Below are 72,089 nucleotides of genomic sequence, written 5' to 3' on the forward strand. Positions count from 1 at the left end.
TGATGTGGCATCGTGTGTTTAACAAAATCCGATCGCAACAACTCCAGCCATGATGACTATTGAACCTCCAACTTCCACATCCACGTCAGTTTCTTTTGGGTTTCAGTGGTTCACCTGTTCCTCTCTGGTTCATTGCTAGTAATTTTTCGCGGTATTGTAAAAAATAAAGTGGCCGACAAAACTTCTGTAGCAATAAAATCCACTTCCAAAACGGACAGCATGTAAATATATATTGTGTGTTTGAATTCTTCATGTACCACGCTGTTATTACAGCTTTTAAGTTAAGTTATAATTAGAGGCGCCGTATTATGTGAAAAAAGGGGGGTGTCCTAAAACTGAATGGCTGAACAAATAGTTAGTGGTTGAATAGATATAAAGGATAATTGTTGTACTTTTTTCCAGCTATAATAACCTCCTCTGTCACGTCAATGAATTCCGAAGCACAGCGTATGGCATCAATGATGGGTGGTTACCTGAGGATTATAGAGCATGGCAGAGAACCGGCATAATGTTAATAAAAAAAAATGGAAGAAATTTAAATAAATAAAATAAAGTCTAATTTAAAACAATGTTTATTCATAATTTAAAAATTTAAATGAATAAAATAAAATCTAATTTGAAACCAGGTTAATTATAATTTAAAATTTAAATATTAATTATATTATATCAACTCAATACCAGGTTAATTATAATTTAAAATTTAAATATTAATTATATTATATCAACTCAATGCTTTCAAATTTTTTCATTTTTAAAGTATATAATTTTCGATGTCAATTATCTGTTTGGAGAATTTTTTCAAAGTACTTTTTACATTTATTAATCTCAATATTATTATATTATAATAATGAAAAATAAAATATAAATAAATATATATATATATATATATATATATATATATATATATATATATATATATATATACTCTTAAAAAAATATATAATAAACACTCTTAAAAACAATATAATGATAAAAAATAAATAAAATAAAAAACAAAACAAATATTATAAACACCTTTGAAAAGAACATAAGTAAACCAGTGAAATCATTGTTTGTTCCGTTTCATTTTCATAGTTTCAATGCCTAATAAATGTTAATTAAAATAAACATTAAACATTTTCTATATTTAATTTTTTACTGCAATCCAACACACTCAAAGGAAGCATTAGGGATATTTTTGAAAATAGTATAAATATATATACGATGTATATACACAAAACCTTTGTTCATAATGCTTGTGAGCAGAATTTGTGTGAAATAGGAAAACAAAACAAAAAATGAATTTTTAGCGGATAAGTAACATTTGTAGACTTGTCCAACAACACGATCTCGAGTTTGATTCCCTTGGGGTTCTCTAAGCTCAAGAATTTGAAACTTTTGAGCCTGCTGTATACTAATCTGAGCGGCGGCAGCATACCTCACAGCTAGGCGATTTGCCCCACCTGGAGATTGTCCAGATTTGAAAGAATTCTTTGAGCGGAATTCTCCCTCCGACCCTCAACAAAAACCGTAAGCTCAAACAGCTTGATGTTTCCGCGAATAAATTCAAGGTCGCCGGATCATCTTCTCCAACACATTGTCATTATTCAATAGAGTAGATAATTTATCGGAAGATAAGGACAAGTTCTTTGCCGATAAGTCCTCATTCCTTATTTTTTATAACTTATTGATATTAGTGAATAAGTTATAAGCATATAAGTTATGTTTTTATAACTTATCAATAGGTTGCGATGATAACTTGTCCACTGATAAGTAATTTATTATAAGTTATCTACTATAAGCTATCATGATAACCTATCTGCGGATAAGTTATTAAATATAACTTATTACAATAACTTATCTATCAAAATGTTTTATACAGATAACTTATCCAAAGATAAGTTATTGGAATATAATTTATCGACAGAGAGCTTATCTACTATAAGTTATTAAGTTATAAGTGTTAGGTGCATACGCTATCAGTGTATACGTTATATTTAATGAACTTATCTTGTGATAAGTTTTCGTGGATAAACAACGATAACTTATAAGTGGATAAGTTCTCTTCCAATAAGTTATCTTCCCATATGCTATGTGCGTATAGGTTATTGTGATAAGTGTCAACAACTAGGCTATCAATTTATATATAATCAGAATAGGAGTTATGAATAGATAAGTTATTAGGGAAATAAGTTATCGAATATCTTATCCGCTGAAAGGAAAACCAGTTATTCGTTGATCTCCGGGCTGTGGCTTCTCGTACAATGATATGGTTTTGGACAACAATGACATTCCCTGCTCTGATCGATTGATTAATTGCCCAACTAATTAAATTGCTATGTTGCCATGCCAACGCTTCTGAGTATTTTTAATCCCAGATTTTGTGTTCATGCATGCATAGAATCAACTGAAAACTCTTCAGAAGCCATAGCAATATAACAGACTCGTGAAAGTACAGGCACTGAGATATACTATTCGAGGCTCTACATGCTCTCTTGAGAGCTTCTGATATCCGAGCATATAGGAAATCAATTCGAGATCGACCAGTGAAAGCTTTCATTCCTGAAAGATTCGAAGAACCCTAGCGATTGCAACCAAATCCCAACATCACATCACCCAGATCAAAAGGTCACAAAGTCGTAGATCGGACGGTGCAGATCGGTCTAATTGGATGGATGAGATCAAACATATCTGACGGCTGAGAACGTTAATATTCGACGGTCCAGATCGTACTGATCAAACGGTTCTGATCGTGCAGATCCAATGGTCCAGTTCAGCTTGATCGGATGGTTCAAATCTCGCTCATCAAACGAATGAGATCAAACAGATCTGACGACTGAGATCACCCATATTGGACAGTCAAGATCACACCAATCCAATGGTGCAGATTCTTTAGATCTGACGGCCTAGATTGAGCAGATCTGACGATTAAAATCGAATAGATCTGACGGTTGAGATCGAGATCCAATAGTCCAGATCGTGTAGATGAGAGAGTCCATATCGCGTTGATCAGACGGTCAAGATTGGGTAGATCAAATGGTCTAGATAGTGCAGACCGATGGTCAAGATCTGGTTGAGTGGACGATTGAGATCTTTCTGATCGAATAGATGAGATCAAACAGAACTGACAGCTCAGATCGCCCAGATTGGACGACACAAATCTGATGGTCCAAAATTTTCAGATCTCACGATCTTAGAGATCGGGTAGATCGCACGATCTAGATCATGCAAATCCGATGGTCCAGATCAGGTAGATCAGAAGCTCTAGATCAGGTAGATCCGACGGTCTAGATCAAGTAGATCCGACGATCCAAATTCGCTGGATGGGACGATTCATATTATGCATATTGGACACACGTGGCTGCCTCTCAGCAAGGAGATCTGGCCTTAGGATTTACAACACGTGGCGGCATCACAACCACCAAATTTGGATCTAGGATCAAGACGTGGCAGAATCTAGGCCGCAAGATCTCTCCATCAAATTCATGACACATGGCAGCATCCAGCGGCCAAATTTGACCGTCAAGTCCGCGACAAGTGGTGCTTTCTCAGCCACGAGATCTATCAACCGGGTTATTGACACGTGGTTGGCTCTCATCCACCAAATCTTGCCGTCAGATTTATGACACCTAGCAACCTCTCAACCGCCAATTTTTTCCTTCAGGTTTACGACAGGTGGCATTCCCTCAGCCGTCATATTTATGACACGTGGCAGCGTCCTAGTCGCCTAATGTGGCCGTCCGATTTTTTACTCGTGGCAGAATGCCAGTGGCCAAATCTAAGCCCCAGATTGGTGACACGTGGTGATATCTACGAACTAGATTTACGACATGTGGCACCATGTCAGCGACCAAATCTAGCCCTCTGATTGGTGACATGTGGAGGCTTCTTAGATGCCAGATCTGGGCACGGATTGTCAACACTTCACAGCCTCTCAACCACAAATCTGGTTTAGAAATTCTAGCACTTGATTTGGTAATTTGCAACACTCGTTGATCATGTCAATTTGACATAACATAGGGCTGAGATTGTTTTAAGTTATTTAACATATATATAGAAGATAAGACAGCAGATTTATTGTTGTAAATAAAGTGATTTAGATCTGGTATATGTTTGGAAAAGTGTGCCCTTTGATATATTTTCTCTTGGGCTGCCTCGTGTTGGAGTTCAAGTGAGGAAATGTTGTCCAAGAAACCTCCAATGTGAGGTATAATTTCTAAATTTACAATAAAAAGGCATAATGCAGAGATTTATAAAAAAAGAAAAGTTTTCATGAACTATAAGGAATGATGAAGACACAAAGAACTCCTTGGCGTGTAGATATTTAGGCAATTAACATGAAGATAAAAGATGATTAGAAAGCAAACTCTTGCAACAAATATAAGTATCCTCTGTTGTTTCCTTTCCTCTTTAAAAAAAAAAGAGAAAAAAATAAAATTGAATCATTAGAAAAGGAAAATAACCTGCATCCCATAAATTCATATGCTACGAATGTTGAAACTACTATCACAAAATTGAATGAAAAAACTTCACAAGAAAAGCATGTAATTGAGATGTTTTAGACAAATTCAAATCCACCAAAAAGCAACAACAAAACTCACTTGAAAGAAATGGATGAGCTCATGAATCATAAAAAGGAAAAGTACAAAAAAGAAACAACTTTGACTAGCAATATTAACAAATCCCCAAGAAAATTATGTGGAAAGCCAAGAAAATTATGTGGAAAGTGGGCCATTTCATCACAAAAACTCATCATTGAAGTTCATAGTTTGTCTAGAGATTATAAGTAGTAGCCAAGGATGTCGACCTAAACTATTTGTATGGCATCACAAACAAAATAGAAAGGGCAGAAGGCACAACCTTTGGGTGAGACATTCAGATAAAGCATGCAATCAAGAGCTCAATCTATCTACCATACATTTGACCAAAACCCACCAAATGTTCCAACTTTGTTTCAACATTGTTGTAAACAGTTCATTACCTCCAATACCAAAGCTAAGCAATGAGACAACCAATAATTATATGCAACCTATAATTCTTTAGTGTGCACCCGACAACCAAAGTAATCAAAATGTTCAACAACACCATAGGTTATTAATGATGGTTTATTAATCCTAAAATCCAAAGTTTAATGATAGATTATTTTGAAATGTCAACGACCCCAACTTTTGACAACTCTGAAACTTTGTAGTCCTATTATGTATTATTTTTATTATCACAAATGGAATAGCTTGAACTTGTTAGTCCTATTATGTATTATCTTTATTATTCACAAATGAAATAGCATGTTAGCCCAGTGGGTTGGCTTGAGTGGTTGAATGCTATGGATTACAACTAGGAAGTCATGGGATCAAGTCCCCGTGACTAGCTACCTCTATGTATTATTGGGCCTCACTTGATGTCCCTGTTGGGTTAGGTTGTCAAAACTACAACCAACAAGTTTACCCCAAGTACCATCCTCAAAATGAGGGAGTGCCCAAAGGGTTTCATCAAGATGTGTATTCCATCGAAACATATGGAAAAGCACGACATATCGATTCAACTTACAATTATAGCTATCATTTCACTAAGAGATGCAAGGTGCACTCTTCACCTCGGGGTGGAAGTCATGTATTCACATTACATATGTGTGTATAAACTAAAATGTTAGCTTGAGTGGTTGAATGCCATGGACTACAAGTAGGAAGTCATGGGATCAAGACCCCATCCTAGCTACCTGATTATTGGGCCTCACTTGATGACCTCGTTGGGTTAGGTTGCCAAAACTACAATCAGACAGTTTACCCCGAGTACCATCCTCGAAATAAGGGGAAGTGCTTGAAGGGTTTCCTCAAGATGTGTATTCCATCGAAAAAAGATATTAGAAATCAAAGTCAATTGACATACCAATTTAACATACAATTATAGTTATGATTTCACTAAGAGATGCAAGGCACACTCTTTACCCTAGGGTGGAATTCACACCGGTTTTCCCTAAATTACACAAACACTTTATCTCTGTGTTGCATGCATTAAAGCGATAAAAAGATTTCAAAAAAATGGATGGCAACAGGAGACAAGAACAACCGGGGCAAATGGGGCATTTATGCATGATATGCGACAAAAAGATTTCAAAAAAATGGATGGCAACAGGAGACAAGAACAACCGGGGCAAATGGGGCATTTATGCATGATATTACATATTGAGAAAAAAGAACTCAAACCCTAAACATAATCTTTAGTCATTGCTTACCTTACAGTCGAGGAGCAAACCCAAATCTATTTCGCAGGCCGCTGTTCCTATTGCTCTGCTCCCCACTTCTGGCTCCCTTCCCTTCTCTTTCATAGGCCCAAAATGAGAATCGAAAATTTATTTTCCACAATGATAGAAAATGGAAGAACTGAGAATAACAAAAGACAAAAAACATAAAAGATGAAATCAAAGATTAACTGAGTACCTCAAGGAAACACTGAATCTGAGAGCATTTTATCACATGTGATGCCTACCTATACTCTGATGGTGTGTTTCGAGTCGAGGGGGTTATCGATACGTCTGCAGTTTCGGCGGGATGCTATATGATTGCTGCTAGACTAATTGGAGTTGCTTTGATGTTTGGCTCACCATTGAAGTTCCAGTGCCACCACCGCTTGAAGCAAGGAAAGATGTTCCAGTTCCACCACCGCTTGAATCTCTTTTCAAAAGCATGCGATAACGGCAATAGAAATGAGTTTTTCTCTTGGACCCTCTAAGCACCTTCCTCCTTGTCTTGTCGCTTCACTGGCTAACCACACCCCTCCTTCCCTGACTGTAACTCCCTGAAAGCACAATGTGTCTGGCATGGTAAGGATAACGAATGCCACCGATATAAGTAGGTGCTGCATATACTCTGTCTCCATTCTGTGCTGTGGCTGCTCGTGAACCAGTTCAATAGAGATGAATGGATAGGGCTTGCTTCACTGGCTAACCACGCCCCTCCTTCCCTGACTGTAACTCCCTGAAAGCACAATGTGTCTGGCATGGTAAGGACGACGAATGCCACCGATATAAGTAGGTGCTGCATATGACTCTGCCTCCATTCTGTGCTGTGCCTGCTCGTGAAACAATTCAATAGAGATGAATGGATAGGGCAGCTGGTCAGAGATCTTTATGTTCCTCACATTTAAGTCAAAGACGTTCTCTGCCAGACAGATGCAGACGGAAGGAGAGGAAAGTGGATTACCAAGATCCAAGAATACGGCACGGTGATCAGACCTACGAAGCTGATCAAAGGACAAGATCTGGCCAAGATGATGGCGGAGGCAAATCTCCAGGCTGTTGGGATCAATGCAGCAGAAGGGTGCGTATGAGTGAATCACGAGAAGAACAAACAAGTAATCTGAAAGCAAGGAAAGATCTAGGGCTGGGCCAATAATACCATGACAGGGTACAAAGAGTTTAAAGACAAATTTAGGAGAAAAAGTTTACAAATCAGGGAAACAGGAATGTAAAATGGATTTAGTTTTAAACTCGGTACCTGACGGGTTATCGAAGTGTGCGGGTTCGGCGGATGCAGATACGATGTAATTCATGTTGGAGAATTGGAGTTGCATTGATGTCTCCAGATTCACCACCGACTAATCGATATTCTGCATTGATCGACTGAACGAGAGAGACCCTAACATTTCTACACTTAACCGAAAATAGAGAGGGCTGGACCCGCGGGAAAGGGGAAATGTTGGCACTCACCCGAGAAAAAGAGGGGTGAACTAAACCTTTCAAGCAAGTTCGCCCTGAATGATCTTATCTTCAGGAATGCCCGTACAACTGAAAAAGCTCTGAAACCCCACCCGACTGACTTTGTTATTACATAATATAATGGACTCAACGCATGCACTCTACGATAAGGGTTGTGAGGCGATCTTCTTCCGTTGGCTTCGGCGCCCCTGAATAAAGAGTAAGGCGAATGACTCTGTACCTGTCTGCTCCATGTTTTTCTGCTCGCGTGCTTAAGGCAGAAAAGCGTGCTTAAAGCAGAAAAGCATGCCAGCTGACCGGTACAGAGTGCCAACCACGGCAATACCCTATTATATAATCATGACCATCGTGGCTTTTTGTATTGCTTTATTTTTTTCCAGGGCGCCCACTTCAAATCGTGCGATGCTTTTTCAACGGCACTCTTCTGATCGAATTTATAGAAAAATCCAAAAAACAAATATATATTTCAATAATTTGTGCAGGCTAACTGTCGTTGCTATGTCAATGTGGAAAAGAATGAGGCCTCTTACCAGAAAATTGCCCCAAAAATTTGACACCTCGCAGTGATTGCCATGCCTTGGAACTAACCTTACGCTCCATTGTATGGGCGCGACACCTAACTAACGACATCATTATAGAAACGTGTCTAGGCCCTTAATGATGTCATCTTTAAGAAAGTGGTGAAATGTTTCATTCTCGTGTTATTTAATAATGATCGTTACATTAAGAAGTGGGTAGTATTCTTGTCTTATTTAATAATGATTATTACATTAAGGAGTGGTTTATAAATGAAATTTGGTGAATTTTTTATAAATGAAATTTGGTGAATTTTTTTTAATTGATGGTAGGAACGTTTAAATATTGTTTTTTATAGTAGAAATGGATTTAGCACTATCAAAAACTTAATTTAAGTTTGATAGTGGTATTTGGGATTTCCAAAAAAAATTACTAGATTTTACAAAAATCAAGCCAAAAAATCCATTGTTTTCAAGGCCAATTTATTCCTTTTTAGGCTACGTGTTACAATAATAGTAACTTTAACCTCCTTAATGTAAGGCGTTGGTGTGAATAAAAATTAGTTATGCCCATAGCATGATCGTCAAAAATATCTCTATCATTGTAAAAGCTTATAAAATTCAACTTTCAATAAAAATTGAAGAATAAACTGATGGTGTCAAATTAAGAGCACTAGGCTAAGAGCATGTCCTTGCATCAACCATGTCCATATCCCTATGTTGACCTCACCTTAGTAAACGTGGTAAAAGTGTTCCATGCAACGTTTCCAAGGTTCCAGACAGTTGTCAGGCACAGTGTTCAAACTGAGGTTTTTTTTAACGAGAAGAACAGGTCAAACACACATCTCTCTCATTTTCATATTATTTGTTCTATGTATTGCTTTTGTTTCAAAGCAGCAAACAAAAATGAAAACCTTCAAAGCTGGGTCCGTTAAACCTCCTATAACCAACAAGTTTACAGTTAAGGTAGCCTACCATGGGGACACATGGGCCCAACGCAAAAAAAAAGACACATCTTTTGGTGGAAAACAAGTAATCGGGAAAGCTAGAGTTAGGGAAAATTACTTCAAACATATGAGAAGCAACATGTGGTTTCCAAATGCAAAAATTGGGTTCTGTAATAAGGAGACCTTTAGAGGAGGGTTGGTGCATATCGTGGAACCACACTCTCCAAATCTCAAGAGGAGATAGAGAGTCTTACTCCAACACTCTTGCAGAGAATATAAGTGGGACTTGGAATCCCTTTCTACCGGGGTTTCTCAAGCTAATGCATTTGGCATAAATGAGAGGTTGATTTTTGTGAATGCAAAACAATACAAGGGGGTTTAATGGCACAGACATGCCAAAAAACTGAGGCAGACATAGAGAAAATAATCCACATGGACCTTACCAAAAACAACTAAAAACAATACAATTGTCACTTGCAAAATGCATTTGTTAGTAGAAGCACAGGCAGATCAAGGTGTGGTTAGTGGCAAAAATAAAGAGGTTTTATCGAAACAAGAAGAATATAGGCCAAAGCAAAGTGAAATTAATGTCATACCAACAAACAGAGAGGAAAGCAATAAGGACACATACAGCCCCACAACCACTTTGTTGTTGTGGTCATCGGAGCTCTATGTAAGTGAACTCATGAGCATTAAAAAAAGAATTGAGTTTATTGAGTTAAAGGTGTTGATAGGTGGTTGTCATTGATGTCAACCCAAGAAGCACCAAGAGCTACCCCGATCTTCATCGGCAAATTTGGCATGGAAATTCGTGATTTCTCGCATCCAAATCATTCTAGTTGGTTTCTCCTCAATAATACATTTTCGATGATATGTGGCACCCCACGCAATTCTTTGCGATTTGAAAGATATTTGCATTTTAAGTTGAAGACCCGGTTTTGTGAGCTAAAACCCCAAGGGGTGGTGACATGGCACCTTATCATTAATTAACCTACGGTTGTCAATATATGACAACAATTCTCATCGTAATCTCATTATGTATCAGTGAGTATCTTCAAAAATGCAATAAGCCAATCATTGACTTCACAACCATGGTAGGACCAAATGCACTAAGTCAACCATTGATTTCAAATTCTAGTGGAATTTAAAATATTTCTAGGTATGATCCTTAACAAAAATATTAAAGAAGGTTATTAAGGGTAATTAATTAATTTTAGTGGAAACATCATTTTAGGAAACATATTAAATTACTTTTATTTCATAAGAAGTATCTCTCCTATCTTAAACACCAAAATCTCTTCCTATCTAGCTCACATCCTCCCTTATTTAGCACAATTGACACAAATTAAAATAGTTATTTTTAATGTTATAACTCCTTGAGAAGTCCTCCTAACCTCCAACATTCAACCTAATGAAGCCCCTCATAGTCTAAACTTATGTCTATAAATAGATCTATCATCCCCCTCAAACATATGGATTAACGATGATCTTTTGACTAATCAATCTCATAGATATTTTTGACCCTATGCTAACATGTAAAATCAGAGCAGAGGGTTAATTTTTTTGCAAAGTTTATACTTGTTGGGTTTGTTCTATCTTATTGTCGGAAGAGAGACAAGGTCAACGAAGGGACTTGTTTATCGTTGCACACTTCAAAACAAAACTAATATCATTCGTATTTGCATTTCGACTCTCCTCGGACCAGTGAAGGGAAGAAGTGAGTGCATGATTCTGTTATAAAATAATGACAAATTTTCAGCCCTGGATAAGGTTAACACAAAGATTAGAAGAGGCAATAGTGCAGGGATGATAATAGCATGGATGTTTGGTGTATATATTCTGGATTGAAAGACAACAACGAAAGGCATTTAATGTTGTTTCAGGCTTCTCGAATTTGATGATCAAGTCTGGTATCCACCTACAGGTCATCTCCAAAAGATCTGTTTCATAATGGCATCTGAATCACTAAAGGATTGGAAGGCATCCAACGAAGGTTTGAATCTGATGAAGGAAAGTTCTTTTATGACATAACAATAAACAAATCCTTAAATTGTTGACCAGTGAAAAAGTTATCTTCTGTCTTGGTCACCATAATGTATTTCCTTCAATTCATAAAACTAGGATCAGTGGAATAGTCAAGGTAAATTTCGTAGATGGAGGAGATTAGAACAATCACAAGTTAGTAATTTGAATTTTTGTAGCATGTTTTGTTTTGTTTAATTCTGGTTAGGGCGTGTTTCAAATTGTTTGGCCTGTTTGAGGTATATATGTATTAGGATTAATTAGCATAATTATTAAGTTGAATAGACAACAAAGGATGAGAATCATTCCCTGAAGAGCATGGTCTAAGATAAGTCTTGTGCACTATTAAAATCTCAGTAGTATCAATCAAAATCCAAGTAAGTATCATTGTGCTTCTCTTATTGTTGAATTGAAGTCTTTGTATATCTCTTATTACTGGTAAGAAGATCTATGGTATGTTTATACTACAACATCATATAATCAACTTTATTATTGACTCTCTTTGCAAGCAAAGGTAAGTGGTTGAGGGGTTATATGCTTTAAGTTTTTTTTTAGTATTGGGATTTGTCTTGGCACTACTCCTCCTTGCATGTACAATTGGACCAAGAAATCCAAAGTGACAACAGACCCTTAGGAAGAGCAAGTCAAGGAACTACATTCAAGGAACAGAGCAAAGGGATCAAGAGAAAAAGACCAATAGAAGGCAGGAAGTAGTGACATCAAGTAGGACAACAAAAGGTAAAGCTTCTCTTGGTTCAACTCCAGAATTGCAGATCTTTAAGGGAAAAACACTGAAGCAGAAAGAACAGAATATCAAGTGAGCAACATCAAGAATAAGCAGACAATATCGTCCATCATCTACAACAAAGTTCACCATCAACAACAAGGATAGTTTTAACAATAGTTAGCGAGTCTTGTAAGCATTGTAAAGAGTTTGTTCTAGAGTCATTTTTGTCAATTGAAGTCAAATTGTGTGCATCATTGTAATTATAAAAGGGTTGTATCAATGCCACGAGTTGAAGAATGCAAATTTGTTTTGGGAAAAGGACTTTGGCTGTTGTTGGGACAAGGGTTAGTAGTTTGTCGAGACAAGGGTTTAGGTCTTAGTGTGTCATTTAGTCAAATAAAATCATTGTAATATCATTGTAACGTCGATCGTTTTCCCTGGTACGAGAGTCCACACATTTTTAGTTAATTTTTGTCCTTATAGGGTGGTAGGGTGGTGCTAGGCTAGTGAATGAAGTCACCTATAAATCGGGGCATGTAAACACTTCAAGGTGGTAGGGTGGTGCTAGGGTGAGTTGGGGCTCGCTAGGGTGTTGGGGCATCCTTTCAACTGACTGCTGATAAAACAAGAGCGTTGGGGCATCCTTCTAATGAGAGTTGGAGAAGAATGTTTTTCTAGAGTTCTAAGAAGTTGTAGCTTTCTTTTCAATTGGGGCTGAAGATTAGAGAACTTATTAGAAAAGTGTTCAATGGTTTTTGACCCGAAGGGGGTTTTCCACCTAAAATTCTTGTGCCTACTATCTCTATTGTTGCATTGTTGTTTATTTCTCTTACTGAACAATAATAATAATAACGAAAGATTAGTTAATGCTCTAAAAAATATTAATAAAGTGATAATTGATAAGAAATATTGATTCACCCCTCCTTAGTATTTCCAACAATTGGTATCAGAACTTGGTTCCTTCAGTAGCAGTTTAACAACTGGAAGAAGATCATGGAGTACACCAAGAACATAGTTCATATATTTAATGGAGATAACTATGCACTTTCGAGTGGAAGGATGCAGGTTCATTTACTTGCGTACGGGTATGAAGTTTCGGAAATAATCGAACAGGGCTATAAAGAAACAACTAATGAACAAGGTAAGAAAAATATCGAAAATTATGCCAAAGCAAAGGATCTTGGTATAAGTGGACTTACTCAAATTGTCTATGTTAAAGTATTGGGTTGTAAAACAATACTTATGTAGAGATAGTCAGAATAATTTAAGTCAAAACTAATTTAGCCTATCTAACTTATAATCTTGACTCGACTAAAGAGTTGATCAACTTTATAATATCAATTGTAGAATTGTTTGGGATGGTAAACTAAGTTGACCAGCCCCTCCAACATCTCCCCTACTCTTAATTCATTCTTTGTGACAAAAGACGAGAAGATTTGGAGTCTAACAAAATTTGATACTCCATAAATTAAAAAATGTAAATCCTAATAATAAAATAAAAGTTCATCAAGAAGGGTGGTTGGCTGACTGATTGGAACATTCAATTTCAAATTCCTGACTGTGATGTTGTTGTTCAGAAGAGAGACCAAATCATAAAAGCTTGGCTCAAAGAAATTGAATTTATGTTGTGGGGAAGATGATCAAGATGATTGTGCTATTGCAGATGTTGGTGTTGAAGTCATAGGGAATGTTGTTTGATAAGTATTTCATGCAATAACTTGAATATCTTGATTGAATATAGACCATTTCCATGAAAATATACTTTCATGGGCATCCAATTCTTTTAAATATTTCAAATATTGTTCCTTGTTGGCTAGTGATATGTGCCATGACAATTCTTGATTAACTAGTATTTGATGTTCTAATAGTTTCACTTTATTAATAATTCCATGAAAATAATCAATATAGTTGGACTTTATTAACAATTCCATGAAAATAATCAATAACATTCAAATATTCTACTTTTACTCTCTTCCCTTCTCTAAAACATTGTCTCTACTCTTGTAGTAGTTGGGATTAATATTTTTCTCCTGTAAAATTTAATTCTCATATGCGGACTTCGTTAGAGGTTGAGTTACTTGTCAGGAGTACAATTCTCAAATTAGAAATTATTGAGTTTTTGTATGATTGCATGTGGGTGATAAATATATTAGGAAAATATTAAAAACATTGGGCTCTATGATATAATGTTTTTTTTCTAAATCTTCCTTTTCTGTGGAAAATTCTTGGTGAGCCTTTTGAATTATAGTGGACATTTTTTAATTCCCTTGAACTATCACTTTATCTTGCAATTTATTTACATGAGCAGTTATTTCTTAAAATAATTTACTAAAGTGTTAGAAACCATAAACGCTAAACGCTAAGAAATTTATAAACCTTAAACAATCTACCCTAAACCCTAAACTCTAAACCCTAAATGCTAAGCATTTTATAACATTTTAAAAAGCTCTTTTAAATTTTATTTAAGTGTTTACTAAACGCTTTTATGGAAGTGTTATAAACCCCAAATTCAAAACCCTAAACCCTATACCCTAAACCCCAAACAATAAACCTCAAACCCTTAACTCTAAACCATAAACACTATGCATTTTATAAAATTTTAAAAAGTAGTCTATAACTATTATTCAAGTGTTTATTAAAAGCATTTACTCAATTGTTATAAACTCTAAACCTGAAACCCAAAACCCTAAAGCCTAAAGCATAAACCCCAAATCCTAAGAATTTTATAACATTTTGAAAACCATAATGTAACTTTTATTTAAGTGTTTATTAAAAGAATTTTCTAAAGTGTTACAAACCCTAAACCCTAAACCTAAAACCGAAAATCAAAACCCAAAACCCTAAACCCCAAGCATTTTATAACAGTTTAAAAATATTTCTCGAACTTTTATTTAAGCCTTTATTAAAAGCATTTACTAAGGTCTTATAAACCCTAAACCCTAAATTCCAAAGGCCAAATCGTAAACACTAAACCCTAAGAATTTTATCATTTTAAAAGGAATCTTGTAACTTTTATTTAAGCCTTGATTAAAACCATTTACTAAAGTCTTATAAACCATAAGCCCTAAATGCTAAACCACACTTAACCCGAAACCCTAAATGCTAAACCCTAAACCCTAATTGTTTTATAACATTTTAAAAATCATTTTGTAAATTTTATTACAATGTTTATTAAAATAATTTACTAAAGAGTTATAAACCGTAAACACTAAACCATAAACTCTAAACCCCAAACCTCAAACCCTAAACTCTAAACCTTAAATCCTAAACTCTAATCATTTTATAACATTTTAAAAATAAATTGTAACTTTTGTTTAAGTGTTTATTAAAATCATTTACTGAACCCCTATAAACCCTAAACCTTAAATATTTTATAACATTTTAAAAAGACTTTTTAAACTTTTATTTAAGTGTTTATTAAAAGAATTTACTAAATCCTTATAAACCCTAAATCCTAAAACATGAACCCTAAATACCAATGATTTTATAACATTTTAAAAAGTCTTTTCTAACTTTCATTTAAGGGTTTATTAAAAGCATTTTCTAAGTGTTATAAGCCCTAAACCCTAAACCCTAAAACCTAAACCCAAAACCCTAAACCCTGAACTATAACTATTTTATAACATCTTGAAAAGTGTTTTGTAACTTTTTATGTAGCTTTTTGTTAAAATAATTTACTAAATTGTTATCTACAGTTAAACCTAAGCTCTAAACTGCAAACCCTAAACCCTAAACCCTATACGCTAAACCATAATCATTTTATAACATTTAAAAAAAATAATTCTAAATTTTATTTAGGTGCTTATTAAAAGCATTTACTGAAGTGCTATAAACCCTAAAACCTAAACCCTAATCATTTTATAATATTTAAAAAAACATTTTAAACTTTTGTTTAAGTGTTAATTAAAAGAATTTACTAGAGTGTTATGAATCCTAAACCCTAAACATTAAACCATAAACCCTCAACCCTAAACCCTAAATGCTAATTTTACTTTTAATATTTTAAGAAATGTTTTGTAACTTTAGTGTTATAAATCCTAAACCATAAATCCTAAACTATAAACCCTAAAAACTAAACGCTAAACCTGAAACCCTAAATCCCAAATCGTAAACCCCAAAGGGTAAACCCTAAACCCTAAAACCTACACCCTAATAATTTTATAAAATTTTAACAAGACTTTTGTAACTTTTTTTAAAGTGTTTATTAAAAGAATTTAGTAAAGTGTCCCTCAAACCTAAATCGTAAGCAATTTATAACTTTTTAGCAAGTGTTTTGTAACTTTTTCCTAAGTGTTTATTAAGAGAATTTATTGAAGTGTTACAAGACCTAAACAGTAAACCCTAAACCCTAAACACTATGCATTTTATAACATTTTAAGAAGCATTGTGTAACTTTTTTTAAGTGTTTATAAAAATAATTTACTGAAGCCTTGTGAACCCTAATACCTAAACCTTAAGCATTGTATAACATTTTAAACCCTAAACCTAAACCCTAAGCATTCAATGACATTTTAACAAGATTTTTGTAACTTTTTTTGAAGTGTTTATTAAAAGCATTTACAAAAATGTTATAAAACCTAAACCCTAAACTGTAACCATTTTATAACATTTTAAACCCAAAACCATAAACCCTAAAGCCTAAACTCTAGAACCTAAGTATTTTATAACATTTTAACAAAAAATTTCTTACTTATTTTTAGTGTTTATCAAAAGAATTTACTAAAGTGTTATAAACCTTAAACCCCAAACCATGAGCATTTTATATAATTTTAAATCCTAAACGCTAAAGCCTAAGCATTTTATAACATCTTAACAAGCGTTTTTTCAAGTTTATTTATGTTCTTATTAAAAGAATTTATCAAAGTGTTATAAATCGCAAACCCTAAACCATAAAACCTATCCCTAAACACTAAGAATTTAACAATATTTTAAAATACATTTTTGTAACTTTTTAAAGTGTTTATTTAAAGCATTTAATAAAGTGTTATAACCCTAGACCCTAAACACTAAACCTTAAACTCCAACCCCAAACCCTGAACCCGAAACCGTAAAACCAAGGCATTTTATGACCTATTAAAAATAATTTTGTAACTTTTATTTAAGATTTTATTAAAAGAATTTATTAAGGTGTTATAAAACCTAAACCCTAAACCCTAAACCCTAAACCCCAAACCCTAAACCCTAAACCCTATGAACTAAACCCTATATCGTAGGCATTTTATAACATTTTTAAAAGCATTTTGTAACTTTTATTTAAGTGTTTATTAAAAGAATTTACTAAATTGTTATAAACCTTAAACCATATACTATAAAACCTAAACCCCAAAATCTAAACCCTAAACCAAAAACACGAAGAATTTTATAACAATTTAAGAAGAATCTTGTAACTTTTATTTAAGTGTTTATTAAAAGAATTTACTGAAGTGTTGCAAACCCTAAACCATAAACACAAAACACTAAACCCTAAACACAAAATCATAAACCCTAAACCCCAGAACCTAAACCATCAACTCTATATCCCAAACCCCAAACCCTACACCCTAAACCCTAACCATTTTATAACATTTTAAAAATTGTTTTGTAACATTTATTTAAGTGTTTATTAAAAGCATTTACCAAAATTTTGTACACCCTAAACCTAAATTTGAAACCCCAAACCTTAAAACCTAATCCCTAAACCTAAACGCCAAACCCTAAACCCTAAACCCTCTTCATTTTATAACATTTCAAAAAGTATTTTGAAACTTTTATTTAAGTGTTCCCAAACCCCAAAACCTACACCCTAAACCCTAAACCCTAAACCCTAACCATTTTATAACATTTTAAAAATTGTTTTGTAGCATTTATTTAAGTGTTTATTAAAAGAATTTACCAAAATGTTGTAGACCCTAAACACTAAACCCTAAACCTAAACCCAAAACCCCAAACCTTAAACCCTAATCCCTTAACCTAAATGCCAAACCCTAAACCCTAAACCCTCTTCATTTTATAACATTTCAAAAAGTATTTTGAAACTTCTATTTAAGTGTTTTTTAAAAGCATTTGATAATGTCTTATAAATCATAAACCCTAGCATCTGAACCCCAAATCCTATACCGTAAATCATAAACCCTAAACCTTAAACCACAAACTGTGAACATTAAACCCTAAACCCTCAACATTTTATAACATTTTAAAAATCATTTTGTAATTTTTATTTAAGTGTTTATTAAAAGAATTTACTAAAGTGTTATAAACCCTCAACCCTAAACTATAAACCACAAACCCTAAACCCTAAACCCTAAACTCTAAACCTGAAACCCTAAACCCTAAACTCTAAACTCTAAACCCTAAACCCTAAACGTTAAACCCTAATAATTTTATAACATTTTAAAAAACATATTGTAACTTCTATTTAAGTGTTTATTAAAATCATTTACTAAAGTTATAAACCCTAAACCCTAAACTCTAAACACCAAACCCCAAACCATAAACCCTAAGCATTTTATAACATCTTAAAAAAAATTCTAACTTTTATTTAAGTGTTTATTAAGAGGATTTACTAAAGTCTTATAAACCCTAGACTCTTAACCCTAAACCCTAAGCAATTTATAACATTTTAAAAAGTGTTTTTTAACTTTTATTTAAGTGTTTATTATAAGAATTTACTAAAGTCTTATAAACCGTAAACCATAAGCATTTTATAGCATTCAAAAAAGACTTTTGTAACTTTTACTTAAGTTTTTATCAAAATAATTTACTAAGGTCTTGTTAACCCTAAACCCTAAACCTTAAGCATTTTATAACATTTTAAAACCTAATCATTCAATTAGATTTTAAAAATATTTTTGTAACTTTTTTTAAGTGTTTATTGAAAGCATTTACTAAAATTTTATAAACCATAAGAAATTTATAACATTTTGAACCCAAGACCATAAACCCTAAAGCCTAAACTCTAAACCCTAAGTATTTTATAACATTTTAACAAACATTTTCTTACTTTTTTTAAGTGTTTATTAAAATCATTTACTAAAGTGTTATAAACCCTAAACGCTAAACCATAAACCATGAGGATTTTATAGAATTCTAAATCCTAAACCCTAAATCCTAAGCATTTTATAACATTTTAACAAGTGTTTTGTAACTTTTTTTTATGTTCTTATTAAAAGAATTTATCAAAGTGTTATAAATCCCAAACCCTAAACCATAAACCCTATCCCTAAACACTAAGAATTTTATAACATTTTAAAATAATTTTTTGTAACTTTTTAAAGTGTTTATTAAAAGCATTTAATAAAGTGTTATCACCCTAAACCCTCAACCCTAAGGATTTTATAACATTTTAACAAGAGTTTTGTAATTTTTGTTTAAGTGTTTATTAAAATAATTTACTAAAGTGTTATAAACCCTAAACCTTAAAACTTAAACACTAAACCCTAAACCCCAAACCCCAAACCCTAAACCCTAAAACCTAAGCATTTTATGATCTATTAAAAATAATTTTGTAACTTTTATTTAAGTGTTTATTAAAAGAATTTACTAAGGTGTTATAAACCCTAAACACTAAATCCTAAACCCTAAACACTATAAACTAAACCCTAAACCCTAAGCATTTTATAACATTTTTAAAAGCATTTTGTAACTTTTATTTAAGTGTTTATTAAAGGAATTTACTAAATTTTTATAAACCTTAAACCATACACCCTAAAACTTAAACCCCAAAACCTAAAATCTAAACCCTAAACCTCAAACCCTAAACCATAAACCATAAACCGTAAGAATATTATAACAATTTAAGAAGAATTTTGTAACTTTTATTCAAGCGTTTATTAAAATAATTTAATAAAGTGTTATAAACCCAAAATAATAAACACAAAAACATAAGCCCTAAGTCTCAAAACGTAAACCCTAAATCCTAAACCCCAAACCCCAAACCTAAACCCTAAACATTCAGGAACATTTTAGCAAGATTTTTGTAACTTTTTTTGAAGTGTTTATTAAAAGCATTTACTAAAATGTTATAAACCCTAAATCCTAAACCATAAGAATTTTATAACATTTTAAACCCAAAATCCTAAAGCCTAGAGCCTAAACTCTAAACCCTAAATATTTTATAACATTTAAACAAGTTTTTTCTTACTTTTTAAAGTATTTATTAAAAGCATTTACTAAAGTGTTATAAACCCTAAACCCTAAACCATGAGAATTTATAGAATTTTAAATCCTAAACGCTAAAGCCTAAGCATTTTATAACATTTTAACAAGCGTTTGTAACATTTTTTAGCTTCTTAACAAAAGAATTTATCAAAGTGTTATAAATCCCAAACCCAAACCATAAACCGTATCCTTAAACACTAAGAATTTTATAACATTTTAAAATACAATTTTGTAACTTTTTAAAGTGTTTATTAAGAGAATTTAATAAAGTGTTATAACCCTAAATGCTAAACCCAAAGAATTTTATAACATTTTAACCAGAGTTTTGTATCTTTTATTTAAGTGTTATAAAGCCTAAACCCTAAACCCTAAACACTAAACCGTAATCCCCGAACCTCAAACCCTAAACCCTAAAACCTAGGAATTTTATGATCTATTGAAAATAATTTTGTTTCTTTTATTTAAGTGTTTATTAAAAGAATTTACTAAGGTGTTATAAAACCTTAGCCCTAAACCCTAAACCCTGAAACCCAAACCCAAAACTCTAAACCCTAATCATTTAATAACATTTTAGAAAGTGTTTTGTAACCTTTCTTAAGTGTTTATTAAAAGAATTTACTAAGGTGTTATAAAACCTAAACCCTAAACCCAAAACTCTAAACCCTAATCATTTAATAACATTTTAGAAAGTGTTTTGTAACCTTTTTTAAGTGTTTATTAAAAGAATTTAATAAAGTTTTATAAACCCTAAACCCTAAAAAATAAATCTTAAACCCAAGCCCTAAACCATAAACCCTAAACCCTAAAAATTTGATAACAGCTTAAGAAGAATTTTGTAACTTTTATTTAAGTGTTTATTAAAAGAATTTACTAGTGTTATAAACCATAAACCATAAACCATAAAAACAAAATATAAATCCTAAACACAAAAACATAAACCCTAAACCCCAAAACCTAAACCCTAAACCCTAAACTTGAAACTCCGAACACTAACCCTAAACCGTAAACCGTAAACCCTAAGAATTTTATAACATTTTAAAAATGGTTTTGTAACTTTTATTTAAGTGTTTATTAAAATCATTTACCAAAATGTTATAGACCCTAAACACTAAACCCTAAACCTAAACGCAAAACCCCAAACCTTAAACCCTAAACCCTAAACCCCAAACTTTAAATCCCAAACCATAAAACATATACCCTAAACCCTAAATCCCAAACCCTAAAACCTAAACCCTAAACCCTAAACCCTAATCATTTTATAACATTTTAAAAAGTATTTTGAAACTTTTATTTAAGTGCTTATTAAGATAATTTAATAAAGTCTTATAAAACCTAAACCCTAGCCGCTAAACCCCAAACCATAAACCCTAAATCATAAACCCTAAACCTTAAACCCTAAACCTAAAACCATGAACATTAAACCCTAAGCATTTTATAACATTTTAAGAAGTATTTCGTAATTTTTATTTAAGTGTTTATTAAAAGACTTTATCGAAGTGTTATAAATTCCAAACCCCACAAACCCTATCCCTAAACACTAAGAATTTTATAACGTTTTAAAATACATTTTCTAACATTTTATAAACCATAAACCCTAAACCCAAAGCATTTTATAACATTTTAACAAGAGTATTCTAACTTTTATTTAAGTGTTTATTAAAAGAATTTACTAAGGTGTTATAAAACCTAAACCCTAAACCCTAAACCCAACACCCTAATCATTTGATAACATTTTAAAAAGTGTTTTGTAAACTTCTTTAAGTGTTTATTAAAAGCACTTAATAAAGTTTTATAAACCCTAAACCATAGACATTTTATAACATTTTTAAAATCATTTTGTAGCTTTTATTAAGGTTTTATTAAAACAATTTAATAAATTCTTATAAACCTTAAACCATATACAAAAAAAAAATAAACCCTAAACCCTAAACTCGAAGCCTTAAACCCTAAACCATAAACCGTAAGAATATTATAACAGTTTAAGAAGAATTTTGTAACTTTTATTTAAGTTTTTATGAAAAGTATTTATTAAAGTTTTATAAACCCTAAGCCATAAACACAAAACATAAACCCTAAACAGAAAAACATAAACTCTAAACCCAAAAACCTAAACCCTAAACCCTAAACCCTAAACCATAAACCATAAACCCTAAACCCTAACCTTTTTATAACATTTTAAAAATTGTTTTGTAACTTTTACTTAAATGTTTATTAAGAGAATTTACCAAAATGTTGTAGACCGTAAACATTTAACACTAAACCTAAACACAAAATCCTAAACCTTAAGCCTTAAACCCTAAACCCTAAATCCCAAACCATGAACCCTAAAACCTAATAATTTTATAATATTTTAAAAATTATTTTGAAACTTTTATTTAAGTGTCTATTAAAAGCATTTAATAAAGTCTTATAAACCCTAAACCCTAGACTCTAAACCCCAAAACATAAACCCTAAACCATAAGCCCTAAGCCCTAAACCTTAAACCCTAAACCCCAAACCGTGAACATTAAAACCTAAACCCTAAGCATTTTATAACATTTTAAAAAGCGTTTTGTAATTTTTATTTAAGTGTGTATTAAAAGAATTTACTAAAGTGTTAAAGACCTTGAACTCTAAACTATAAACCACAAACCCTAAACCCTAAACCCTAAAACCTAAAACCTAAACACTAAACTCTAAACCTGAAACCCTAAACCCTAAACCCTAAACTCTAAACCCTAAACCCTAAACCCTAAACACTAAACCTTAATAATTTTATAAAATTTTAAAATCATATTGTAACTTCTATTTAAGTGTTTATTAAAATCATTTACTAAAGTGTTATAAACCTTAAAACCTAAACTCTAAACACCAAACCCCAAAACATAAAACCCAAACCCTAAACTCTAAGCATTTTTTAACATCTTAAAAAAAATTCTAACTTTTATTTAAGTGTTTATTAAGAGGATTTACCAAATTCTTATAAACGCTAGACTCTTAACTCTAAACCCTAAGCAATTTATAACATTTTAAAAAGTGTTTTTTAACTTTTACTTAAGTGTCTATTATAAGAATTTAATAAAGTCTTATAAACCCTAAACCCTAAGCATTTTATAGCATTCTAAAATACTTTTGTAACTTTTACTTAAGTTTTTATCAAAATAATTTACTAAGGTGCTTTAAACCGTAAACCATAAAAGCTAAATCGTAAACTATAAACCCTAAACCCTAAATGCTAAACCCTAAGCCTTTTATAACATTTCAAAAAGCGTTTTGTAACTTTTATTTAAGTGTTTATTAAAACAATTTACTAAAGTATTATAAACCTTAAACCCTAAACACTAAACCCCAAACCCTAAACCCTATACCTTATACCCTAAAACCTAAACCCTAATTTATAACATTTTAAAGAGTGTTTTATAACTTAAATAAGTGTAACTTTTATTTTATAAACATTAAACCATAAACCTGAATTCCTAAACCCTAAACCCTCAAACACTAAAACCTAAACCCTAATCATTTTATAACATTTTAAAAAGCATTTTAAACGTTTATTTAAGTGTTTATTAAAATAATTTACTAAAGTGTTATAAATCCTAAACCCTAAACACTAAATGCTAAATGCTATTTTTTTATATTTTAAAAAGCGTTTTGTAACATTAGTGTTCTAAATCATAAACCATAAATCCTAAACCATAAATGCTAAAACCTAAACCCTTAACCTGAAACCCTAAATCCCAAACAGTAAACCCCAAATAATAAACCCTAAACAATAAGAATTTTATAACATTTCAGAAAGTGTTTTGTAACTTTTATTTAAGTGTTTATTAAAAGAATTTACCAATGTCTTATAAAACCTAAACCCCAAACCCCAAACCCTATATCCTAACACTTAAAGCCTAAAGGATAAACCCTAAGATCATTTACTAAGGTCTTATAGAGCCTAAAGGATAAACCCTAATCATTTTAAAACATTTTAGCAAGCCTTTTGTAACATTTTGAAGTATTTATTAAAAGCAATTACTAAAGTGTTATAACCCTAAAACCTAAACCCTAAACCATAAACCATAAACCCTAAGTATTTTATCACATTTTAAGTTATTATTAAAGATCATTTACTAAATTGTTATAAACACTAATCCCTAAAACCTAAACTCTAATACATAAACCCTACACCGTAAGCATTTTATAACATTTTAACAAGCGTTTTAATTTTTTAAAATGTTTATTAAAATAGCCCTGAGCTTGATGGCATTGAAATTTCATATGACTCTGATAGATCCACTAATTAAGTTTGCAAGCTCTGCAAAATTATTAGCCAACTATTCGTTTAAATCAACTCTAACTGATGTATCTACCCCCTCAAGTCATTTTTCATCATTTTTACATCATAGTACATCATATTACATCATATTACATCATCAATTTACCAAAGAGAGAAGAAAAAGTCAAACTAACAACAAACTAGGTGAAATCCTGAGTTTTTAGGCAAAATTGGCAAAAATTTTCCTGATGCGTAGCGCCCTGAGCCGGATGGCATTGAATTCTGATATGACTCTGATAGATCCACTAATTAAGTTTGAAAGCTCTGCCTGTCTACTTTCTAGGACAACTATAATTTTTGGATAGGGAGTCCATTTGCCCCTTCAAAAATCATTTCTCCTAATACTCGTTCTTGTGGGTCCAAAAAGTGGCAAAGAGGGCATTTTTTAGGTGTTTTATGCCCTTTAGGTGACCCAGATCTCATCGAAAGCTTATCAAACTTTTTGGGTTTCGTTATTTTTGCATGAGGAATCTAAAAATGCAAGCCATTTTGTAAAATTATTAGCCAACTCAATGTGCAGTGCACAGTTGAAAATTCCTGTGTTTTACATTTAAAAATCGTGAAATGACGAAATTTTCTCAAAATTGCTTCAAATTTGGCAAGAGGAATGTTTAGTAATTGCCTTTCTGAGCCAAGGAAGCTTCACCCAAAATTTTATGTTTGTCTTGTTCCCTTTTGGCTCTTAAGGCTCTCTTTAACTTAGCTTTTAGGTCATTTATCCTTGTCTTGCAAATTCTATTCTGAGCTAAGTAATGATAAGCCATGTGGTGCAACATTTTCTTCTCCTTTTCAACCTTATCAATCATCTTCTCAAGGTGGATATTCACTCTTTCCAACCATGATTCTTGGTCAGCCTCAATTTCTTGCTCAAGTGATGTCATCTTGATTTTCCTTCATTTTGCCACTTGCCGGTTTTCTCTAATTGTTTGTGGCTCCATAATTGCTTGTTTTTCCTCCAATTTCTTGTTCTCTTGTTCAAGAAAGTTAATGATCCATTTGGCCCTCTCTAGGTCAAGTGAAAAGGCTTGGATTTCAACCTCCTTCTCTTAGATGGTCACATCCTTGAGTCTTGAGCTTTGAGAATCCAAATCAGTGTCATCTTCCTCAAAATAAAAAAAATCTTTGTCTTGCCCTTCAGTAGGGCCTTCATCATGCACTTGTTGCTTTCCTTTGTCTTTTTCCTATACCTATTCAGCTGAAGAAGAAGGCAAAGCCCCTTCCACCCCAGGTGAAGAGAGCATTTTCCTATGATCCGGTGAAGAAAACAACACCCCTTCCACCCCTGGTGGAGATAGTACTCGTTTGGCAGCTGCAAAAAACCTCCTAGTGCCTTTCTCATAAGTTACAAACACAAGAATATGAGCCTCATCATTTTTGCTTTTAGGCTCTTTTTGTTGCTCAGAAGGTTCACCTTCCTCTTGAGGATCTGCAAAGATTTGAGGCCCCTTGAAGATTTCATGGACAATGAAAGTTTCCCATGACACTCCCAACTAAGTGAGCTAATGCAAAACAATAATTTTGATGACAACAAAGTGATAAATACTGTTGAGCTGTTGTGGGTATGGTTTTCTTTTTGCAATCACAGTAATCACCTCTATGTTTTTGCATATGAAATATGGAATACTCATTATTCTGACCCTGGTGAAGTGCATAAGTAATCTGATATGGTAGGCATAGAGTCTGTAGAACCTACCCTCACATGTGAAGTATTTGATGATAAGTTTCATAAGTGGAACATACCGGTCCTCCTAGAACCTGAAAGGAAACACCCTGCTCAGTTTACCATCATATTTGGCCTTAATATATGGTTCATAATTCTTATTGTTGATATTCTACCTTTTGTTACACTTTTTCCCTACATCTGGCATTCTAGTGGCTTCTGTAATAATAGCTGGTGAAAGAGTGAAATTGATCTCAGTAAGGTGCACCACATTATTCTCCATGTTTATGACAAATTTCCTTACCAACTCATGATGGTATTTAACCCTCTCAACCATCTCACAAAACTCAAAGAACACTGGTATCTGAAACATGTGGTAGCAAGAGGGCAAGCAAGGAGTTCAACCATGCTAATAGGTTCCTCTCTAATAATTTTTCTACCCTTGTGAGGTCTCCTAGGCTGTACATTTCTTTCCCTTGAGCTATCACTAAGTGTTTCCTCTTCATAACTTGATTAACTGCTTCCTGTCATGGTTCTTGTCTTAGGGAAGTGATGTGATGATGATATGGTGGAAAATGATAATGGGGGAGGACAAGAGAGATAAGTATGAAGAGATTTTAGCAATGTGAAATGGAGTTGGAGAATGAAGAGAGTGAGTTTCCTTAGGGGAGTGGGATATGGAAAATGAAATTAATCAATTAATTTAGGGCAATGAAATATAGAAAATGGAAAAATTATGTGGGTTTTGTTTATGGAGTGAAATTTTTACAATGAAATGGAAATTGATGAAGAAAAGCTAGGGTTTGAGTTTCAAGATGCAAAACTTATGAAAAAACATGTAGGAGATCAAATTTAGCTCAAGGACAATGATAACTTACTTGTAGGAGAGAAATGTAGTGTTTCTGAGGATTTTTGGGTGATTTGGAATGTTTTGGCAGCTTCTTGACTGATGCATAGCACACTGGGCCCAATGCGCAGTGCCCTCCTGATGCGTAGTGCCCTTGTAAATTTACACTAGTAGAAACCCGCTAATGCACAACACCAGTTTGATGCGCAGTGTCAGGAAGATTTGATAGAAAAACTGGGTTTTCACCTTCTTTTCTCTAATTTGCCTCGAAATCGTGATTTTAGCTCTTCATGGATGTCTTGCACAATGAAATAGATGACTAGTATGTTTTCACTTTATATATGGATGCCTTTTAATTTTTCCTTATTTCAAACCCACTTTTATAATGTCAAAGTCACTTTTGCTCATAAACTCTTTTTTTCATTTGAATTGACTTTTCTTGGTCACTTGATGAACTAATGCATTGATGCTTTTGTTTCTTGTAGTGGATGGAGTTGGCAAGGTGACCAAGGGCAGTAGCTGGAACTTATTACATATAGAAAACACTTTAAATTAAATAAAATTTGTACATAGAAATAAGAAAACTTTGTTTTCACCTCCAAATAGAGTTTTGAGGTAAAAACCATTTATTGGGTCATATCATTAGTGAATTTATGATCTTATGAACTTATAAAACCTCCTCATGTAACTGCTGACCTTTTATTGAGTTTTGGATGACCATGGTGGCAAACCCTAGACCTAGTGAGACTAAAAACCCTAAAACTGATTTTGATAAATGAAATGAAACAAAATGATAGTAAATGACCTAATCATGTGAAAACATGCCAGTAGTTAAATGCCATGAGGGAAATTGATAATGAACCAATACCATCAGTTGATCCATGACCTAATGGAATGCAACTGATTAGATGGGACACCTAATATGCATGCAAAAAGAGAAATTTGATCACTGACAGAGGGATGAAGATACCAACACTAACACGGCCTAAGGGTTATTCTTTTGAGATTTTTGTCATGATTTTATGGGTGATTTAGCATGCTCATCAGGGATATTAATAATCTTGATTTGCACAATTTTTGTCAAATTTACCATTCATAGACACTCATATATGACATCTATTAATGTTTATGTACCATACATCCTAACTATCAATGTTGGAGTTAATCCCTTGGTGTTTCAAGGTTACTAACTCCTTGTTGCTTCATTGATTTTGTTCATATTTTTTTACATTTCTATGTAAGTTAGGGTTTATTAACCCACTCATTGTGCATTTTCCCTCTATGTTTCACTTTGATTCCTAGGTAAAACCATCTAGGATTCTAACCATGGAACGCCTTATCTAGTTTAAATCCATTTGAGCTGAGATAGTAGAGGCATATGTTGAACGTGCAAACTTGTTCCACTAGGTCAGCTAGTGGGATTTACTTCAATTGTTTCAGAGTTGAAGTAAATGGATTGTAAAGGTTTTGCCTCTTCTTTTGATATGAAGAAAGCTCGAGTGGGTGATATAGAGATGGATAAAAATATTGATTTCATTGCAGAAACTACTCATCTTCCCTTTGAGAGAGAGAAATGGTCTAAAAATTGTGCAATGTGTGACATTCCCTCGAAGAAACTTACAATTAGTAATGTTTGTGGATATCATGTGAACGGTATGTTTGATTTCCTCTCTGAAATATAAATGGTGTAGTTTAGTGCTTTTGTTTCATCTTATGTCACTTATGAAGAGTGAAATAGTATGGTTTTTATTTATAACAAAAGGTTCTTAACGGCATTTCTCATACATAAACATAATTTTCCCATTTATCTATATAAATTCCAAACTAAAATGTCCTACAAATACCAGTCACTTCGTAAGAACTCTGAAAGATCACTTTTTCATCACAATTTAACCTATATTCTAGTTAGACACCATTTGGGGGCATAACCCTTCATTTGACAGTCCTTTTCAATCACCATATCATCATTCAATATAGAATGATTGTGAATAATTAGTTCATGAAGAAAATCCTTGTGTTTCAAATGATAATAATGTCAAAACTCTTAGACCTACTGGTGTTCACTTAACTAGAAGCATGAACAAGTGTACTATTGTCTGACATATGGAATGGAAATAGGAATCTAAGGATAAAGGACAAGTGAAACCCTCTAGGGTAAGTCTTTGGGCCAAAATTTTACCTAAAGAACCTACACATGAAGAAGAGATCAATCAATCAGAACAAAGCCCTCAATCTAAAGTTAAGATTAAACAAATTCAGAGGAAAATTTCGTGAACAAGGTGGAACATACAATTAAATACTCCTAGAAATGATGAGTCTTTCCATATTGAGCCTCATCCTGAAATCTTGCCAAAAAGAAATAGCCCGCGGGTCCAAGATAATTTTGGATTTCTGTGTTGATGTCGATCGTTGTGATGACAGACCTTCGATCGACATCCATTCAAATGAGGATACATTAAGAACATGTATTGGTACCAGCAATACATTCTCATTGTCCCATGTCTTAAAAAGTGTATTAGTCAACTTTTCCATGAAAATAAGAAACTAAACACTTCAATTCAAGCTAAGGAAAAACACAGGGAACATAAATCTATGAGTACTAAAAATAAATCTCAGTCTAAAGATATACATATTATTATCAGGTCATTGATGGTCAACGTAGTTATATCTTCTAAAGAAGATGGTTATGATCCTAATAAATAATGACTTTTTTTATCTATGATTTATATTTCATGCCCTAAATGATTACATTGTACATTTTATTATTACATTCATATGCATGTTTGTTTGAGAATATTCTTCTCACACCTTTAATTTAATTATTAACAATTATTAGGTGAATGTTAGAGATTTAGCCTCCATGGAATATGCTAGAATAGTCATAGTAGTATTCACATATCAACGGTTAAGATTTATCTCCAAGTTAATTATGCTATTTTAGATAATTAATGTCGAATTGTTTGATTATAGAAAAAATCATATGAACATATATCATATTGAACATGTGGTATTGATAAGCCATCTTATTGGCCCGTGCTATTGTAAGAAGAGATATTTACTTGAGTTAAGAATTTCCATGGTAATGTGGGGATAGAAATTTAAAATAAATTTATAATTTAGTTAAATTTTATGATTATTTTTATCTTGGTAATATGAGATTTATAATGGTGAGTGTTTGGATGCTTATCATGGATTAATGCATATAGAAGTCATTTAATCTATATGGTTTCACTAGTTAAAAGTGAAAAAAATTGCTAAAAGTTCTTATTATGGGGGGTGTAGTCATGTTGAGTTGTTTCTTGTTATAAAACACTGATGTGAAACACAACGTCAACCATAGGAAAAGAAAATGTAACCTTTTGATATTTTTGGTAGGCACCAGTTTATATATAAATACAAAATTGTTCTCAAAATGAAAATGAATCTACTCTATAGTGGACATGCATAACATGCAAATATTTTTTTTTTCCACTGGGAAAATCCGTAATTTTCATTAATAAGGAAAATTACATATTGTAGATGCTTTACGCATATGCTGAGGTCACTATACACAGTGTACCTTTTAGTTACAAAAAGACTCTATATATGTTCTTCTGTTCAGATGTACCACGCAGGGCAGTCTGCTAAGGTTGTATAAAGTTGTTTACAAAATGCCTTCAAGGCAATACCTTACTGTTTCAAAAAGAAAATTCTATACAAAAACATCTCTGTCATGAACATGATATTCTTCAGTTTATTTATTGTCCCGGAGCAGGCTGGTAACTCGGATCAATGTATGGTCGACGGTAATATTTGTATTCGTGCTAGCCTTGTACTTCTGTGATCTCCCATACACCTCTGTCCATCATCGTGGCCTCCTTGGATAGTTTGTCAGCGCCTTCGTTATGTTCCCTGTAGATATGTGAACATGTGATGTTGTTAAAAGCTACTTTGAGTTCTAAAACCTCATTTAAGATAATGCTGAGTGTGTGGATGTGACAAGCAGATATGCCATTGAACCAATTTATGATAATTTTTGAACCCCCGTACATGACTTTCACTGTTAAATTTATATGTTTTTGTTCACAGTTAATGAAACTACACAATTACTTTTTAGCTGTATACTTTACAGTTACATAGTTATTAAGCATTTGGTTCTGTCTTTATGACAAGATTTTCCATTTAGACACATTTGTCTTTTCCTTTTAGAATAACATGACAATTATTAATCCATGGTTTATTAAAAACAAACAAGTAAATAACCCTAACTGATCAAACTACCTTTGAATAATTTAGAGATTAAGATAAAAACAAAAATCTTGCCTCCTATTCTGGCAAACTAACTTAAAAGACAAACAAAATGTTAACTCAACTTTTCAACCTCGCAGAGACAGACACCCAGTCATGGTGCCTTAGTTGGATGCTCCTGCATCGCTTTTAATAAACACTTAAATAAAATTTACAAAACGCTTTTTAAAATGTTATAAAATGCTTAGCATTTACGGTTTAGGGTTTAGAGTTTGGGGTTAAGGGTGTAGGGTTTAGGGTTTGGGGTTTAGGATTTAGGGTAGAGTGTTTAAGGTTTATAAAATGCTAAGGGTTTAAGGGTTATGGCTTTGTGGTTTAGGGTTTAGGGTTTAAGGTTTAGATTTTTAGGTTTATAACACTTTAGTAAATTCTTTTAATAAAAAATTAAATAAAAGTTACAAAACACTTTTTAAAATGTTATAAAATAATTAGGGTATAGGGTTTAGGCTATAGGGTTCACGGTTCAGGGTTTAGGGTTTATGGTTATAACACTTTAGTAAATTCTTTCTATAAACACTTAAATAAAAGTTACAAAACTATTTTTAAAATGCTATAAAATGTTGATTATTTAGGGTTTGGGTTTTAGTGTTTAGGCTTTAGGGGTTTAAGTCTAGGGTTTAGGGTTTAGATTTTATGGTTTAGGGATTATAACACTTTAGTAAATGCTTTTAATAAACATTTAAATAAAAGTTACAAAACACTTTTTAAAATGCTATAAAATACTTAGGGTTTAGAGTTTACAGTATAGGGTTCAGGGTTAGGTGTTTATGGTTTAGAGTTAGGTTTTAGGGTTTATAGCACTTTAGTAAAAGAAAATTGTACACACTTAAATAAAGGTTACAAAACATTTTTAAATTGTTATAAAATACTTAGGGTTTAGGGCTTAGGGCTTAGGGCTTAGGGTTTAGGGTTTAGAATTTAGGGTTTAGGATTTAGGGTTTGGGGTATAGGGTTTAGGGTTAAGAATTTGCAGTTTAGGCTTTAGGGATTAGGGTTTATAACACTTTATAAAATGCTTAGGGTTTAATTTTTAAGATTTTCAGTTTAGGGTTTAGGGTTTGGGGTTTAGGGTTCATGGTTTCGGGTCTATAACACCTTAGTAATTATTTTAATAATCGCTTAAACCAAAGTTACAAAACACTTTTTAAAATGTTATAAAATTCTTAGGGTTTAGTGTTTAGGATTTTGAGTTTAGGGTTTATGGTTTATGGTTTGGGTTTAGGGTTAAGGGTTTAGGGTTAAGAGTTTAGGGTTGACAAGACTTTATTAAATCCTCTTATTTAACACTTAAATAAAAGTTAGAATTCTTTTAAGATGTTATAAAATTCTTAGGGTTTAGGGTTTATGGTTTGGGGTTTGGTGTTTATAGTTTAGGGTTTAGTGTTTATAACACTATAGTAAATGATTTTAATAAACATTTAAATATAAGTTACAAATGTTTTTTAAAATGTTATAAAATTATTACGGTTTAGGGTTTAGGGTTTAGTGTTTAGGGTTTAGGGTTTTAGGTTTAAATTTTAGGGTTTAGGGTTTGTGGTTTACAATTTAGGGTTGAGGGTTTTTAACAATTTAGTAAATTATTTTAATAAACAATTAAATAAAAATTACAAAACACTTTTTAAAATGTTATAAAATGCTTAAGGTTTAGGTTTTAATATTCACAATTTAGGGCTTAGGGTTTAAGGTTTAGGGTTTAGGGTTTATGATATAGGGTTTGGGGTTTAGAGGTTAGGGTTTAGGGTTTATAATACTTTATTAAATTCTTTTAATAAACACTTAAATAAAAGTTTAAAAATACTTTTGAAAATTTTATAAAATGATTATGGTTTAGGGTTTAAGGTTTGGGGTTTTGGGATTAGATTTAGGGTTTAGTGTTTAGGGTATACAACATTTTGGTAAATGTTTTTAATAAAATCTTAAATAAAAGTTACAAAACGATTTTTAAAATGTTATAAAATGGTTAGGGTTTAGGGTTTAGGGTTGGGGTTTAGGGTTTAGGTTTTGGGGTTTACGGTTTACGGTTTTGTTTTGATGGTTTAGGGCTTATAACACTTTGGTAAATTCTTTTAATAAACACTTAAATACAAGTTACAAAATTCTAATTAAGCTATTATAAAATTCTTAGGGTTTATGGTTTAGGGTTTAGGGCTTGGGGTTTAGGGTTTAGGGTTTAGGCTTTTAGGTTTAGGTTTTAGGGTGTATGTTTTAATGTTTATAAAAATTTAGTAAATTCTTTTAATAAACACTTAAATAAAAGTTACAAAACGCATTTAAAAATGTTATAAAATGCCTACGATTTAGGGTTTAGTTTATAGGTTTTAGGGTTTACAGTTTATTGCCTATAAGATAGTTGTGCATACAACCTTTCTTCCCAATAAAATTATGAGATTCTTCAATATTGATCATAGACTTTAGTAAGAGTATCTAAATTTTTGTTTTTAAAATCTTTATATTTTGGTGTATGTTGTGAATGGAGATAATTCGTTCTCTATATTTAAGTTGAATATTACAACGAAATTTATCAAGTAAAAGGGTTTAGTTGGCACCAATTAGTTAAACATTGAATAGAATATTGATGGGAACACAAATAAATTTTCTACTTTAAATTACGTTCTTGTTTCAATAATTGTAATGCTTAAGATGGACCAACTAATCTCCAAAATTTGTTGTTCTCAAGTATTGCTATGGAGGCGTGAATCATTTATTTTTTTGTCTAATGTAGAAATGATTACTTATCTTCAATTTATTCCTAGACATGTCCATATTGAAACAATCCTTGCAATTATCATTATATTGCATAACCAAATCCTAATTCAAATTATTAGAGAAAGTTTATATTACATGGTCTATTAACAAAATATAAAATGGTATGCATAACATTTTCATGCATGATATTCTCTGTACATGACTAATTCTTAAAATATTATAATAATTATGGAGGCTAATTAATAATAATATTAAAAAAATTATATATTCGTAGTTGTTTTCAACTAGGATGAAGACTTTGCATCAACTCTAAAATTTTTATACACTAATAATAAATAAATAATATTTTTGTTTTTATTAATTATCAATAAGATTATAATAATAAATTATATTAGTTAATATAAATATAGAATATACCATTATGTATTTAGCCAAATCTAATTTATAATTTAATATTATTGTATTATAAATCAGCCTTAACAATGGAATGGAATATTGAAGGAAAAGAATGTCTTTAGGTGAAAAAAAGAGCACTTGATCAAGTAGTTTAATGGCCTATAAGTGGTCGATCAAGCTTCTTGAATGCTCAGAAAATAGATTTATTAATACATTTTAATTGAATATTTATGCCTAGTGTTTAATCTCTCAACGCTGCATGATTAGGCTTTCAATGTCTTCAAATACACATTTCTAGTACAATAACCATAATACCATAAATGCCTATGGAGGATGTAGTGGGCGAATTTTGTTTTACAAAACTAGAAGGAAATACTTTGGAGAAATTGAAATTCTATGGGAGATTGAAAAATATTTCCATGATCGAAACACATCTGTGAAATAATTGCCATAAAACCCTAATTTTATGTTGTCCAAGGAAATTAGTTTAAACAACAACCTTTTTTGAGAAATTAAGGAAAATCACTTATAAAACCCTAAGTTTATGATGTCCAAGGAAATTAGTTTAAATAACAACCTTTTTTGAGAAATTAAGGCAAATCACTTACAAAAATTACGGATGGGAACTCTTATTTCTATGAATTTTATTTTTATTTTATGGGAAGATAATGGTATAAGATACAAACATTTTAACTATAACTATTGTGACCATATAATTAAATTGATTGAAAATTGCTATATCCATAAATCTATGATAAGAATCAAAACATTAACCCCATTATACATATTCCATTAACTAGATTAAAAAAGTCATAAAGGTTAGCTAAAATATATATTTATTATTATTATTATCGGAGTTATATAATATATAAAAATATGTTTATCCATGTAGATTCACCCCACTATTATTATGGAAATCTTTTAATTGGAAACATTTCTTCTTACATTACCATTGTGTAGAAAAACCACATTCCCAATATGATGTGTTGATATGCCATTTTATTAAATTAATTAATTTGAGATAATTTAATTAATAGATTATACCTAACTTGGACAGAAATCTTATCATTGATATGTCAATATTACCATGAATATTACAAAATTTTCCATGGGGTTTAAATATCTATGATCAACCTAATAATTAAATTATAACTATGGAAGATCTATTCTTACTATCAACATAACTAGAGGCATACCTATTTTGGAATTTTTTTCCAATTTAAGTTAGAGGAAAATATTAACATTAAATTAAGACAAAATAGGGAAGCCATATAAATTAAATGTATCGAACTGCAAATAAAATTCAATCCGTGATCACCATAAAAATGGGTAACCCATTATTCCTATCAAATTTAATATATTAAAAAAACAACAAAAATTAACTAAATAATAACATTATTACAAATTATATTGTGGTTATTTATAAAAAAAATTGCATGCATATTTCAACAACAACAAAAAAACTTAGTGGAAAATTTTAGCAATGAAATATGTCAATATTACTATGAATATTCCAACATATTCCATGGGGTTTAGATATATTCTATCAACCTAATAATTAACTTATAACTATGGCGATGAGCGTAATTATAGGCATATATAATGTGTGGTCGACTGACTTATGTACTAATTGTTGGACTGCAAAAGGTGGATCATTAATTCTTATTAGAATGTTTATATTATGTTGTTGTATTTCATAGTTATAATATTCCAACCAAATCTCCATTTTGTGTTTTTCTCTGTACTGAATGTTGTTACTAGGCAACTTAATCTGTCATCAAACCTAGAATACTTGGATGAAACTTCGTCACTATCAGTCTGCTTGGAACACGTTCTATCTTGAACATCATTTTCTTCTATGATTCTTATCATAGTAACATGGGTTAAATAACAAGTCAAGTTGATCTTCAATGAAAACATATTCTCCATGTCCAAGCAATTGCAAGATGTCAAACCCAATACATTATTCTAGAAATTGTTTTAATTTTCTATGTTTCTTTTATTTTCTACCCTTTAAACGATATCCTCAAAAAAATTTCATGCAATTGAGTGTAGATTCTATTGTTGTTTTGTGTCTACTAGTTGAATACCTGGAAATATTCCATTTACACTTATTGTATATGTTTACGTCCCTATTGGTTTCCAAGTCCGTGAGTCTTTGCTTGCAATATTCTTATGAGATTATGTCACAAGTTCTAAGAGGTCAAATTTAAATGGTTGTGTATAATTGTGCTTCCCTTTCTTCTTCTTGTTCAGCATCTCGAAGGAGTAAAATTATATCCCCTTGTTCTTCTCAAGCTTATGGTGGAATTGGGAATATTATATTAGATTATTCACTGATCTTATATATATTTCGTCAATTGTAGGTTGATAGAGAATCTCTTGCAGGTCTACATCTGAAGAGTTGACATACCAAACTCCAATTATTTGTATGGACTATTGAACATGCGATGAGGGAGGATTCATTTTTTGTATGTGTTGAGGTACTCTCCATCTATTGGAAAATTTTTAAACATTTCTAGAGGACTAACTAGTGAAGTTTGTTTCATTTCTACCGAAATTAGTAAGGAGGGGAACCAAATGGACTTATTAGAATTTTCACATTCATACTGGTTCATATTCAGCATGTCACCAACGTGTTTTTCCTAGTTGTATATTTTTCTTGTCATGATCATTTGACCAATTTATTGTAGAATAGTGATTTTAATGTTAGAGACTCTCCCTGTTCATGCAAAATGACTCTCTCTCATTAGAAACGATTTAGAAATAAGAAAAAAATAAAATATCGAAAACTTATTTTAATAATACATATATTTAACACAATAATATAAACATGAATAAATAGGAAACGAATAAAGAATATTTAATATTCATATTGCATTGAATAGTGGAAATAGGAAAAAACCATATAGAAATACACAATTTAGAAATTTAGGAATTTTATAATTTTGAAATAGATAGAACTAAATATAGAAAAAAATATATAGAATTGATTAATATTAATTAATTAAGGAAATAATAGTTAAAATGAACTCCAGACACCAACATTAAGACCTTAAAGCATCTAGAAAATATACACCATCATTGTATGATCTAATGGGTGAAATGGGAGTACTTGTCAAGATCATTACCATATGTTGACTCACAAAAAGTGCTTTTTGGGTCAATATCATAATCAAAATCATTACCATATGTTGGCTCACGAAAAGTTATTTTTTGGTCAATTTCGATAATCAAAATATCATCTCAATGATACACAATATTTATTTAAATTTTCCAACCTAAAAGTATTTAGAAAAAAATATAAATTAATTAATTTTTAATTACTAATGAAAATGATTATTAATTCGTACAACTTTAATGAAGAGGATTATTAATCTATATGATTTTATTTATTAGTTAAAAATGTTATTTTATTAGTGAAAAATGTTGTTAAGCCATATGAATTTGAATATTTTTTTTCTTATTTAACAACTTATCCTCAAATTTTATTTTGACAATTTTATTATTTAGCAAACAAAATTATGTATAATGACTTTCACCCCATTTTCGTAATTGTCAATTCAAACTAATAGTGTGAGTCGAGATAAAGATTGACATTTCAGATTTAAGCATTAAATTTGTACATATTCTCTTGACGGTTAAGAAAGCAATTTAAACATTGAGATTTTAAAGTTCACCATTACTTTTTTAACTTTGAAATTTTGTGTTCTTTTACTGCAAAAACAATTAAATAGCCATAGTTTCTAACTTTGAAACTATCCATTTTTTACTTCAAAAGAAAATAAATATTATTTTGAAATTTAACTTTTAATTTTTCACTTTCCCATCAACTATTTGCCCTTTTTAATTTTGAAATTAATTTTCATATCATATAGGATTGCATCACTAACCAAACCTACCTTGAGGTCCTAGTTCTGAGATTATCACATCCTCTTTTTCTTGTTGTTCTGTGTTCCTCCCCATACTGAAAAAGAGATAGATAATTCTTGTTCCTTCCCATGTTGAAAAGAAAGATAATTCTTATTGAGTTTGATATCAACCAAGCCAAACAGGGGTTGGTGGATATAGCGAAATTGCCAATCTTTTATCTCAAAAGCAATTTTTTAAATTTAACCTTTAATTTTTTCCTTTGTTTTCTATAAAATTTAAAGGTAAATTATTTTGGTTTGTATTTTTTTAATTTAATGGGTGGTTTTTTTGACTTAATGAAATTTATTTTCTGTTTTTAATTTTAAATTTAACCTTTAATTTTTTACTTTGCTTTCTTTAATTTTTAAAGGTAAATTATTTTGGTTTGTATCTTTTTAATTTGAAGGGTGGTTTTTTTACTGAATGTAATTAATACTCTATTTTTAAATTCAAGTTATTTTTTACTTTTTGGGGCTGTACTTTCTAAATTTAGGTAACTTTTTGCTTTTATGGGTTGTCTTCTTGAATTCGAGCCATTCCCTTCATAGCTGTTTTCTCACAATCCCAAATTTATACTCTATTTTTAAACTTAGATTATTTTTCGCTTTTTCAAGTTGTATTTTCTGAATTTAGGTAGTTTTTTACTTTTATTAGCTGTCTTAATTCGAGCCATTCCCTTTATAGCCGTTTTCTCACCATCGCAATCTCGCCCAGCCAATATGTCATGATTTCGAAACTATGCACATGCCCAATTGTTCGAGTATAGTGTCTTCATTGGCAACGCCAATTTTGTTGGCTTTGTATCTTTGTTGGGAGAGCGTGACACTGAATATATGAAGATCATGTGTTCGATCTGTAGCTTTGATGGGGAGCGTCAGATTGAATATGTTTGAAGGTTGTGTGTTCGATCTGAATCTCTCTCATCAGACTGAATATATTAAGATATGTGTTCGATCCACGGTCAACGCCCCTCTCACTTCGTAACTCTACTTTCAATCAGGTTTGAGGTAAGTAGTCATTTCTGTTAATTCAAATTATCTTAACATTCCATGCCTCTTCCTCTTTGATCTTTGTTTATAAATTTTTTATGCAACTATGGATATCATTTATTTTGTGTGCATATTTGAAGCCACGCCTCTTCTTCGAGCCTTGCTTTAAAGTATGGTTTATAAAAACATTTTACAACTATGGATAGCGTCTTTGCACAATGTAATGTGTTGTTTATAAAACTTTTCTACAGCTATGGATATCGTTTATGGATATGTTGTTTATAAAAATTTTCTACATCTATGGATATCATTTTTGGATAATTTTGTTTCCACATTTAAAAGGTTGAAAACTGCTTTATAATTATTTTTCTGCAACTATGGGAAGTACTTATTGATACTTTTCACATATTAATACTTTTAGTGTTTCATTATACATTTATTCACACATTGAAAAGTCTGAACACTTAGTCATCAAGATTAGTCCTCAATTACTATCTCGGCCCAATCCTCTGCACTGAACTTTGTTCTTATGGTTACGGAGATATCAATCATTGATACACGTAGCCCCAAAATTATGATGCAAAATACATAGAAATTCTTGCAAACATTCACCTCTTTCCTGGTTTGTTAAACGATGGATGAAAATGTTCCTTGGGTGGGTGATAAACTTTGATGTCTCATTTTTATTTATCTATATTCTAATATGAAAATAGATTCAACATCGATTCAGTTTTTTGTTTTTTTTTTCTAGTTGGAATTGGAATTTGGCATTGACATTATATATTTTTGAAATTTGGAATACAAAAATAAATTCAACACTCTAAATTTTATTTTTAAATATAAAAATTATTCTTAATACTTTTAGATATAGATATGTAGAAATATGAATATGTGGAAAATAGTCAAACTTAATTTTTCCTTTTTTCCAAATAAAACACGAAAATGTTGTCCTCTTAAACTACATTGCACTTCAATTACTAGGTGTTCACTTTTGTTGTTCACCACCCTTACAACTTTGATATTGAAAATCATAGGTGGCCACACATAATTTTAATCACCTTTATCATAACTTTGTTAGTGAAATTGGGAGAATAGTATTTGACTTAAACTAGAAAACTAAATTAAATTTTACTAATTAAATTGTTGTGCTCATAATTACTTATTTATATTACAAATTTTTACACATGTTGTTTGCTATATTATCATGTATATATTGATATCTAAATTTTCTCAATAAGTATTATAAATTAAAAGAATGAAAATATATGCAATTTTATTTTGTTTAATCTTTCTAAGGAGGAGGAGGAGGAGGAGGAGGAGGTGGAGGCGAAGGTGAATGCAAAGGCAGAGGTGAAGGAGGAGAGAGGAGGAGGAGGAGGAGGAGGCACAGGCACAGGCGATGGATGCAGAGGAGAGGAGCAGGAGGCAAAGGAGGAGGATGAGGTTGAGGTGAAGGCAGAGGCGGAGGAGTAGGTGGAGGAGACAGAGGAGGGAGAGGCAGAGGTGGGGGAGGAGAAGGTGGGGGAGGAGGAGGAGGAGCACGAGGAGGCGGCAGTGGTGGCGGTGAGGAGGAGGAGCAGGTGAAGGTGGAGGCATCCGTGAGGGAGGAGGCAGTGGTGGAGGCGAGGCAAGAGGAGGAGGAGGCGGTGGAGGGGACGAGGCAGCGGGGAGGAGGGTGGTGACAATGGCAGAGGAGGTGGTGGAGGCAAAGGAGGCAGATGAGGAGGAGGAGAAGGAGGAGGAGGCAAAGGCGAAGGTGGCAGCATTGGCGGTGGCGGAGGTGGAGAAGGAGGAGGAGGGGGTGAAGGCGGTTAAGGAGGAGGTGGAGGTGGTGGTGGAGGTGGAGTAGGAAGAGGAGGTGTCGTAGGAAGAGGAGGAGGAGGAGAAGGAAGAGGAGGAGGAGAGAGGAAGAGGAGGAGGTGGTGTTGTTGGTGGAGGTTGAGGTGGTGGATGAGAAGGCAGAGGTGGTGGTGGTGCAGGAGGAGGTGGAGATGGAGGATAAGTAGCAAGAGGAGGCAGAGGTTGAGGTCATGGAGCAAGAGGAGAAGGAGGCGGAGGACGTGGTGGTGGTGGAGGAGGAGGTAGACGTGGAGATGGAGGAGGAGGTGGAGTAGGAAGTGCAGGATGAGGAGGAGGTGGTGGAGGTGGAGAAGGAGGAGGAGGAGGTGGAGGTGGATGTGGGGGTGGAGGTGGAGGTGGTGGAGGTGGTGTTGGTGGTGGAGTAGGAGGTGGTGGAGGTATAGGTAGATGTGGAGTAGGAGGTGGTCGGGGTATAGGTGGATGTCAAGGAGGAGTAGCAGGAGGAGGAGGATGAGAATGGTGTGGAGGAGGAGGATGAGGAGGAAGCAGAGGTGGAAGTGGTGGTGGAGGAAGAGTGGAACAGGAGGTTGAGGTGGAGGAGGAGGAGGAGGAGGATGAGGAGGTGGTGGAGGAGGTGGAGGAGGAGAAGGAGGAGGAGGAGGAAAATAGGGTGGAGGAGGTGGAGGTGGAGTTGTAGGTGGTCGTGAGTAAGGAGGTGGAGGACGAAGACAAGGAGGAGAAGGAGGAGGAGGCTGATACAGAGGTGGTGTAGGAGGCAAAGGCAGAGGAGGTGGAGGAGGAGGTGGAAGAAGAGGAGGTAGAGGCAAAGGTGGTGGAGGCAGAGGTGGTAGAGGTGGAGGTGGTGGAGGAGGTGGATGTGGAGGTGGGGAAAGAGGAGGTGGTGGTGGTGGTCGAGGAAGAGGAGGAGGAGGATGTGGTGGTTGAGGAGGTGGTGGTGGAGGTGGACTTGGAGGAGGTGGTGGAAGAGGAGGAGGAGGAGGAGGAGGAGGAGAAGACGGTGGGGTAGGTGGAGGTGGAGGAGATGAGGAGGAGGAGGAGGAGGAGGAGGAGTGGATGTGGAGGAGGAGGAGGAGGAGGTGGTGGAGGTGGACGATTAGATGGTAGAGGTGGAGGTGGAGATATGCAAGTTAATATAACATTCATGTCTTAAATTCAAATATTAAATTATCACTCTCTTCTCCACTGTTGGAAATGAAAGATATAGTCTCATGAATCTAGAACATATCTCTTCACATATATAATATCCTACTATTAAATGATAAGTAATTCATTCAGGAATATTTCGTTTATTCACAAATATAGTGATTCAAGTACATCAAATTTCTTTTACATTTAGATCTGATATATTGGACAAGAATTTGAAGCATTTATGAAGATCAAAATTTTTTGTTTATTTTGATTAAAACTTTTTCTAGTCCCTTAAACACTTATAGCTCTAGTTTTGTTGTTCAATGAACCATTTGTTTGAGAATGACTGGTTTCATCTAATTATCATTGATTTCGGAAGTGTTGGTTAAAGTTAACGTTGTTCCTTGAATAAGAAGCCTTATGTTCTTGTTTTCTTCTCTTTACATGAGAAACATAGGATATTAGGAATCATATATGGATTTTTTTATTCTTAGTGCATTCCAATTTTTTTGTGTCATTATTATTACTTTTTTATATATCTAATGGTTTAAGGAAAAAAAAAAATCCAGTTCACTTTTTGGCATGACCTGAGCTTCTTCGCTTTTTTAGAGAATCCACAATTTATCTTGTATTTTGTTTCAAAATATTTATTAGGAAAGGGAAATATGTTATACTTTGCTATTCGTATGGAATAATGACCTATGATCTAACTTCCTATGTGTTCATTGTAGGGGATCTATTTTCATGGGAACAACATTCTTTTAATGAAATTATAATTTTGACGGAAAGGCTAAAGGAGAAACACATATAATTAGTGGAGGAGGAGAGACTACTTAGTGTATTATCATTTTTGAAGTTGAACTCCTTTGATGATACTTATTTTGTAACATTTTATGCTAAGTAATGAACATTTTTCTTTATGGGCTATATTTTTGAACTCAAAAATTATGGCTTTATAATGAGTTTGTGTTAATTAATTTTTTTACCATATAAGATATTAAATTTCATTACATATTTTGTCTTTTAGTGAATCTCATTGCGCATTTTGTGTAATTTCAAAAAATTGTGTATTGATCAACAATTACTAGAGTTTTGATTGAAGAAGAAAACATGATAGTTATTGTAATAGTTACACACCAAGGAGTTGAAAAAACTTATAGATGGTGATGAACCACCAAATCCTAACGATGTTGATTTATTTGAAGTGAAGTAATTGGATAATTATTTTTCTATTAGAGAATCAATGCATAATAAGGAAAAATAACATGATGTAAAGTTTAAATGAGGGATTCACTAATAATTTACAAGATTTTATATTTAAGTGAATGATTCACTAATATTGTACAACATTTTACAATTCATTGAAGGACACACCAATATTTTACAATATTTTATATTTTAGTAAAATATTCCAAAAAAATGATATATACTTGTTGTAGTGTAGTAGACAATGATCATTGGTTACTAGTAGAAAGGAAAACAAGAAATCACATGAAGATAAAGAACATAGGAATACAAGAAGTGAAACGATATAGTAGAGAAAATCAAAGTTAAAACAATGTAAACTAAATTTAGAAGTAAATCATGTAAGCTAAATTAGAAGAAGTGAAACGATGTAAACTAAAAAATTTTATGAAGTAAATCATTAAAGTTAAAATTATAAACTACAACTTCTACCTAAATTATTTTAATAGTCAAAGTATATAATAATTACCAAACAAGTGAATGTTTTTATTTTTATTTTTAATAATACATTCTGAAACAAATTAATCTCCCATTCACCCCATTGTAAAACAACTCCATACTGTCCACTTTATCATATTGTCATTCCTCTCCATAAAAAAATTAACATGTTAAAATCTATTAAAACTAATTCCTGCATTCACCGTATGGTAAAACATCTCCATAATTTAACCGATATATTCCATTATCACTATTGCTTACGTTACATAAGGTTTTTCTGAGGTTCAGTGAAAGACTTGGAGCAAATTTGTGGAGTAGCTACATTGGGATCAACAACATATTCAACGAAGAATTCTCGCAATTGAAAGGTCAGTTAATTTTTTTCCTTGAAATTTCTCATATTAAATTAGTTTAACGAAGTAGATTTTTTTTTCTAAACTTAAAATTTTTTGTCAACCAAATTAACAAATATTTCTGCCATGAGCATGGTGGGCCCAGGACAAGCCCATCCTATAATCAGCCGGCCACCAGATTTTTTTTCTAAACTTAAAATTTTTGTCAACCAAAATAACAAATATTTCCGCCGTGAGCATGGTGGGCCCAGGGAAACCCCATCCTACAATTGGCTGGCCACCTACTCCCTCCGCACGCACTTATGGCCCCCTCCCCAAACTCAACCATACCTTCCCCCTCACCCCTCAACCCCCCTCTCACCCCTCAACCACTATCCCAGCCCACCTCCCTACCCCCCATAGCCCCCTCACCCCTAACCGGCCCTCTACCTGACCCCCTTGACCTACCCCTCTACCCCCATACCTGGCCCTCCCCCTCACCCCTCGTCCCCCCCCCCACCACCTACCCGTCACCCCTCACCCCCCCTTGCCCTCCCTAACCCCCTTCCTCACCCCTCGTTCCTCCCTACCTTCCCCACCCATTCACCCTTTGTCCCACTCCCCTCCCTCCCTCCCCCATGATTCCCTACCCTTCCCTCCCCCTCACTCTCCCCCTCCCTTCTCCCTACCTCCCCCATCCCTCGTCCTACCTCCCTCATTCCCCACCCTTCCTTCCCTCTCCCCCCTCACCCTCACCCTCACCTGCCCCTCCTTCCTCCCCTTCCCTCCCCCACCCATCCCTTCCCTCGGCCCCACTCCCTCCCCATCCCCCTCCCCCTCCCTCCCCCGCTTCCCCCTCCCTTCCCCTCCCCCGCCTCCTACCTCCCGACCTCTACCCCCTCAGATGACCACCCCAAGCGAGCTGGGAGGCCACCTAGGTGGTGTGGGGTGGGGTGCAGCCATCCACCCTGCGCCACCCCGGTGGCCTGTCGACGTGCCCGGGTGGCTGTCCTAGTGGGAGGAGGTCAGGAGGCGAGAGGCATGGGAGGGGGAGTTGGGAGGCGAGGGAGGGGGAAGGGGAGGCGGCAGGAGGAGGAGGCAGGAGGTGCGGGTGGGGGAGGGGAAGGGGTGGGTGAGGGAGGAGGGGGGAGGGAGGGGGGCCGGGTGTGAGGGATGGGAGGGGGAGGGAAGGGAAGGAATGAAGGGCGGGTGAGGGTGAGGGTGAGGGGGACGGTTAGGAGAGGGTGGGGAACGAGGGGTGAGAGGGAGAGGTAGGGTGGGGGCAGCAGGGAGCGAGGGGTGAAGGGGCAGGTGAGGGTGAGGGTGAGGGTGAGGGAAGGGTGGGGAATGAGGGGTGAGGGGGGAGGGGTAGGGTGAGGGGGAAGGGGCGGGGGAAACGAGGGGTGGGTACGTGGGTCGGGTAGAGTTGCGTAGAGGGGAGTTGTGTAGGGGGGCAGGGGGGTGAGGTAGGGGGGCCGTGGGGGGTAGGGAGGTGGGGTGGGATAGGGGTTGAGGGGTGGGAGGGGGGTTGAGGGGTGAGGGGGAAGGGGGTGGCTGAGTTTGGGGAGGGAGCCGAAAGTCTGTTAGCGGTGGAGTGGCGAGGGACAGGGGAGAAGGGGTGGGGATAAGATGAGGTTGGTGTAAGGTGGTTGAGTGGAGGGGCTGGGGGGTACGGTGGGTACGGGGTTGGGGGTAGGGAAGCAAGGTAGGAGGGAGGGTCGAGGGAGAGGGGGAGAGCGGGGTGGGAAGGAAGGGGGTGAGAGGGAGCACCAGGGGGAAGGGGTAGGGTAAGGGGTGAGTTAGGGGGATAGGAGGGAGGGTCGAGGGAGAGGGGGTAGGGGCAGGGGGGTTGAGGGGGTAGAGGAGAGGGGGTGTTGGTGGGAGGGGTAGGTTAAGTGGGGGGTGTAGGGGGAAGGGGGGTAAGGGTGTGGTGGGGTGGTCGTCCGATTGCGGGAAGGGGTGGTTCAATTGGGATCGAGGGGGGTAGGGAGAATAGGTGGAAGGGGTGTAAGGGTAGGCTGGAGTGGCTCGGTTGGGGAGGAAGGGGGTAGGCTGTTGGGGGTTTGGTAGGGGGGTAAGGGGGTGGAGTGGCATGGGGTTGTGGGCCGGGGGGTAGGGGGTGGAGGGGGGCATGGAGGGGAAGTGGTTGGGGGGTGGGGTGGCGTGGGGGTAGGGGGTAGGTGTGGAAGGCGGATAAGGGTGCAGTTCGATGGCCATCCAATTGCGGGGTGGGGTTACGTGGGTTGGTTGAGGGGGAAGAAGGGTAGGGGGCATGGGGGGTAAGGGGTGGGGAAATCGCTTGCTAATCCGCAGATGAATGGGGTGGTGTCAGTGGGTTTCTGCCATATTTTAGTGTTAAGGGTAGGCTGTTAGGGGTTTGGGAGGGGGTAAGGGGGTGGAGTGGCATGGGGGTTGTGGGCTAGCGGTAGGGGGTGGAGGGGGGCATGGAGGGGAAGTGGTTGGGGGTGGGGTGGCGTGGGGGTAGGGGGCAGGTGTGGAAGGGGAATAAGGGTGTAGTTGGATGGCCGTCCAATTGCGGGGTGGGGTTACATGGGTAGGTTGAGGGGGAAGAGCGGTAGGGGGCGTGCGGGGTAAGGGGTGGGGAAATCGCTTGCTACTCCGCAGGATAATGGGGTGGTGTCAGTGGGTTTCTGCCATTTCTTAATGTTAATATTTTTTTAATTTTAGTTATTTGATTATACAAATTAAAAATTTAGGATATATTTTCATTGTGGATTTAAGTTAATATGTTTTCGTTGTTTACTAATTTATGTGTTTCTATTTTTCAGGAAAATGGCATCAAAGAAGATTTCTGTGAATATGTCTAGACCAAAGACACTTAAAGGTGCATCTTCATAAAACATTGGTCAATGAACTCCAACTAAGCTCATGGCTACAAATATTTCAAGTGCCTCAAAATGATAAGAATATGATTTCAGACTGGAAGAATTCAAAAGAGGTGAAATTCCCATTAAGACTCTGGTATGTGAAAGAAAGAGAAAGCCAAAATGTGAACATATATCTATATATTGATATACCGAACGAAAATGGAATTTTTGAGCTGATGGGAAGAGCCATAGATATGTGTTCGATATCGGACACTGAAGTTGTTTGCATACTTACAAAATCTCCCAAGTCACATGAAAGGATTAAATATCAACTAAGATATTCATTGTATGACATGAGAGAGGGATCTACAAAGTTGTGTAAACAAATCGTAAATGAGATGAAACAAAACATCGTAAGTATTGTTATTTATACTTGTATTTTGCTTTCTTGAAAGTGTCTCACTATATTTTTTTATTTTTTATTTTTATTGACATATGATATTTTGTTTGGAAGAATTTTGTTGAAAGTTGCTCAATTAGGTTGGGAGGCATTCATTTCATAGAACATGATATCATGAAAGTTGTCAGTAGTTTTTACGCAGTGTCAAAAGAAGATATGGAAAACAAGAAAAATGTAGTAATTTATGATGCTACAAAACTACATCCAAAGGATCATAAAAAAGGCCTCTAGTGGATAAATCTAGCAAGTGTAAACAAGTTACTTTTAGGGCGATGAAGTTGAAACTGACAGTGAAGCATATGTTACTGTTACTGAAGATGACATTGGAACTGAGAAGAGCCATAAAAGACAAAAAGTAACAATGCCCAAAAATAAATCTATTGAGAATGTTATGACAAAGAAAAGTAAAGTTGAAGATTTTTAAGTAGTCATTACCAGCAGTCAAGAACCTAGTGAAACTTTAAGAGAAAGCAAAGAAATCATTACAGAAGGAGCTGATTTAGAGGATGGCATTATCAAAACAAAACAAAATTCGATTCAACAAAATTTGACAAAGAAAAACTTAATTGATGGTGGTCGTACATTTTAGCTTAATGTCAGACAAACCTATACGGCAAGTGAAGGACAATGTCAATATCAAGTCATGAAGCCACACCATCTGCATGTTCAAAACTTGAAGATATTGACGAGGTATAATCCATATGCTCATGTGGTTAATTATGTGCTTCTTGTTGATCCAGTTCAAGTTCCCAAAAAAGAAGCATTTGATAAGTCAAAATTTTTTGAATACAATTATTATGTGTTTGGGGGGGAACCATTTTGTAGAAGCTCAAAGACAATTGATGGAGGAATATCCCAATAACCCACGTTTTGAAACAATGAAATGTATCCTTTATGTTGGTTTATCGGATACAGAAGTAAAGTTAGTAGCATGGGATCATAATTCAGATAATGAATATAGGATGTCTATGACTTTCATCCAAAGGGTTAGATTTATTCATAGTGAATTTCAAGAAAAATGTGGTGGGGATAGGATAACTGTTACTGCAGATTTCCAAAGGGAATGTTGTATGGAAATAGGCTATCAAATTGAAGAGAAACCCAATTCAAAAGGTGGAAAATGCAACCTTCCTAGTGATATATTCAGAGGTGTTGATAACATTTTCCAATTGGCATTTAGAACTGGAGATGTTTGGAACTTGATTGATGAGTTTTTTAGCATGTGGGAAAACATTGGCATTAAAAACTAGAAGGTCAAAAAGTCTAAGCCATTGATATGTGGCGGCAATAAATCAGGTCCTAACTTGAAGCAACTTCCAGAAGATATGACTATCACACCTTGGAGAGCAATGTAAGGAGTGAAAGATAAAAAAATTGTCAAAATAATATTATCTTGTGTGAAGTCAGGGGAATTATTATTGGAGGAAATGTCCAAGGAATTTCAAAAGTAAGTTTGTTGAATTATTTTTATTTATTTCTAGATTATAATTTTCTTTTAAATAAAACATGTTGTTCTTGGTAGTATTTGTTATACATATCATTATATTGAATTTTTGTTACTTTATCTATGCAGTCACAAAATTTACATGAAAATTCAAGAACAAATGGTTAGATTGTTGAATGAAGATAGTTGGGATGATGTCGTACACAACTATCCAGATTCAAGTTCTATATCAACACTAAAAGCTTTTTATCTTGCATTTAAAAAGGTATCTTTATTTACACATTCATTTTTATTCATCTGTGTACTATTTTTAATTTATAACTTACACATATATTTTTTTATTTTATAAAAGATGAAGAAGGATGATAATGGAGTGCCAACTAGCTTCAGAACCTTTATTGAAAAAATAAATACCAAAAGACTGAGGATGCAGCGTGTTAAGAATGTTGAACTTGATCCAACTCTTACTCATTTCATTTGGAATGGGCTAGACACTGTTCAATATCAAGTAATACAAGGCGACTGTGAAGACATTGCTAAACTCATACCTAAAAGGGAGTATGTCCTAGTTATTGCAGACATTCCCCATTGTTTCAATATTCCAAATATTGACTATGATAGTGACCCTTATACTTATCAAGCTCTTAGTAAAGTGGTTGCGGGATTTGTAGAAGTCGCGTCATCACCATTATGGAGATTTGTGACATTTCATTCAGACACACAATTGGCAATGATATTGTCATGTTTCAAAGGGAAAACAAATTAAAGGATGCAGCTTACATGGTAAGGCGTTTAAAATGTATATTTGATTAATGTTGAAAAATTCATTTATGTACAAGTTGATTGAACTTTTACTATTTCATGTTACAGGAAAAAGTCAAATCTTCTTAACCGTGATGATTAAGTATTTATAAATTATTGTGAGTTCATTCATATTGATAGTTGGCAAAATATGATAGCTTTATGTCTATGATTTTTAATCGGGTGAATGAAAAGAGTCATAGCCAAATACTAAGTTATGATGTTGTTGTGAGAAAACTAACATATGAAGACAAAGAAGAAAAATGAGAGATAGTTAACATTTATAAAAAACCACAATTATTGATTAACTATCTTATAGACATATGTTCAAATGAAGGAGATTGGGTTCTGGATTTATTTTTTGGCTTAGGTAAGTTTTATTATATAGAATTTAATTTCAATATGTTATTTTTTTAATTAATATGTCATTGTACTAATTTACTTCATTATTTCTTTTGTGCTTACTAATTAGGTTAAACACTAGCATGCTGCCTTCAAGAAGGAAGAAATTACATTGCGATTAAAAAATATCCATTACAATGCAATTTCATTTAGCAAAGAATTAATACTCTTCAATTTCTTCCAGATGCAATACAAGAAATTGGGTTGAAGAAAGGGGACTTTAGTGAATCACGCATGGCAAAAAAGGCAAAGGAACCTCAACCACCATTACATGGGATGTTTGGAAAGACATACTTTGGGAGATTGACAAACATGAAAGATTCATTAGAAGACGAAAATGAGCAAAAGAAAGCAAAAAATATTGAGGAAGAAACCAATGATGAAACTCTAGAGGACGAAAAGTTTGGATTACGTGACATTGTTGATTAAATTTAAGTTATGCTTGGAAATCAAGCTCATTTTTTGTAACTATTAAGTAGTTATACTTGTAATGTTTTGACTTTGACATTTTATGAGAAGAATATACACTCAATTAAGGTTGTTTCGCGTTCAATATTTGTAATATGTGATTTTCGCATTAATTTTTAAGTTAACCATTATTTTTTGAAAAACAAAAGGGATTATTATTTTTTTTTGACATGAATTTCATTAAAAAAACTATTATTTAACTATTTTTAGATAAAATTTCGTATAAAAATTGTGATTTTCACATGTCAATTGTAACAAAAAAATTATCAAAACGTGTAGTTTTTAAATTATATTTATGTTAAAAATGGCTATTTTTATGTCAATTGTTAAAAAATATTGTTTTTTAGAAACAATTATTTCTTGTGGATTGAAAAATTAATTAACGATGTATAAATATGTATAATATCAAAAATTCAAAATATCAACCTTCTTCTTTAAATATGCAAAACAATAAAAACCTCACTACAAAAAAAATAAAATTAAAATAAAAACAAAAAAATATGAAGAAAAATACCACTTCAAAAAGTATTAAGTTTACAAAATAATTATTTACATTTCATACATTAGAAAATTAAAAAAGTTAAAAAGAAACCTTTTAAAAAAAGGGCTTGGTGCATAATTACCACGTTTCTAAATCAGCATAAAAAACACTACCATTATAAAACACAATGTACATAAAAAAATTTATAGTGCCAAAAACTAAGCTTTAAAAAACACATGTGTGTTCTGCATAACCCCTTTTCGAAATCGGGTCACTTTTTTGTTATCTCCACAAAACGGATAACACTGTGGGTTCCCAATTCAAAGTTTACATTGTTAACGGGTAAAATGAAGAACTATGACAAACATTGAATGAACATTCAAGTTTTTTTCAATGATATACGTCCTTGTGCATGAGTTTATTACGGTTTTAAATGAAGTGACATTAATTCTGACCTAATAGGTATATGATGCATTTAAAATATTATTGTCACATACATTCCACACTCATGAAATGTTTTCAAGAAAGTACAAATATCACGCATAAATCATGTTAGAATTAAACAATGATTTCTATTGAAATAAAAATATTATTTTGAGAACTTGGGTGAAGGGAAAAACTATCAGACATTAACATGATTATGTCGAGTTGCATTTCCACTAATTCGAAGTTAGAGCATTCATGACCATTTGGTTTCACATAAAGAGTTGAAAATGTAAAAGGTGAGTGAGATATGAAGATCATATTATAACAGATTTAAAGGAACAATTAATAATTTCTTTAAATCAACTAAAACCTGGTGGGGTAGCTAAGCAGTTAAGAATTCAACAACTAGAATACACAAAAATTTGAAACTTTTCCATTTCTTGCGAAAGCCTTGTAAAACCTATCAAAGAAGTCAAGCTACTCTTCAAACAACCCCAATAAATTTAGAAAAAAGTAAAATAAACCATCATATTGATTCCATAATATATTTTAGTTTAACGATTCCATCTAATTAACATAACAGATCAAGTTTACAACACAAAATGCCATGAAAAATGCATAAAATTGTATTCATATGTAGAAAAGTTCAAAATAAGAGATGGGTATACGAAATTAAATGAAAAGAAAGGATAGATAACCTAAGAGACATTTCAAAATTCCTTCTTTGATATGCCTCAAGACCTCCTAGCAATTCCCAAAAAAAATTGGCAGGGTTTCCTTACAGCCCAAGATTTTACTTTCCCTTTGAATTACAAAATGAGGCCTATATACAGGAACTCAAGAACTAAGAACTAATCCTGAACCATTAGTGGTATTTGAAAAACCACCAATATTCTTTACAAAATTTCCAAATGTAATATAAATAACATATTTTATAAGCTTTTTGAATGATTTTCCAACTGTAGATTGGGTCCCCTTTAGATTTAGATATAATAGATCTTCATTCTCTCTCTTGGTTGTGTGTTGGGCTTTCCTTATCCTTGTTTGGAATTGCCTGTGTTGAGTGTTATTGTGGACATGTTGTTGATGATGTCGATGCTAGTACCGAGGCAAGTGCCAATGCTAGTGCTAACTAATGAAGTCTTGTCTAGTGCAATGAAGTCCTTGCACTGGAAAATGCTTCTGCTGAGACCTCAAGATGTTGATGTGAATTCCTGTTGGATAGTCCATACATATAGATCCATCAAAGTCCTCCACTCTCTGTCATATGGCATGTCACATGAACAAGCCTCTATGATGGTCCCCTCCAGGCTAGTAATTTCTTCATAATCAATTTTCCCCACTCCTTAAATATGTTCTTGAGCAAGAAAAAAATTCATAATGATCATTATATAATTTCATAATATTTTTCCCTTGAATGGAGTGGTCCTTTCTTTGAAACCTTTGTGGATTTCCTTAATTTCCACTGGAATTTTCATGAAGGACTCTTTGGGATGTAAGTCCCCATCATCATTATTGAAGGTTGGAAATTTATTTGAGTGGAGAAACTCACTTTTCTCTTTGAAACCTTCTATTTCTTTCATCAGTTCTTTCACCTCCTCTTTAGCCTTCATTAGTGATTCAATTTTCTTTATTATCTAATTGGCTCTTGTTACTCATTCAAACTTATTGAGATTTACGTTTGTCACTTCTTCCTTTGATATCTGGTTAAGGAAGCCGACAATTACTTTGACCTTGGAAGGAGAATCTACAATAGTATTCTCAATGGATTTCATTTCCCTTTGTGCTCTTCTCATGGTCTTAGTCATTTCTTCAATAAATTTTAAGTGGTCCCACTGTTTTTCCACCATCTTTATAATTCTCCCCCACATAATCCTCTTAATTTATTTAAATGAAGGCTTGATAGGGTTCAATTTTTCTTAACATTTCTAGCTCAGTTTCAAGTCCCTTAATATGTTCTTTGGCCTAGAGGAGTTCTGTATTGGCAAGTTCCAACTCCCACCTTTGATTAGGTAGTGAAAATGATGTCTCTTCAAAGATCTCTAACATTGTTAAGGTATCCATTCACTCAGCTAGAACATGAATGGACTTTCTTAGTTCAAGAGACGCTATAAATGGGCCTTGAGTACTGATATCATTGTCGCAATGGCACATCTCTTTGCCTTTTCATTTCACATCTACAAAGCTTCCTATGGATGAGAAGACCATTTGGCAGGTTGGTGAGTTGGAGGAGAATACTTAATTGATTAACAAAAGAAGGTCAAGGATATTTTGCAGATCAAAATGGTAAATAATGTGGTGCCACATGTCACAAAGTAGGAATGACGGGTTGCTGGGAATTTTTTTTAAAACTTCGACCCCTGAAATGATGACATGTGCACAAATGATAGGATGATGATCTTGAATTTAGTAGTTAAAGAGGTTTTTACAACTTAAGAATGCATTTATAAGGTTTTCTTGATGAATTTACATGTTTATTTTACTCAGAGGTAGAATGTTGTTTAAAGGAGTGCATGTTTCTTGCGCGGCGAAGCTAGGGTTTAAATTTGGGCCAAATTTCTCATAAATTCTACAATTTAGAGAACTCGATTAGGAGAATTCATGAATAGAGGTAGCTTATACGTTCAATTTGTAGGATTTGTGATGTTGATTTACCAAATTTAGTAAATTAAAGGACACGGTTGTGCAAGAGTTGGACTAGGTGACTACAGTGGAAAATGCCAAAAATGCCCCCCTGTACATCCTTTATACCTCATCAATATGTGACACATGTGGGGATATGTTTGGATGATGCCATGCTGACATCATAGAGGCATGGCGCTGCCATGTGGCAAGCTGATTGTTCATGGTGATTGTGCTGACATAGGAAGTGGGAAGGCAAGTAGCTAGTTGATAGGCAGAGCTGATTGGGTAGGAATTGATTGGTCACGGTGTAACACAATCATACATGGGCAACCTATGCGGAGGGCTATGTGGCACCCTCTCTCATGGTTAGGAGGCCATATTTTTCAGTCTTTAGGGGCATGCAGAGTGGATGAGGTGGCGACACATAGCACTCGATGCACCCCCTCAGTTGTGTTATCAACTGTGCATCTCCACAACACAGAGCTCCCACATATGTTGGATGAAGCACCTCTAACATTGTTGGATATGTTGATGTGCAAGTTGGCTGGGAGTCATTGATGGCATCATGTTGGTGTGCGAAGGAGGTAGGACCAACCATGTGGTAGTTGATAGAGCAGACGAAGCGAACTCATGGAAACTGACTAGGTGGTTGAAGTGAGTGGGTTTCCCATGTGGAGGACACGTGGAAGAACTTTGCAACATTGAGCCCTTAGCATTTGAAATCTTTGGAGGAATGCAAAGTGCACGAGGAGGTTACATGTGGCTTCCATGTTATGTGTCGTGCAACTCTGCGATGTGAACCGCTCTTGGCCATTAGATGGTCGGGCACCATCTGATTTGGTCAGCGTGCATGTTTTCTAGTGCCCAACACCCATGGGTCCTAGCGTAGCATGTTACGTTAGTGTCTGCCCGGTCAAACTCAACATTTTGTCCTTTTGAGCTCAGATCAAAACAAGGTTGTGAACCTTATAGCTCGAGGCCAAGAATTTTGAAGGGTGTTGCATTTTGACACCAGCACATATGTCGTTTGAAGATGCGTATTTTTGCATTGAACTTATTAAGGAGGTATTTCAATAAAACTCTCATGCCATCACGAGTTGTCTCACATTTTATATTGTTCTTTATAAGATATTTTATCCCCATAGCTAAAATGAAGGTATAGATTGCTTCAATTTGGTGGTTTTTAAGCCCCTATAACAACACATTGAAGCGAGTCTACATGCTCTAGGTCTAACTCTCCATTTTTTACCCTAAACAATATTTATTTTTCACACAACCACATTTCCCAACAATGCTTCTTATTGTACCCTCCAATTGAACGATAATTCAATCCCTTCTCTTCTTCCTCTCCTAATGATGTTATCTAATCATACTTGGTCTTATCAAACTATTACACAACGAGACTCCTTTCACCCTCTTATTACATGCTATAAAGATATTTTTGCTAAACCTTATTGGAGAAAAGTATATTCCCCTCACCTACTCTCTTAGTACATGCAAATTTAGCCACCATTCCTAAAGCATACACTCTCAACCAAATAAAATTTGAATTTCCCAATACTTAAGATATGATAAGCACAATCACTAATGATCTTTTGCCGTTCCCTTTTACTTTTGCCACATCTCCCTTGAAGCTTATTCGTTAGATTCTTCCTTCTAGATATCTTACTCTCCACTCTCTTACAAACGTCTATGTTAATTCGTCCATGTTAATTTTTTATTGTACATTACCGATCATTATTAAGCTATTTACAAATTTATTCTCTCTGTAATTAAAAAAATAGAAATTAAATGCAAACTAAGAGATGAGCACTATTCTATAAGTAACCATATGATGTGAAGTTATCCAATTCCAATAGGATGGAAAGGGTTAGTGCGACCAGTGTGATTGCGGGGTTTTCCTTGGTGTGTAAGTTGATTGAAATTACCATATATGATATTCCGTGGCTGGCAAAGCTTTATGTACGAGAAATATCTATACTTCAGAAGGTGGCAGCAAATATAATGAATGAGTACAGCGTCCCGTAATGTTTTGAAACTAGCAAGGTTGGAGTAAGGAAATATATGTTTGTGCTTTCTTGATTCCTTTGAGGAAATTGGTGAAGAAACCTCTGACAATATTGAGAATGAATATTCGGGCTATTCCCTATCAGATAGAGATAGAACAAATCTGCCATTGTTATCGGTTGCAATGGGTCGAGCGGTTGTACATTCTTTGTGATACCACGCCTGCTTGAAGTCATTCCCTTCTCCGAATCCGGGACGAGCGCTTCCCCAAGCTACTCTACGGCTTTGGCTTCCTCCTGTGCGACTCTCCTCCGGCTTTCCGACCCAGTGATTCTATGCAGGAGACGGGGCTATGACAGAAAGTGATCGCTGAAAATGTCAATTTACTCATATAAGATTTCCGATGTTCGAGTGTTCTTAGCATAGGAAAAGGAGGTTCCTTACATGGATCGAGTTCCAAGGGATCGGGAAGGAAAGGAAACTCCCAGCGTTCCAAGCGATCTGTCCATGGAGTTATTGCAGTATTGGTCGGTTAAGATGACTCATAACACAGGATTTTGGCCGGCTGGCGGTTCCTCAATATTCGCATATCCTACAGAGCCAACGTAGCATTGAGAAATCGCGTATAAGCCGGAGATGAGTCGAAGATCGCGTTGATAATGGCATACTTGACGGAGATAACCCGTTTAACAGATATTCCGTTGTTAATCCGCAACAAGAACTCCGATATCTGGTTGATAAATCGCATATTTCACGGACAAAATAAGCTTGATAACGACATATTACTGATAATTCGCGTATTCAACGAAGATATGCAGATCAGGGTGATAATTCGCGTATTTAACAAAGATATGCAGATCAACTTGATAAATCGTGTATAGTCAGCGATAAGTCGCATTTCAGGTGGGTAACCGGAGATAACTCGCATATCATGTCGTTAATTTTCAAATTGCGCCGTAAATTGGCATATCGGCGGATAAAAATACGCATATACGGCAGAAAAATTGCATATTACGCGAATGATAGTTTGAATATTGGGCTGATAGTGCTCATATCAAACCCATCGAACCGATATTACGCGCGGAGATAATTGGCATGAGGCGCTGAGATAATTCGCGTATAGCATATTCCCTTGATATTTCGCATATTCTGCGGAGATCATACGCATATCCAGCCGCGATAACCTGTATGTCGTATTGATAGTTTGCATATGACGTATTGAATTGATAATTCGCATATTCGAACAACATAACAACGTTGATAACTCGCATAAAAGATGGAGCCGTTGAGTACAATTCGCATATTGGAAGCGACAATCCGCATATACTGTTGTTAGTTGGCGTGTTGTTAGTTGGCGAATTGTAGTCGCATATCCGATGGATAAAACTCGCATATAATGCCGAGATGATTCCCATAGTTGGGCCGAGATGATTCCCATATTGTGTTGAACGTTGCATTTATAACATGCACATTCATAATTGGCACAGCACAGATCACATATATTTGCAGATCTGAAGGGGCCAGGTCAGCGTTGAAAGGCATTGTAGGTTATTAAACATTTACACAGATGCATTTTCTCGCATGAGAAATTCGTGTAGGTAAATTTCAGAGCACTGATTCTTGATCCATGGTAGCAAACATTTACTAAGATACACAGAATCGTAGTGGACTTGCATTTGTGAGATGTGATTTGTCACTGTTTTTTAAAAGCTTTCTTTTTTGTGACTGACAAAAATTTCTTTTATTTGCCACTATTTCTAACCCACGCTTTGATCTTAATTGGTCATATTAATCGAAAGATCGAAAATTCCTACAATTTAATAAGACGCGTATCAATTGTGAATAGTTATCCAATAGTTACCCAATAGTCTTGTGAATAGTTATCCAATAGTTTTCTGAATTTTGATACGAGCTCCCTCCGAGTATTCAACTTTATTCGGACAATCACCGATATGCTCCTCCTAATCAATTATTACTTTTCTCTGTTATTAACTCTCTTTTTTAATCTATTATCTATTTTTATTTTTTTATTTTTATATCTATTATGTTTTTTAATTCTTTATTTTTTTTAATATAATGCAGTGTCTATTATATTATTTCGAAAGTAAGTATATTATTTAAAATGTTTGTCAACTAACTCTTTGCCTTCATATATATAAAAGATATTTATTTATTTATTTTATATACAAATTTATAATTTTATATATAATAAGTATATTTTGATATCTTATTTATCTATGTGAATGTATATGTATAGCCAATATGTATTTATATTATATAAATCAATATATTATATTTAATATAGTGAAGGTGTAGTAATTAGAAGTTAGAACGAAAAAAAAATTAAATTCAATTTTATGTTGTTATTTTGTTTTTATTAATAAAATTATAAATAAAATTTTAGATAAAAGAAAATTATAATACATATATCACATTTAAATATATACCAATAGTAGTTAGAAATTAAGATTGATTTACCATGTAAATTAAAACAATGATGTTGTAACAATACTTAAATTTAATTAATAACTACGAGAAAAATTTAATACTTACAATAAAATTACAACATAACCATATTCTAAACCATGAATATTCATTCCCACATTACTATAGATATTATTAACTTCTAAATAGACTTTATTACAATACCATCAACCATTACCATGACTTATTAATACGACATGCTCATAAACCATAATTCATTTCGAAAATATAATATTTTATAAATAATTTATTTTAACTTAATTTTCTAACATTTTAAAATATTGACTCAATTAATAACCAACCTAGATTAATCAAATCAATGAATATAGTCTCTATTTTAATGAATGTACTCTCTTTCTTAAATCTAAATTAGTTGGGAGATTGAAATTATATGGGAGATTGAAAAATAGTTCCATGATCGAAACACATCTGTGAAACGATTGCCATAAAACCCTAATTTTATGTTGTCCAAGGAAATTAGTTTAAATAACAACCTTTTTTGAGAAATTAAGGAAAATCACTTATAAAACCCTAATTTTATGATGTCCAAGGAAATTAGTTTAAATAACAACCTTTTTTGAGAAATTAAGGCAAATCACTTACAAAAATTATGGACTCTAAACATAAAGGTTAATTGAGCATCTGGTTGTTGTATAGGGATGAGAACATTTGTTTCTATGAATTTTATTTTTATTTTATGGGGAGATAATGGTATAACATACAAACATTTTAACTTAATATTTGGGATAATTATCCTTAATCACTATTTCGATAAAAAATCAACCCCCAATGTTTTGAACCGTGGAATTTCAACTCTCGTAAAAAAAATCTCCGCTAAAATTTTATCTGCATTAATGAAGACTATAAGTGAATTTGAAAGAGTAATTTACAAGAGAAAGGCTTTGCAGAAAAGTGTAGACTTCAAGGCATGGCTACCACAAATTAAAAATTAAATTGTCTTTTGAATTAAAGTGTGTTTCCCTACAACCATTAGATACAAAAATTGTAATAAGAGAAGTGTAATTTTAATTCATAAAACTATATTTTGGGGATTTTCCAAACAAACAATTATTACAATTCCCAAAAATTAAGCAAAAAAGTTCAAGAGGGAAAGGAGAGCATGCTCGAGTTATTGGGATGTAAAATAAAAACACAAGCCTTATCTATTAGATATGACAATCATTATTCGTATGAAAACTTAGAAAATGGAAAGGAGACTATTGAATACTTAAATCTGGGTTGTTCTCTACAAACTAATCTCAATATCATGATATAAGGGCTAGTGAAATGAAGATCTCATTTTAAACCAAATGAGAAAGGAGAAATGGCTAACAAAAATCCTTGTCCAAAATTGGAGTAAATGGAAATTACTAGCTCGAGCTATTTTATTTTTTGTAGATCTCCCTTGAAATAAGGTAATGCTAACCTCTATACCAAATTTTCTAATAAAATAATTTGGGGCTACTATTAATAATGCTCTATGAAACAAAAAAGTATTCCATTCAAAATTTGAAACCCTTAAATTTTGTCCAAGGGCTAAATTTCACCGCTAAACTTTTCCACTAAGATTATTTTTTTTAAATATGCATGTTAAAAAATATTACTATAGATAATCACAACAAAACTTGAATAAATTTATAATTTAGTTAGCTTCTATGTACTTTTAATTTATATAGCTTCCCTAGTTTGTTAATTTAATGTCAATATTTTCTTTTAACTTAAATTGAAAACAAATTCCAAAATAGATATGTGTATGCTAATCGGAAGAATAGATCTTCCATAGTTATAATTTAATTATTATGATGATGGAATATATTTCAACGGGATGGAATATGTTGGAAAATTCATAGTAATATTTTAATCCTTAAAAATGCATCAAATTCTTGGCCAAGGTATCAAATTTAAACGTTAAAGAAATTTCATGTACTTGAAGGACTATATTTGTGCATCCAGGAAATCTTCCTAAATGTATTACTTATCATTTAATAGTAGGATATTATGTATGTGAAGAGGTATGTTCTTGATTCATGAGGCTGTAGCTTTCATTTTCAAAAGTGGAGAAGAGAGTGATAATTTAATATTTTAATTTAAGACATGCCTCTTAAATTAAATTTCTTATCTCCACCTCCACCTCCTCCTCCTCCTCTTCGTCCACATCCACCACCTCCTCTCCTCCACTTCCACCTCCACCACCTTCCCCTCCTCCTCCTCCTCCACCACCTCAACATCCACCACCACCTCCATCTCCTCCACCACCTCAGCCTCAAACCCCTCCTCTACCTCCACCACCTCAACCTCAACCCCCTCCTCCACCTCCACCTCCACCTCCCCCTCCTCCTCCTTCTCCTCCTCCACCTCCACCTTCTCTTCGCCCACTTCCACCTCAACTTCCTCCACCACCTTTTCCTATGCCTCTCCCATCACCTCCACCTCCACCTTTGACACCACCATCTCAGCCCCTTCATCCACCTCCACCACCACTTTATCTACATCTACCTCCAACTCCACCTTCATCTCCTCCACCTCCACCTCCACCACCACCTCCACTACCTCCTTCTTAACCCCCTCCTCATCCTCCACCTCCACCACCTCTTCCTCCTAATCCACCTCCACCATCATCTCCTCCTCCACATCCACCTCCTCCTCCTCCACCTCCTTCTCCACCACCTTCATCTTCTCATCCTCCCATACCTCCTCCATCACCACCTATATCTCCACCACCTCCTACTCCACCACCACCTCCTACTCCACCACCACCTCCACCACCACCACCTTAGCCTCCACCCTCTCATCCACCTCCACCCTCTCAAGGCCCTCCTCCTCCTCCACCTCCACCTCCACCTCCACCTCGACTTTCACCTCCTGCACCTCTTCTTCCAGCTACACATTCACCTCCACCTCCACCTCCTCCTCCACCATATCTGCCTACACCACCTCCTCCTCCACCACCTCTACCTCCACCTCCACCTCCTCGACCGCTTTGACCTCCCACTCTACCTCCTCTTCTAGCTCTACCTCTGCCTCCACCAACACCTCCTCCTCCATCACCTGCCCATCCTGCTCTGCCCCCTCTTTCAGCACTGCCTCCTCCTCCACCACAACCTCCTCCTCCACCACTGCCTCCACCTCCACTTTCACCTCCTCTGCTTCTTCTTCGAGCTACACATTCACCTTCATCACCTCCACCTCCACCTCCTCCTCCACGATATCCACCTACACTACCTCCTCCTCCACCACCTCCACCTCCACCTCCTCAACCACCTCCACCTCCACAACATCCAAACCCTTCTCCTCGAACTCGAACTTCACCTCCTCCACCAGCACCTCCTCCTCTTTCTTATCCTCCACCTCCACCCACACCTCTTCCTTCACTGCCTCCTCGATCACCTCTTCCTCTTCCTCCTCCTCCACCTCCACCCACACCTCTTCCTTCACTGCCTCCTCGATCACCTCTTCCTCCACGCCCAACTCTACCTCCTCCACCACCTCTTCCCCCTCCTCATCCTCCGTGTTCTCCTCCCCGACCTACACCTCCTCCTCCTCCACGTCGACCTCCTCCTTCTCCACCTACTCCACCTCCATCTCCACCTCCTACTCAACCAGTACCACCATCACCACCTCCTCCTCCTTGACGACCTCCTCCTCCACCTCCACCGCCACCTCCACATCTACCGCCTCCTCGTCCCCCATCTCCACCTCCACTACCTCTAGCTCCTCCACCACGACCTCCTCCACCTCCACCGCCACCTCCACATCTACCGCCTCCTCCTCCCCCATCTCCACCTCCACTACCTCTAGCTCCTCCACCACGACCTCCTCCTCCTCCACCTCGTCTTCCCCCACCTCTACCTCCTCCTCCACCTCTACCTCCTCCTCTACCTCTTCCTCCACCTCTACCTCCTCATCCACCTTGCCTTCCTCCACCTCCTCCACCACCTCCACCTCTGCCTCTGCCTCCGCCTCCACCTCCTCCTCCTCCTCCTTCGCCACCACCTCCACCTACATCTCATCCTCCTCCTCCTCCAACACCACCACTGCCATTAACCCCTCCTCCTCCACCTCCACTTCCACCTGTTCCTCCCCCAGCTCCAGCAACACCTTCTCCACCTCCACCCTGGCCTCCTCCTCTTCCACCACCTCCATGTCCACGTCCTCATCCTCCTCCTCCACCTTCATCTCCACTGCCTCCTTCACCTCCTCCTCTCGCTCCGACTCCTCCACCGCCTCTACCTCCGCCTCCTCCTCCATCACGTCAACTTCCACAACCTCCTCCACCAACACCACCACCTACCCCTCGCCCTCCACCACCTCTCCCCTCACCCTCCACCACCTCCTCCACCTCCTCCTCCTACTCCACCTCCACCACCACCACCACCTCCACCTCCTCCTCAACTTCCTTCGCCTCCTCCTCCTCCTCCACCACCACCTCCATCTCCACCTCTCTCGCCTCCTCAAAAAACCTAAAAAAAAAAAAAAAATCCATATCATTTCATTCTCTTTATTTATAATACTTATTGATTCATTTTTTACAGTGATAATTCATATATCAATATATACATGATAATATAACAAATAATATGTATAAAAAAATTCAATTTAAATAAGTAATTATGATAATAACCATTTAATTAAAAAAAATTGTAAAATTTATATAAATAGTATCAAAAAGTGTTGAGAAAAATCGCACCAAACTCAATATTTATTCTTAATGTCTAGAACTTTTTAAAATCAATAAATTAAGTATATAAAATCATAAAAAAAAAACACAATTACCATAAATTAATTATATAAAATCTTTTAAAAAATAAAATAAACAAAAAAACACAATTACCGTAGACATAAATCATGGAAACTACAATTAACATACAAACACAAAACACAAAGAAAATTCATAAGACCTACACTGGTCATAAGCTTTATTGTTATGTTATTGTGGTGTTCCATCGTACTTAGTGGAGGGTATTGTTATTTTTTCAAAAACTAATGCTATTGCATTTATATAATGAATAAATAAATTGATTTTCCTTATATTGTCAAAAATAATAATTTAGTTTCTTGATAATCACTCCATTGATGGGAAATAAGAAATTAAAAACCCTAATGACATCAAGAAATTTTAAAACAAATAAGCTTCACAACAAGAAGATCAAATCTATTACTTGCTTGGGCCGGAGATAGACACTGTCGCCGACCATGAAAAGCTATATGGATTCATGAAGCGATTTGACAGCTTCCATGGGATCTTTCTCTCCCGCAGATTTCATATAAATCTTCAATAATTGCTTCCGAGAAATGTAGGAGCCCGTCTAATTTTTTTATTAGAAAATCGATCTGCATCATTACATCCTCGGCAGATATGTCCAGACACACGTGGTCTCTCTCATATTTATTCCTGTTGCGAGCGATTGTCATGGATAACCATCTGTAGGACATGGGATTGCACGAGTATAACCACTTGCTACCTTTGCGGAAACCACAAATTGAAGTGTTGAAGCGAACATGCTCTCAAAATACAGAAGCAACAACATTGTGTATCGAACAAACGACTTTCATATATTCAGCCTAATGCTCTCCCGACAAAGATACAAAGGAGCGTGGATCGAACACACGACCTTCATATATTCAGTCTGACAATTTGTGGATGGATCGATTTGGGCACATCTTGAAACCGATTTGGGCACATCTTGAAACAATTGGGAGAGAATACTATTTTGAAATCCGTCTTGAACAATTGAAATCTGCTTTGAACAATGAGGAAACGGCTAGATTGAATTTAAGAAATATTAATTACAATAACAGGAAAAAGCAAAAAGTTATTTAAATTTAGAAAGTTACCTAAATTTAGAAAAGAGAATATAAATTACATTTTTAAAAGCTTCAAAAAAAAGTTAAATTAAAAAAAATAACAAATCAATATAATTAATTTTTAAATTTTAAAAGATGGAAAATAAAAAAATTTGCTTAAATTTAGAAAGTTACCTAAATTCAGAAAAGAGAATATTAATTACATTTTTGAAAGCTCCACAAAAAAGTTAAAATAAAAAAAATAACAAATCAAAATAATTAACTTTTAAAATTTTAAAAAGGAAAATAAAAAACTAAAAGCTAAATTTTAAAAAAACATTTAATTGTTTTTTAGATAAAATATTGTTGTTGATGGAAAAAAAAATAAAAAATTAAATTCTAAAATAACATTTATTTGTTTTTAAAGTAAAAAATTGGCAATTTCAAAGTAAAACATAAAATATAGAACCCATTTCTACTTAAATTGTAGCGTGAAATTCACATATAGTAACTTTTTTATAATTAATAATTTAGAACATAAATTAGATGTGGAAGAACAATAAATTCAATAAAACGTACTTCACATATAACCCTATAAATTTGTTCTGAATAGATTTTAGTCAGAGTATTTAAATTTTTCTTTTTGACATCTTTATATTTTGAGGTATTTTGTCAATGGAGATAACTCCTTCTCTATCTTTAAGTTGAATATGACAACCAAAATTATCAATTAAAGGGGTTTAGTTATTACCAATCAGTTAAACATTGAATAGAATATTAGAGGGAACAGAAATAAATTTTCTACTTCAAATTATATACTTGTTTCAATAATTGTAATGCTTAAGATGGACCAACTAATCTCCAAAATTTGTTGTTCTCAAGCATTACTATGGAGGTGTGCATCACTTATTTTTTTTATCTAACCTAGAAATGATTACTTATCTTCAATTTATTCCTAGATATGGCCATATTGAAACAATCCTTGCAATTATCATTATCTTCCTTACTCAAATCCTAATTCAAATTATTAGAGAGGGTCTGTTATTACATGGTCTATTAACAAAATATAAAATGTTGTGCATAATACTTTTATCCATCATATTCTCTATACATAGAAACTAATTCTTAAAATATTATAATAATTATCTACGCTAGTTAATAATAAATTAAAAAATTATATATTCGGAGTTGTTTTCAACTAGGATTAAGACTTTACATCAACACTAACTATATTTTACAATCATAATAAATAAATAATATTTTTATTTTTATTAATTATCAATAAGATTATAATAATAAATTATATTAGTTAATATAAATATAGAATATATCATTTTATATTTAGCCGAATCTAATTTATAATTTAATATTATTATATTATGAATTACCCTTCACAATGGAAATAAATATTGACGGAAAGAGAGACCATCATGAAAAATAGAAGACTAAATATAAATAATATTATTTCTAATAGAATAAATATTATTTAAAAATTTAGTGAAAAAGTCATTTTTTCTATTAGTTAAACTACCTGGAAAAAAAAAACCTTTATTATCAAATTTTCAAAAATATTTATTTTATGTGTTTTCAATTTTTTCTAACTTTAGTGATAATGCTAATTGAATATTCAATCCATACCTACTTTTACATGATAAAATAGAGTAGAAATAAGTGTTATATGTTATTGTCTATATGCCTTTCTATTATCCTCTTTATAAACACCATCATGCATGCACATTACCATTTTTTTTAGTTACTAACTTAGAGAGATGGATTCCATGGAATGCTTTTCAGTTATGATGATGGAGCATCAATGGAGAAGGATTTTCTTTATGATGTAGGATGGTTGAATGAGAATTTTACCATATGTTTCGTAGTTCCAGCTACCCAGATAGAGTAGAAATAAGTGTTATATGTTACACTTATAACATGGATCTAGGTTACACATTTTGGCAGGAGTGCTTAGGTGAAAAAAGGAGCATGTAATCAAGTTTTTTAACCACCCAATCCAGCCATCCATTTGTAAGTGGTTGATCAAGCTTCTTGAGTGCTAAGAAAATATATTTATTAATATATTTGAATTTAAAATTTATAAGCTCGATCTAGCATTTAAGCTCTCCAAGCTCGATTGGTTTCAGTACCTCTTATAAAAAAAATAAATTTGCACCAACTTTTTGTACCCTAGTGAAATTAGGGAAAAATTTGTCCTTAGGTGTTGGATTGACAAAGGAATATTCTATCTAATGGCATATGATTTTGAAATTTTCTAATTCACATGATATTTTTCATCTATTTTTCTCTTAAACATAATGCTTCATTTTTTGACAAATCTAAAAAGACCAGATGAAAAAACAATAACAAAAAAAACTCAAATATTACCACTATATTATTTTACTATTCATGTAATAGTTGAAAAAAGCTCATGGGAATACATGTGTCTGTAAAATCAAATTGAAATATTACTTCGTAAACATAAAAAATAATAAAAAATATATTTTTTCATAAACAAATAAATTCTTGATATGAAAAACATAGTTCTCTCATTGTAGATCATGCCTATATATATATATATATATATATATATATATATATATGAAATCTTCTCCTCTTCTTCTCCTCTTGAAATGGGTAAACAAGAATGAATATTGATTCATCAATGGTATAACCCTTTAGAGATGATGTAATTAATGAAAGAGGTATGTTTATAAATTTTATTGAAGTTAAGTTTTGTACATAAAAAAGAATAAACCCATGAATGTCTATCGAGGATGTTGTGGGTGAATTTGTTGCTACAAAAACACATGGAAATACATTGGAGATATTGACATTCTATAAGATATTGAAAAATAGTTTCATGATCAAAACACGTGTGAAACCATTGACATAAAACCCTAACTTTATGATGTCCAAGGAAATTAGTTTAAATAACAAACTTTTTTGATAAATTAAGGAAAATCACTTCAAAAAATTACGGACTCTAAACATAAATATTAATTGAGTGTTTAGTCATTGTATAGGGATGGGAACTCTTCTTTCCTTGAATTTTCTTTTTATTTTATGGGGAGATAATGGTATAACATATAAGAATTTTAAGTAAATATTTTGGATAATCAACCTTAATCACTATTTCGATTAAAAAAAATCAACCCCCATAGTTTTGAACCCTCGAATTTCAATCCTCAGAAAAACAATCTCTGCTAAAATTTTATATGCATTAATGAAGACTATAAATGAATTCCAAAGAGTAATTTACAAGAGAAAGGTGTTGTAGAAAAGTGTAGAGTTCAAGAAAAAAATAAAAATATTGTTGGGTTATTTAATGAACTTAAAGACAACCTAGCCAACATGGTTGCCACAAATTAAAATTTAAACTGTATTTTTAATTAAAGTGTATTTTTTTCCAACCATTAGATAAAAAAATTGTAATTTTTAAATCATAAGACCAAAATTTGGGGATTTTCCAAATTTTTTTTATTATAGTTCCCAAAAATTAAACAAAAAAATTCACGAAAGGAGAGCATGCTTGAGGTATTCGAATATAAAGCAAATACACAATCCTCCTCTATTAGATATGACAACCATTAATCCTATGAAAACTTGGAAAATGGAAAGGAAACTATTGAATACATAAATGTTGGTTGTTCTCTGCAAATTAATCTCAATACCATGATATAAGTGCCAGTGAAATAAATATCTCATTTAAAAGAAAATGAGAAGGGAGGAATGGCTATCATAAATGGTTGTACTTGAAAATTGGGGTAAATGGAAATTAGTATCTCCTAATTTCAGGAGCTATTTTATTTTTTGTATATCTCACATCAAATAATGCTACGCTAACCTTTATACCAAATTTTCTTATAAAATAATTTTGGGGCTACTATTAATAATGCACTATGATACAAAAAGTTTTCCATTCAAAATTTGAGACCCTTAAATTTTATCCAAGGGCTAAATTTCATCGCCAAAATTTTCCACTAAGATTATTTTTTGTTGAAATATGCGTGCAAAAAAATATTACTATAGATAATCACAATATAAATTTTAATAAAGTTATAATTTAGTTAATTCTATGTCTTTTTAATTTATATCACTTCCCTAGTTTGTTAATTTAATGTTAATATTTTCTTTTAACTTTAATTAGAAATAAATTCAAAAATTGATATGCCTATAATTATGCTAATTGGAAAAATAGATCTTCCATAGATATAATTTAATTATTAAGTTGATGGCATATATTTAAACCCGATGGAATATGTTGTAACATTCATAGTAATATTGACATATTTCAACGCTAAAATTTTCCACTAATATTTTTTTTGTTGTTGAAATATGCACGCAATTTTGTTTTTTTAATATATAATATTTAATAAAGTTATAATGTTAGTATTTTCTTTTAACTTAAATTGAAAATAAATTCCAAAGTATATATGCCTATAATTATGTTAATCTCAAGGATAGATTTTCCATAGTTATAAATTAATTATTAGTCTCATGGTAGATATTTAACCCCATGGAATATGTTGGAATATTCATGATAATATTGACATATCAATGATAATATTTCAAAAACCATGGAGTATGGTGGAATATTCATGGTAATATTGACATATCAATGATAATATTTTTGTCCAAGTTAGGTATGCTATATTAATTAAATTATTTCAAATTAATCAATTTAATAAAATGTCGTATCAACACATCATATTGGGCATGTGGTATTTCTAAGCCATGGTAATGTAAGAAGAACTTTTTCCAAATAAAGGACTTCTATAATAATGGGGTGAATCTACATCGATAAACATATTTTTATATATTATATAACTCCAATAATAATAATAATAATAGTTTAGTTAAATTTTATGAATTTCTTAGTTTGGTTAATGCAATATGTATAATGGGGTTAGTGTTTTGATTCTTATCGTAAAATGATGGCTATAGAAATTTTCAATCCGTTTAATTTTATGGTCCCAATATTTATAATAAAACCAATAAATCATTCAAAATATTCTATATACAATGTATTTTATATTAATTTTGAAATAATATTTTTAATTAAATTGAGAAGGAATGGAGATCATAAATACATTTTAAATAAATTTCAATCTTCTTTTCATGACTAATTTTAAAAATATTAATTATTGATTATTGAATATCTCGCATCAACCTATTGATTATTGATAATTGAATTAAAATTCTAGAAATCCTATTATAAGGTATACACACCTATCAACACAACAGAATTAAGGAATCATAAATATTTTTTCACAAATTTAGTTATATGTATTTTACATTTGCAAATTACGTATTCCCATATTTCTTTTGAATTTTTTGTTTTGTTTTTGTTTTCCTTTTGTCTAATCAATTCTAAGTTAAATCTTGAGGTTGTGTATTGAAATAAAAGATATTTTTAGAAAAATAATTTAAAGGATACAAATAAGAATATGCATGAACCCATTATACACATATTAATGTTTCACTAACCTCGTTATTCACAAAACCCCCCCTTTGAATGAATGCAATATATGCAAGGCACCTTCCAAGTGATTTGGAAGAGAATGGTATTACAATATAAAATATATTTTTTGATGGTTTTTGACAAATTAATAAATATATTTTAGCAAAAGCATTAAAATATATGGAAATCTAATAAAATAGATATACACTCAATGGGAAAGGTAATACTTTTCATTAAGAATGAGGTAATTGTTGAACAATACACACTTTTTAGGATAGGTAACACCTAGATCACCTCCTATTGCCACTCTTCTACTAAAAATGTTCATATTTTTATTATATATGTAAAATTAAAAATTATTTAGTTCTCCTTGTGATCAAAAGAAGCCATGAACGTGAAATAAACTTGGACACGCATTAAAAAAATTTAATGAAAAAAAAGATGCATCCATTGTTTCTTTCACTAACTTGTAATATAATTACATTTATGCATCCTAAATTTTATTTCATCCTGAAATAGTTCTCTTCTATAGTAGCTTACAACAAATTATATTTTTAAAGGTGAATAAGAATCACTATGCATGTCTATATATTTATCCATCCAAACAAGCTTCTTTAAATTATTATATAATATCCCTTTGTATCTTTGCACACATTCAACTGTATTCTTTTTTTGTTAAAAAACCGAGCTAGACTGGGATATACTTATCTAAGATCTTACTGTCATAAATAAATTAAAGGCTATTCCATTCCTCCCAACCAAGAACTATGTTTCCAAGTAGTACCCTGAAATCTCTATCTCCTACTTCCCATGAGAACAAATAGTAGTCATTTTCCATTTACATTTCCTTGACCCTTACTAGCATCTTACTACTTTTATTTAATCAAGGCTTAAATAAAAATTACAAAATTCTTTTTAAAATGATATAAAATGCTTAGGGTTTAGTGTTTATAGTTTGGCCTTTGGGATTTAGGTTTATAGTTTATAAGACCTTAGTAAATTCTTTTAATGAAGACTTAAATAAAAGTTCCAATATGCCTTTTAAACTTTTATAAGATGCCTAGGGTTTTGGGTTTTGATTTTGGGTTTTAGGTTTAGGGTTTATAACACTTTAGTAAATGATTTTAATAAACACTTAAATAAAAGTTACAAAATAGTTTTTTAAATGTTATAAAATGCCTAGGATTTAGGGTTTAGGGTTTTGGGTTTCAGGTTTAGAGTTTAGGATTTAGAGTTTATAACACTTGAGTAAATAATCTTGAGTGTTCTTAGTGTTTATGGTTTAGAGTTAAGGGTTTGAGGTTTAGAGTTTATAACACTTGAGTAAATGCTTTTAATAAACACTTAAATAAAAGTTAAGGACTGCGTTTTAAAATGTTATAAAATGCTTAGTCTTTATGGTTTGGAGTTAAGGGTTTAAGGTTTATTGTTTGGGGTTTAGGGTTTAAGCTTTGGGGTTTACGATGTAAGGTTTAGGGTTTAGGGTAGAGTGTTTAAGGTTTATAAAATGCTTAGGGTTTAGGGTTTTGTGGTTTAGAGTTTAAGGTTTACGTTTTAAGGTCTATAACACTTTAGTAAATGCTTTTAATAAACACTTAAATAAAAGTTACAAAACACTTTTTAAAATGTTATAAAATAACTAGGGTATAGGGTTTAGGCTATAGGCTATAGGGTTTAGGGTTTATAACACTTTAGTAAATTCTTTTAACAAACACTTAAATAAAAATTACAAAACAATTTTTAAGATGCTATAAAATGTTGAGGGTTTATGGTTTTAAGTCTAGGGTTTAGGGTTTAGATTTTAGGGTTTATGGGTTATAATACTTTGGTGAATGCTTTTAATAAACATTTAAATAAAAGTTACAAAACACTTTTTAACATGTTATAAAATACTTTGGGTTTAGGGTTTACAGTTTAGGGTTTAGGATTAGGGGTTTATGGTTTAGAATTTAGGGTTTAGGGTTTAGTATTTAGGGTTTGCGGTTTAGGGTTAAGCATTTGCAGTTTAGGCTTTAGGAATTAGTGTTTATGGTTTAGGGTTTATAACACTTTATAAAATTCTTAGGGTTTACGTTTTAAGATTTTTAGTTTAGGGTTTATGGTTTGGGGTTTAAGGTTCATGGTTTCGATTTTATAACACCTTAGTAATTGTTTTAATAAACACTTAAATAAAAGTTACAAAAGACTTTTTAAATGTTATAAAATTCTTAGGGTTTAGTGTTTAGGATTTGGGGTTTAGGGTTTATGGTTTAGGGTTTTGGGTTTAGGGTTAAGGGTTTAAGGCATAGGGATGAACCACCCCACCTTAAGGGGTTATCC

The sequence above is a fragment of the Pinus tabuliformis genome, chromosome 1_2 (genome assembly GCF_031772625.1).
Source record: "Pinus tabuliformis cultivar Carrire ecotype Pingquan chromosome 1_2, CPIR1, whole genome shotgun sequence".
NCBI classification, from domain to species: domain Eukaryota; kingdom Viridiplantae; phylum Streptophyta; class Pinopsida; order Pinales; family Pinaceae; genus Pinus; species Pinus tabuliformis.